The sequence below is a fragment of the Procambarus clarkii genome, chromosome 58 (assembly GCF_040958095.1).
Source record: "Procambarus clarkii isolate CNS0578487 chromosome 58, FALCON_Pclarkii_2.0, whole genome shotgun sequence".
NCBI classification, from domain to species: domain Eukaryota; kingdom Metazoa; phylum Arthropoda; class Malacostraca; order Decapoda; family Cambaridae; genus Procambarus; species Procambarus clarkii.
Window position 1 is genome coordinate 16,793,981 of NC_091207.1, and position 72,089 is coordinate 16,866,069.

The window sequence follows — 72,089 nt, forward strand, 5'->3', positions numbered from 1 at the left end:
GATAAAAGTGAAAGAGAAGGAGATAATTTAGAGATGAAGGCATAGGGAGAGGGAGAAGGGAGAGTAAAAGAAAGGGGATAAAGGAGAAAGAAGGGGGGATGCACAGATGGTAGAGGGGGAGAGAGACACACGAAGGAGGAGGAGAGGCGAGAAGCAAAGAGATTTATAGAAAGGAAAAGTGTTGAGAGGGGGAAACAAATACCCCCTCTTCCCCCCCAACCCCAACCCCACCCTCCTCCACCAAGTCTCTCCCTCTACATTTTTCTTCTCCAAGTTTCTTTATCAAGCAGGAACCGGCAATTATATATTTAAATGGAGCTCCCAGCCCCGTTAAGGCACAACACCAATAGACGCTCATCAAAGACCAGGCTCCCGAAGGCATTAGCATTCTCCTGCACGAATTGCCGGTAGTCAAGTCCAGCTTCCCTGGTTCGTGTCCTTGGGTCGTAAATGTTCGGTATAAAGTGGGATAAAAGAAGAACATAGAAGCTGGCGGCTCAGACGAGACACAGCGGGGTTACAAAGAACTTTCTTAATGTAAGAGTAATGGACAAATGGACTAGGATAGACAGCAGAAGCTAATTCAATATGCTACTTCAAAAGCAGAGATGAAAACAGTAGGATCGGTGGGGGTTACTGCACTAGATCCTTCGAACATATTTAGGCGAGTTCACACACTGAAGAAATAGAGCAGACATGATAATGACATACAAGATACTAAGAGGACTTAGTATCTTAGTATTAGGTAGAAGTAGCGTTCACAGTGAGGAAAAGTTTAATAAGGAAACATAGATGGAAACTAGAGACACATATGAGACACAAATTTAAAAATATCTTGCACGCAAGAATCGTAAATTAATGGAATCGCTTAAAGAAGCAGTCGACGCTAAGTCAATCTACAATTTCAAATGTAAATATAAGAAAAAGTGAATAGTGACTGCATTAAACCTCGAAGACGCGGCTTGGGAGCTGAAGCTCAACCCTGCAAGCGGATTTCTACTTTTTTTCTACATTCCATTGAGGTAGTTCCGAGGATCAACATATTTCACGACCCGGTCTCCAATATATATATCACGACCCGGTCTCCAATATATATATCTGATATATATGTATATATATATATATATATATATATATATATATATATATATATATATATATATATATATATATATATATATATATATATATATATATATATATATATATATGCAGAATAACCACATATGAAAAATAGAAAATGCTTAACGCGTTTTCGGCTAATTCGCCTTCATCAGAGCAAAGTAGAATGAGGATAAGATTGCTGATCAGACCTTTATATCCGCCTGGGCAGATCACCTGACCACCAAAAATAAGTGGAGGAAAGGAATTATAAGAAAGAAGGTAAATGCAGAAGGCCTATTGGCCCATTAAAGGCAGCTCCTATTAATATCTCCAAGTGCCATACGTGTTTAAATGATTGCTATATTGTTTTGACGTCAAAACAAAGGAGCTGCCTTTAATGGGCCAATAGGCCTTCTGCATTTACCTTCTTTCTTATAATTCCTTTCCTCCACTTATTTTTGGTGGTCAGGTGATCTGCCCAGGCGGATATAAAGGTCTGATCAGCAATCTTATCCTCATTCTACTTTGCTCTGATGAAGGCGAATTAGCCGAAAACGCGTTAAGCATTTTCTATTTTTCATATGTGGTTATTCTGCATACTTGGATCAGTGTTTTTGTGATCATTGTTGCATATATATATATATATATATATATATATATATATATATATATATATATATATATATATATATATATATATATATATATATATATATATATATATATATGTCGTACCTAACAGCCAGAACGCACTTCTCAGCCTACTATGCAAGGCCCGATTTGCCTAATAAGCCAAGTTTTCATGAATTAATTGTTTTTCGTCTACCTAACCTACCTAACCTAACCTAACCTAACTTTTTCGGCCACCTAACCTAACCTAACCTATAAAGATAGGTTAGGTTAGGTTAGGTAGGGTTGGTTAGGTTCGGTCATATATCTACGTTAATTTTAACTCCAATAAAAAAAAATTGACCTCATACATAATGAAATAGGTAGCTTTATCATTTCATAAGAAAAAAATTTGAGAAAATATATTAATTCAGGAAAACTTGGCTTTTTAGGCAAATCGGGCCTTGCATAGTAGGCCAAAAAGTGCGTTCTGGCTACTAGGTACGACATATATATATATATATATATATATATATATATATATATATATATATATATATATATATATATATATATATATATATGTCGTACCTAGTAGCCAGAACGCACTTCTCAGCCTACTATGCAAGGCCCAATTTGCCTAATAAGCCAAGTTTTCATGAATTATTTGTTTTTCGACTACCTAACCTACCTAACCTAACCTAATCTAACTTTTTCGGCTACCTAACCTAACCTATAATGATAGGCTAGGTTAGGTTAGGTAGGGTTGGTTAGGTTCGGTCATATATCTACGTTAATTTCAACTCCAATAAAAAAAAATTGACCTCATACATAATGAAATGGGTAGCTTTATCATTTCATAGGAAAAAAATTAGAGAAAATATATTAATTCAAGAAAACTTGGCTTATTAGGCAAATCGGGCCTTGCATAGTAGGCTGAGAAGTGCGTTCTAGCTACTAGGTACGACATATATATATATATATATATATATATATATATATATATATATATATATATATATATATATATATATATATATATATATATATATATATATATATTATATATATATATATATATATATATATATATATATATTATATATATATACATATATATACATATATATATCAGTGATGACCTTGGCTAATATTTCTAAAACTTTTATATTTCTTACTTTTTTTAATTAAAAAGCTAAACGCATGCACTGAGTAAAGGTATTAAAGTCTTTTAAAAACTTTCACTGAGACGTGAAAGATTTCTCCTGTTTTCTTTTAATCAACAGTTCCCATTTTCTATGAAGATTATAAAGGGGAAACTATCTTAGAAGTGCACGCGGACTGGCAGGCGAGCATGCGCACTCCAGATTATATATACTAGCATTAATCATGGCAGTTTCCTAGCAGAAATATGGGGATAATTAATCTCCGTAACAATCAGTGTCGTTAACACCATATATCAAAATATTAATATAACCACTGGATTATAGGTTCATATATTATCGGCTCCGCTAACAGGAAGAAACACCTCTCCGAGCTGAATAAGACCACCAGACATATTCCTTAAAAAAATGCCATATTCTTAGTCTGTGCAATATTCTAGGCAGAGGAGATACTTTACCAGCCCCACTTTAGTCTATCTCTTATCCCTTGGGCAGAAGAGATGCGTCACAGTACACACTCATCTACCCTCTGAGTCGTCTGATCACGCAATTCACCTTCCACTCGGAAAATGGTTCTCCATTCTACAGTTAATCAAACGATAATTAAATGTTAAAAGTTATTTGGCACGTACCAATACCATTGACGCCGTTTAAACAAAAGTTAAAGTAATGACTGCATTTGGTAAACTTGAGGGGACAAGGCTCTGAAGCCCAGCAGCACCACACTGGAAGGAACATGCTTATATCAAATGAATTAGGGAAACTATAGAAGGCATATTGGTCCATAAGAGGCTCCTACTGACCCATACGAGGCAGTTCCAATTGGCCCATACGAGGCAGCTCATAATGATCCATACGAGGCAGTTCCTACTGGCCAATACGAGGCAACTCCAATTTATATCCACCCAAACTCATCCATATACATGTCTAACTTGCGCCTGAATCATCCAACGATCTCGTCGACTATTTTACCCAGTAACCTGTTCCATAAATCAACACCCCTGTTTCCAGACCCGTAGCTACCTGGACTATCCTGGGTGATGCGAACTTGTGTCCTTTGGCCAGAATGGAAGCTTTACAAGTCACACTTGACTCACACCCAAGCGGTCGGAGATTGATATACAGCTTCAAGGGAAAGGTTAAACCCAGCAAACACAGAACGTTTGTGGACGTTTTTAAATGGTGCCACAAAAGTAATACTGTAACTTTTGACATAAATACGTATTTCTGACGTCCTTAAAAACCATTAGATATAACTAAAAAACGTATATATGAGACTATTGCCGGTCAGGAGAAATTTGAGTTCATCTAATAGAATACAAGCACACTCGGACACAGTTTTTGACATGGGGAGAGAGGATGGTGAGGGGTTCAAAAAGAGGAAATGGATATAGATTTAGCCATATTGGTATTAGCAAGTTCCACAGTGTCAGAGGTTGTGAATCTGTGGGTATAGATTACACTTTCACTGAAACACAGATTCATCAGCACACAAAGGGGGTTACGGAACATGCACACCACTACGCATATTATATACACATACAGGCATACTACACACGCACATAAGGAACAGAGTTCTACACGAAAATGCGCACAGAAGCATCAACACCCCCTCGCATTATGGCATTATAATCACCGACGTAAAACTTAGGCACATCAAGCTTAATATTTACAGGTAATTTACGCCCGACCAACCATTTACAAGATATTTACACTCTACTATCCTAGATTTACGGCCAAACCGCGACAGAGGAGCAAGGAAAGATTCATACACTGGAGGCAGGCACGCAAGTTATATTTCTGCGTCAGACACGACACGCGGGAGGGCAGGGAGGATGGAAGGGGAGGCTGTAGGGGGGATGGAAGGGGAGGCTGTAGGGGGGATGGGACGGAGGCAGACTGTAGGGGGGGTATGGGACGGAGGCAGACTGTAGGGGGGGATGGGACGGAGGCAGACTGTAGGGGGGGATGGGACGGAGGCAGACTGTAGGGGGGGATGGGACGGAGGCAGACTGTAGGGGGGGATGGGACGGAGGCAGACTGTAGGGGGGGATGGGACGGAGGCAGACTGTAGGGGGGGATGGGACGGAGGCAGACTGTAGGGGGGGGGGATGGGACGGAGGCAGACTGTAGGGGAGGGGGATGGGACGGAGGCAGACTGTAGGGGGGTGGGACGGAGGCAGACTGTAGGGGGGGATGGGACGGAGGCAGACTGTAGCAGGGATGGGACGGAGGCAGACTGTAGGACGGAGGCAGACTGAACAAGCTTTCTAGGACTTTCTACACCTCCGAACACCTTCTTCTGACTCCGAATACCTTCTACAGGCTCCTTAAGCCTTCTACAGGCCTCAGGAGCCTGTTGAAGAATACAGAAATCAACTTAAAAAGTAAGCCCTTCCGTGGGCTTACTCTGTATCATAAACCGTGAAACAGTATTAACATACACATCACTACACATATTCAACGCAACACTCACACAGAGATTATGGGTCAATTTCCCACTTAACCATGAAATTGCCAGCCTGCTCATCAGCCAGTCAACCAGTCAACCTGCTGACCGGACTGGTTGACCTGTCAACCCTCCCTGTTCACCATACATGAACAAAACCTTGTCAACGCCAACCCCTCGCAGATTTTTCATTTCCCGTCAACAATTTCCGCCAACAATTTCCAGGACTCCATGGTTGACTGACCGGCCGCAAAATACACAAACGAAAAAAAGGAACAAATATAATATATATATATATATATATATATATATATATATATATATATATATATATATATATATATATATATATATATTCTACAGCTTTTTCTTTAAATGTTATGACTGAGTATTAAAGGTGACCATAGTTGAAGGTAACTTCACATACTTTAAATATAGTACTTTTATAAGGAAACTTGAACATAAGGGAAACGGGGAATTTTCCTATTTTACCCAAATTGACCTCCAGTTTGGGTATTTGGGTAAAATACGGTCTCGCTTCATGCAGGTCGGTGTTCAATCCCCGACCGTCCAAGTGGTTGGGCACCATTCCTTCCCTCCGTCCCATCCCAAAATCCTTATCCTGACCTCCCCTTATATTTAAGGGGGCCTGACAGCTGAGTGGACAGCGTTTCGGATTCGTAGTCCTGAAGTTCCGGGTTCGATCCCCGGTGGAGGCGAAAACAAATGGGCAGAGTTATTTTTACCCTGATGCGTCTGTTCACCTAGCAGTAAATAGGTATTTGGTAGTTAGACAGCTGCTACGGGCTGCTTCCTGGGGGGGGGGGTAACAAAAAGGAGACCTGGTCGAGGACCGGGCCGCGGGGACGCTAAGCCCCGAAATCATCTCAAGATAACCTGAAGATGCAGGCGATGAGTCACAATAACGTGGCTGAAGTATGTTGACCAGACCACACACTAGAAATTGAAGGGACGACGACGTTTCGGTCCGTCCTGGACCATTCTCAAGTCGATTGGACCATTCACAATCGACTTGAGAATGGTCCAGGACGGACCGAAACGTCGTCGTCCCTTCAATTTCTAGTGTGTGGTCTGGTCAACATAACCTGAAGATATATATAGTTTGATATATTCCAACTGTTATAAAGTCTTAATGGCTTGGCGCTTTCCTCTCACAATTCCCTTCCCTTCCTCTTCCGCCTCCTCTTACTCTCTTCCACATCACACCCCTTCCCAGCCTCTTCCCCTCCTATTGCCCTTCCTTCTTCATCTCATCCCATCGCATCCACTCTCTCTCTCTCTCTCTCTCCTCCGCCCCTCACTGTTTTTCCAATCCATCGGATGACAATAAGGTTGGGGTAACCATAGACGTCTTATGGATCATTAGCTTTTAAGAGAGCTGGATTGTTGATGCCCTTCTGCTTGGGACCTTATTTCATTGGCCATCCCCTCTTCTACCCTCTCTCCTTACTCCTTCCCACCGCCCTCTCCCTCTTTTCACCCACATCTTCCTTCTATTCAACACCCTACTCATCAAAACACTCCTATCCCTCCCCCCACCCCAGGAAGCAAAACACCTCCATTCCCACTCCAAATAAAGAAAGAAAATCCTCTCGCTCCTGACTAGACATCCACTCCCTAAACTCTTATCATCACACAACACTCTCAGTCTCTTGTGTTCGGGCTCACCATAGCCCGTGCTACATGGACACTTCGTCCTGAGTAGCTAAATCATTAACAACAACAACTCAGTCTCCTCCAACTCTTTACACTGCCCCCACACTCTCAACTCCCCCCCCCCACACTCTCAACCCCACACTCTCAAAACCTCCCACACTCTCAACCCAAATCTATTACAAAACCGACTCCTTCCCTCCCACATCTCTCCCATGACTCTTCCTGTACTGGGTGTATCCTACTACTGGTAAGTTGTAGCAAAGCTTACATTGAGTAAGCTTTGCTTACTCAATGTAAGCTTGGCTTACATTGAGTAAGCAATGGCTTACTCAATGTAAGCCACTTGGCTTGGAGTCCAGGCTTGGTGTCCACCCACGTTGACTGACAATTTTCACAACCTGATTGATAAAGATTAAGCCACCCAAGAGGTGGCACGGGCATGAATAGCCCGTATTTCACAACATGTTGACTCGGTTATTATATTGTGTGGTGTGAGGATCTGTGCAGCCCCTGGCAGTCCCCCTGGGGGCAGAAGGCTGAGGCGGCCCCTCCTCCTGTTCTGGTGGTACTTATAGTAACGATGAGCACCATAGTACATATACCCACGTACAACGAAATTGGAAGGTGGAAATCTGAACTATTGAGTTGGACAAACCGGGAACTATTTTGTACCTGTGTTGTTTTGACAAACTAAACTAACTTAAACTAACCTAACCTCCTTAAGGCCTAATACACGATATCTAAGGCCTTTCATAGTACATATAAGTGCTATACTAGGCCTAGGAATATGTATATTTGTGTTCTAGCTTTATTTATTTTAAAAGAATTCCTTACTAGTCAGTATACTACTATCTAAAAGCTAAGAAGGTAAGAATTCTGACTATTGACGACCGTCACAATAGGTACTGTCTGAACAAGAGGATGGGGTTGAGGAGGCTACCATCTGTCTGTCAAGACATGTTACACCTCCAGCCACAACCTGTCATAAAGGCAACCCTTAAGTCCTATTTATCTTATACTGGCTACCACCATTCCACCACACACACAGTGTTATCTTGCGTTATCTTGAGTTGATTTTGGGGCTTTAGTGTCCCCGCGGCCCGGTCCTCGACCAGGCCTCCATCCCCAGGAAGCAGCCCGTGACAGCTGACTAACTCCCAGGTACCTATTTACTGCTAGGTAACAGGGGCATAGGGTGAAAGAAACTCTGACCATCGTTTCTCGCCGGCGTCCGGGATCGAACCCGGGACCACAGGATCACGTGCCAGCGTGCTGTCCGCTCGGCCGGCCCCCCTAGAGTGTAAAGACACTTTTGTTACAACGGTGCAGTGAAGTAACCACAGTATACATAACACTGGGGTCTGTTGTGTGTTTACTGGTTTAGCGAGCCCTTGGGCCAGTACACCCTGGGAGTACTCGCAATGTCCCGCTTCAGTACTCCGACACGTGACAAACAGGAGGGGACTGATCTTTCGATCCATCAGGATCACAGGGGCCTCTTCCTTGAGGATCCTCCGAGAGACTGGTGGAACAAGACGAACCCACAAGCCAAAGAGGGGAAAAAAGAGCTTCCATATTATTTTTATTAGTTACTCCTCACATTCCTGCTCCCGGGAAAGTAGGCCTATAAGGTAGACACTGGTGGAGAGGGTGATGTCACTCCAATGACCAGTGACTGGTCATCTCCAAAGCCAACTTTACCCTCTCAACTGAGCAATATTCCCCCCTCAACCATCACCTCCCCCCCCCCCATATAGCCCCCCTCCTCTACCACAATCCCTACTAACAGCCCCTCTACCACCCCCTCACCCCCCAACATACTTATCTCCCTATCACCAATCACAATAACAAAAAATAAATAGCCTTTCTTGCCCATCAGCCATGGGGTCCACCACCACCCATCCCTACCCCATCAGCCATGGGGTCTACCCCCACCCACCCCTACCCCATCAGCCATGGGGTCCACCACCACCCACCCCTACCCCATCAGCCATGGGGTCTATCCCCATCCGCCCCTACCCCATCATCCATGGGGTCCACCACCACCCACCCCTACCCCATCAGCCATGGGGTCTACCCCCACCCGCCCCTCCCCCCATGGGGTCCGCCACTCTGCCCATCATTAGCCAGCTCTGTACTAATTACTGCAGAGGACGTTACAGGTTGCCAGTAGAGGGTCATTAGTCCTCCTAAACTGATTGCTACACACGGCCTCTCTCGGTCATTACCACCGTGGTTGTGGTAATTACTGCTCTTACGATCACGGCAGATATGCTGGTTGGTATGCTACGGCTATGCCGGGTGGTTTGCTCCTTGGTATGCTGGCTGGTAGGCTGGGGGTATGCTGGCTGGTATGTTCAGTCTATGCTGGGTAGTATGCTGGATATGATAGGGAGTATGCTGGCTGGTAGGCTGTGGGTATGCTGGCTGATAAACAAAGGGGGGTATGCTGGATCTGGATAGGAGGAGGATGTTGTAAAAGATATGCTGGGGTATGCTGGGCGTGAGGAGGAGAGGGGAGGATTCTGCTAGGGGTATGTTGAGCATGTGAAGAGGAAATCAGAGATATGCCGGAAAAATGTTTGTTTTCTATAGATGAAGTATAACGGGGGAAGGCGCCGAGGGACGGGTATGCTAATGGGTATGTCGCGGACATACTGGGACTAAGTGAAGGAGGGTGAAGAATGCTACGTATGCTATGTGGTATGTTAGTAAGAACAGATGTATTTTCAAGTAGTAGAGAGATGAGTATACTGATATATTTGGTTATGTCCTGAGTTGTAAATAGAATGATTGGAACCATGTTTGGTATCACGGTACCTGAATGGTCGACGTTTCTACCTGATAGTCTGAATGATTGCCCGCCGTTTCTACGCTCTATCCTTATATCCTTATATCTTGTCCTCATATCTCAGCTCCTTGTCCTCATATCCCAGCTCCTTGTCCTCATATCCCAGCTCCTTGTCCTCATATCTCAGCTCCTTGTCCTCATATCCCAGCTCCTTGTCCTCATATCCCAGCTCCTTGTCCTCATATCTCAGCTCCTTGTCCACTTATCCCAGCTCCTTGTCCTCATATCCCTGTAGATGCTATATAGTCATACTGGCTTAGTACTCTCTCCTGATAATTACCTTAATTATCGAACATTTGCTGTGCAATGATCCATCACCCTGATAGACCTATGTTTGCATTACCTATGCTTCTCATCGTCACCAAAATTATCATGTCAATAGGGATCTTCAATTAGTCCTAAGCCTGCCAAATTATTCATGGTGCAGCACCATTCTCTAGCATCATTCCCAGCGCGGTGAAATGTAGCTGATTTGTTGTTAATGTTTTGTAACAATTCAGTAACACGGTGAGGTAACATTTGGTGATAAAACATGGGGAATCGAGTCACTGTATTTTAAATGAAATGTCGTAAAGCAGGACTATAAAGCAGATGCTTGACCCTGCAAGCATATCTAGGCAAGCAAGCAAGCACACACACACACACACACACACACACACACACACACACACACACACACACACACACACACACACACACACACACACAGCTGAGAGGTATGAGCTACGAGGAGAGACTATGGGGAATTAAACCTCACTTCGCTGGAAGACAGAAGAGTTAGGGGGGACATGATCACCACATTCAAGATTCTGAAGGGAATTGATAGGGTAGATAAAGACAGTCTATTTAACACAAGGAGAACACGCACAAGGGGACACAGGTGGAAACTGAGTGCCCAAATGAGCCACAGATATATTAGAAAGAACTTTTTTAGTGTCAGAGTGGTTAACAAGTAGAATGCATTAGGCAGTGATGTGGTGAAGGCTGACTCCATACACAGTTTCAAATGTAGATATGATAGAGCCCAGTAGGCTCAGGAATCTGTACACCAGTTGATTGACAGTTGAGAGGCGGGACCAAACAGCCAGAGCTCAACCCCCGCAAGCACAACTAGGTGAGTACACAGACACACATTACATACGTATACACACACACACACACACACACACACACACATATATATATATATATATATATATATATATATATATATATATATATATATATATATATATATATATATATATATATATATATATATATACACACACATATCCAGTACATCAAGCGAGTTAACTCAACGTTTTCTATACAGAATATATGTCCCACTATAGATTATACAAGTTTCCCCTGCAACACAGCGTTACAACAGGTAAGTTGGGCGGCTCGTCAAATATTCCCTGACGCCAACGCCTCGTCCTTCTCCTCTCTTTCATCGTCCTCCCCCTCGTCGTCCCTCCTCGTCCCCATCCCTCCTGGTGAAATATTCACCTCGGCCACCAACCACGCTTCCCGGTAATTCCCAGTTCATCTCTCCGGCGCCTTGGTGAGAACGTGCGCCGGGCTAAGACAACCTTCCTGTTGTCCTAGGGAAAATTTTTCATTAGGTTCCCTTGTGTACCGAACGTCGGCTTGGAAGAGAAAAGGGGGGAAAAGTCTCGGGAAGGACATGTTTTTTTTTTCCTTAGTATGGCAGAAGTGCAGAGGTGTGGTGGTGATTGTGGTGAGGTGGTGGTGGTGATTGTGGTGGTGGCGGTGGTGATTGTGGTGAGGTGGTGGTCGTGATTGTGGTTATGTGGTAGTGGTGATTGTGGTTGTGTGGTGGTGATTGTGGTGATAATTGCGGTGAGGTGGAAGTGGTTGTGGTGATAGTGGTTGTGGTGATAGTGGTTGTGGTGATGGTGGCGGCGGCGTGAGAGAGCTATAACGGTGGTGATGGTGATAGTGGTGATGGTGATGGTGATAGTGGTGGTGGTATAGCTGTAGGGTGGTGGAGGCATATGAGCAGCCCGTTCACAGGATATATATACCACAACGTACAAAACACAGAGTACTAACCTAGCCAGACACGTACAAACCCAAGTAACCCACCTAACCTAACCCAACAATGCACAGAAAATTGTTTGATCATTAAATTTTATTTTAAGTTTTAAATTAATAAATAAATTGGTCGTCCCATCTCTGCTAATTAGCCCTTTAACCTGTATCGATTCAGCCAGCAATATTTACAAATAAATATATTTCTATTTTATATTAAAAAATGTATATTTGCTATAGTTTATAAATAAAAAGAAATAATAAACATTTGACAATATAGATGACATTAGTTTCCCCTCGACTTTGAAGGTAATGAAAACGTAAACTCTAGCCCACACTGCTTAGAAAATGTAAAATTCACACACACACGCACACAATAAAACAAGATTTAGAAGTGAAAACAAAATATTTGATAAACCAAACATTAGAACAACGTAACTGACGGCTCCGCTTGCATGCGCCACACACCACATCGAACCCGTAAACTAGAAATATGGTGTCTACAGATTTGCATTCGAGCCCCACCACGGCTTGAGACATAGACAACGAAGTCCGCCTCAAAGGGGGATTGGCAGTCTTTCACGCCTTCTGATGTACATAGGAGTGGACAAGCGGACACACACACATTCGTAAGCTGTGAGGGTCGCCCAGACAACTCAGCCCGCCTTGTTCCGGACGAGCTGTGGTCGCAAATTTCTCCTTTGTAGCTTATTCTAACCGGCTGACTGAGTGAAAAGCTGGCGGGAGTGGGTGGTTCTGTAGTTACGTTCGCTTCTACCTTATCCTCTTATTGTATTTTCGGGAGTTGTCAAAGATTTGTAAATTGTACAGCGGCGTTCTGCAAGCCTTGTAAGTCTACCATGTTTGGTTCTGGGACAGTAATTCTACACAAGTTTACTTGTTATAAACCTGCCTGAGACCCTACCTCCTAGTGTAACTTCCCCTGGTGTTACTACCCGTAGTGTTACTACCCCTAGTGTTCCTACCCCTAGTGTTACAACCCCTAGTGTTACTACCCCTTTCGTTACTATCCGCTGTTACAAACTCACTTGTCGAGAGAGAGAGAGTGAGAGAGAGAGAGAGAGAGATGCAGTTTCACTCACAAGTAATCGCCAACTTTCCGCCAAGACAAAACTCGTAACTCTGGGAGGGACTCGTAAGCTAAATGTCCCCTTCTTGCCTCCCGTGACAGAGGAAATTGCATATAGTGCTGTGTGATTTACAGAACCATACGACCCATCTCTCTATTACCTCTCTCCCCCTCTCACTTCCTTCCCCCCCTTCCCTTTCCCTTCACCTCCACTCCTTCCTACTCCACCTCCTTCTACTCCCACTCCCCCTCAACCCCCTACCCCCTCCCCCACCACCCCCTACCCCTCCCCCACCACCCCCTACCCCCTCCACCTGACTGTGACAATATGACAAATCAATTGTTAACATACTAGGACAAGGAGGTGGGATATGGAGAAGTGAAGGACCGGTGCCCAACCACTTAATGGACCATCGGGAATCGAACGCCGGTCTGCAAGAAGCGTGGCCGAGAAAATACCGACCAGTTAAAGGTGATTATTTGAGTACTAATATTAGACAATGTTCAAACTGTTACAGGTATCAAGTGTATGTGGTGGGAGGTAAGCAGTCCGGGTTTTATTGAATTGAAAAACACGACTCAAAATACCGGGCCCAATTGCCGAAACTCGACCCTCCCGTAACAGAGAGAACAAATACAATAGATGAAAAAGAGGTTAGTGGGCTCGCATTCATGTACACACGAACGTGCACACACACACTGACGTGCACACGTGCATGAAAGTACGCACACTGACGCACATGTACGCACAGATGTACACACATACTTCTGTGAGGGAGAGGTAGGCTGGAAGGATGGGTGAAGGTGATGGAAGGGGGGAGGAGGAAGAGGTGATGGAAGAGTGGAGGATATAAAAGAAGGAGGGGGCGGAGGGTATGAGCCCGCTCCTGTGCCAGGTAGGTTCACTACGGGCTCACCATAGCCAGTGCTACTTGGAACTTGTTCCGAGTAGCTGAATCTATAACAACAACAAACGGAGGGTATGAATTACGGCTATTCATGCCCGTGCCACCTCTTGGGGTGGCTTAATCTTTATCAATCAATCGAGGGTATCAAGGGAATGGGTATGGATGTAGCAGGAAACAGCGAGGTTCTACCAACACTAAACTCCCCTAAGTGTCCAAAAAATTCTACCCCTGAGATGGTCCTTGATAAGACTATATTGGCTGGGAAAGAACTTTCTCAAGAAGAGGAGAAAGTCTGGGAAAGGAGAGAAAGGGAGTGAGGGAAGAGGATAGTAAGGGAAAATATGGCCTCTAAATTTAGAGCCGTAATTGGGGACAAAATAGCCCCAGGGAGGCACACCAATAATGGAAGTTCAATAGCTTTATTATATCCAAGTGCCAAAATCAAATGGCACTGAATTTACGTTAGGTAAGAGCTAAATTGGCTTCCAAACTGCATTTAATTGAAACTTAAATGACTTATCGGAGGATGAAGTTACCACTGTAAACATAAGTGATCTTTAAGCATTGTCCTGGACCATTCTCAATCGACTTGAGAATGGTCCAGGACGGACCGAAACGTCGTCGTCCCTTCAACTTCTAGTGTGTGGTCTGGTCAACAGTGATCTTTAAGTTAATATGAATCGAGATTTTTGGCTCAACTAGTTAAAATAGGTCGCAAATGCTAAATAGTTAATGGAAAATCTCCACTGTAGAGTCCCATTAGACCACAACAGTCAATGGGGCGATAAGTTACACCAACCTAGTAAACAAACCGATCATAACAGTCGAATATGAATGAACTGTCTCAGATGACACGTGGAGTCCAGTCTCACGAGATCTGAAGCCGGAGAAGCGGCTGAACGACACTTCCTAAGCTGGAAACCACGAAGCAGTCACTATACAACAAGACAAAGTGGTAAGTTTCAAGTCACTCTGGCAGAGAGAGTTGCAGTAAGTGGCCGAAAGCCAGCACAGAGCCGCAGTATAATGTATATGATAGAAATCAAGTGATATATATTACGGGCTCACCATAGCCCGTGCTACATGGACACTTCGTCCTGAGTAGCTAAATCTATAACAACAACATCAAGTGTTGTTGTTATAGATTTAGACAGCATAGACAGACGATGAGAGTAAGGTGAAAGGAGTAAGCATGGAGTCGACAGCTTCAGGTGATAAGGACACTTAAATCAGCAACGATCGAGTGATTTAGTTAAAGAATGATAAAGGTTGATAAAGTTAAGTAATAGGTTGTTGTGTTGAAAGGCCCACGCCGCATCGCTAAGTGGAACAAGACAAACGAGACGTTATCCCCAAGAAGCAGAGGATACAATATATGAAAACAGTACCACGCGTGTTTAACGACCAAGACGTCGTGGACTTTCTCAAGACAAGAGTTATAACAGGTAATAAGCAGAGAATAAGTCGCAATAAGGTGGCTGAAACAAATAAGACAACCCTTGCATAGGTAAATATCCTTGTGAGGAACGAACCTTGTGAGGAACGAACATTGTGAGGAACGAACATTGTGAGGTACGAACATTGTGAGGAACGAACATTGTGAGGAACGAACATTGTGAGGTACGAACATTGTGAGGAACGAACATTGTGAGGAACGAACATTGTGAGGTACGAACATTGTGAGGAACGAACATTGTGAGGAACGAACATTGTGAGGTACGAACATTGTGAGGAACGAACATTGTGAGGAACGAACATTGTGAGGAACGAACATTGTGAGGAACGAACATTGTGAGGAACGAACATTGTGAGGAACGAACATTGTGAGGAACGAACATTGTGAGGAACGAACGCATGATAATAATCCCAGAATACGATCCAATGTTTTCTCAAAGGTTCTTCTGTAGGTGTTAACATTACTAGATCATTAACATAACAGAAACTATACACATTAACACTATGTGATTGGCAGCTCTAGTGAATCGTAAGTCTCATCAGCGAATCAAGACCTGAAATGAAGAACTGAACTGTTCTATGATTAAATATATGTTAATGTAGAGCGCGGTCATTACTCCATTTCACAGCTATTTTGCATACCTGATAACATATATTAACACATTTTAGCAATTATAGTACACAAGTTTCTGTTCAATCTCTAAAATGTTAGGTGTTGAAGGTAGCATTGAGTGAGGGAGGGAAGGTGTTGGGAGGGTGTTGGGAAGGTGTTGGGAGACATATGAAGTAAGTACAGTATTTATCCAGGCGAGATACAGGATTTATATTTACGGGCTATTCATGCCCGTGCCACTTCTTGGGTGGCTTAATCTTTATCAATCAATCAGGATTTATACAGGAGAGAAGAAGAGAAGAAGGGAACAGAGAAGAGTGAAGAAGGGAACATTATAAGAAACTTGGAAGGGAGAACTGAAGTTTACTGAACTACCTTTGTTATATCGTGCCTTTTATTGTTTGCCTAAACGTGCTTGCTCACGCATATGTACTCACTGCCCTATATGTGCTCGTCTACATGTACTGGGCTGGGGCGGGCCTCCCTGGCCGGGCCGGGCCGGGCCGGAAAAGCCCGGCCCGGCCAAGGAACATAAAAACCGGTACATAAAAACGCTAATTTCTGCAAAGGAGTCGATTTGCATAGCCATCTACATCTAGCATCCAGGTTGTGGTGTTGGCAGAGTTGGTGGTCACAGGCGCCACTCCCAACCACACGAGTCTGCTTGCTTGCCTAATTCTTTATTTGTTTGTTGCATTACTTGTTCTTCTTTCCTTCCAATCTATTGTCTTGCAGAGTCGTTTTATTTCCTTATTATAAGTGCTGCTTTTTTTCTCCTGTTTATTCCTTTCCTCCTATTTCAGCCAGTCGTTTGTTCCTTACTCCCTCGATTTTTTCGTCAACCTATTGCTTTCTATACTCTCCCTCCCCACACTGCCCAACCACTTGAAGGGTCGGGGATTGAAAGCCGACCTGCATGAAGTTAGACCGTCGCTCTATCGTCCAGCCCAAGTGGTTGTAAGTGCCCAAACTGAAAAGTTATCTTCTCTCTCTCTCTCTCTCTCTCTCTCTCTCTCTCTCTCTCTCTCTCTCTCTCTCTCTCTCTCTCTCTCTCTCTCTCTCTCTCTCTCTCTCTCTCTCTCTCCTAACGTCCCCTTCTCCTCTCTTTCTCTTTCTCTCTCTCACACACACAGAAAATTTAATATTGTAACAGCTCGGTAATCCAAATTCTTGTAACCCGAATCTTTGGTCAAATCTGAATGAATTAATGTTCACCGTTCTCGAGTAAGGTGGTGGCAGTAAGCCTATACTCTACGGAAAACAAATTCCCGATTATAGACTGCGTGGAAAATCGTTGGGGGTCGCTATAGATGAAGGTATTTGTTAAAAGGTGGTACTTGGGCCGACCCCGACTATCCTCGATATGATGTCTTGGAAAGTCGGATAAGGCTAGCCCCCAATGTGTATATCATTTGTCTGGACTCCTACTTCGGACAGACAAATATATAATTTTATATAAATACAGTATAATAAACCTGAATGGACCCCCCAGTCTGTATTATTAAATACACGAAAATTCCGAGAGTGGAGAGAGAGTGTGTGAGAGTGGTAAGGGAAAAAGAGCGAATGTGGAAACAGACATTTAGAGAGTGTAAAATGAGTGAGTGTGGTAAATGAGAGAGAGAGAGAGAGAGAGAGAGAGAGAGAGAGAGAGAGAGAGAGAGAGAGAGAGAGAGAGAGAGAGAGAGAGAGAGAGAGAGAGAGAGAGAGAGAGAGAGAGAGAGAGACACACACACACACACACACACACACACACACACACACACACACACACACACACACACACACACACACACACACACACGCTACTAATTACCCTACTCCTCGACACAAAGCTCCACGATACAACCACCATCCAACCAGCCCCAAACAACTAACCACTCACCTTACATCATAACGGCCAATAGGAGTAGGTCCCTAGACTTCCCCCGTGCAACAATATTGCAACAAAAACACCTGGCACATTACCTTTCCAAGACAGAGCCGCTTGTTCATGGTGTGCAGAGCGTGCTCGGCAGACTGCCGGTCTGCGAACTCCACAAAGCAGTAAGGGTCATTGCCAGACTGAAACGGAAATTTATAAAGGGTTAGATAATGAAATGATGACGGTGGAAGGTCATCAGATGGTTATAAGTAATTACAAGAAAAGGCGGCGAGCCCAAATGATTATAGCATCATTTAGGTCAAGAAGTTTAGAAAGGTCATCTATGGTCTGGTAGAACAACGCTTTTGAACTTTTGAGACCAGAGTTAAAATCACCGATGATCGAACTGAATGAAATTATGTATAAATATATTATATGTATTAAATAAGCACATGCACATTATTTGTTATGTATACGAGGGACGAGTGGGGGAAGGGGAGGGGATGTGTGAGGGGGGAGCAGAGGGATGGGTTAGGGGGGATGTAGCAGGGGTGAGGGGAAAATAGAGGATGCAGGGGACAGGGAATGGGGAATAATGATGCAGGGTAACGTGAAAGAGGACATAGGCGGGTACGAGGAGGAAGGGAAAATAGGGGTAGCAGGGGGAAAGATAAGAGAGGAGAAAGAGGGGAAGGATGGGGAAGAGACTGAAGGAGTGAGGGAGGGGGGGGGGAAGGAAGGATGGAGGAAGAGAAAGTTCTATCGTTTACCATACGACATTTTTCTTTGGGCTTCTTTCCTTGTCGATCTTTGAACTTTTCCTGGGAAGACTTGATGTTCTTCGCCTTCCCCGGCCCGGGCTCCCTCCAGCCCTCTCTTCCCTCTCTCTCTCTCTTTGGCATGCAAATTGTGTCATGGAAGGTGGAAGGGCTGCGTTTCGTGTTTCCAAGACGCCCACGGCGAGTGAACACACCCGCTTGGGTGTAACGAGTAGTTAGGCCGATGGGTAGTTTATACACTACTTGTGTCAAGACTGCTGCAGGGATATATATATATATATATATATATATACACAGAGAGGTATACCCCGCTGTGTATATGTACAGTTTACCTTAGTCCTGGACTATGCTCAGGGCTAAAGTATACTTGTTAGTGGGTCATTCGGTACTTGTGTAACCTTAATAGCCCTTCAGAGGCTGGTGGCCAGCCTAAGACGCTGATCAAATGGTGGAGTGTGGCGAGTCTGTGCACATATACATATACATAATGTCCACATATACATATACACACTAACGTCACTGCTTCGGTAAAAAAATCCGTTGGAGCAGTGTTGAGGGATCGAACCTATGCGATGGCGCGTTCCCAGGCACACGCTCTACTGACTAGACGGTCTATAGTTGTCTAGTGTGCGTGGGAACATCCACCACATAGGTTCGAATCCTCACCACGGCTCCTACGGATTTCCTTCACAAAGTTTGGTAATAATGTGTATCGATGTTGCTGACGGAGTTGCAATCATCTCCGTCTGGTCCACTCACAAAAACAAACAGTGAAGTTATAAGGCAATGATGGTATATCATTTTTAACGGAATATTGCTCAAAAATTCTGTATCACGTCTTTTATTATAAATAAAAATTGGAAGGATTTGAAATAATATTTGAAGTCTTAGTACGTAGTACTTAGTACTTACCTTAGTACGATTATTATTACTCTGCCTTATCCTTCCAACCCTTAAACACCGTAATTGGTAGTTGTAACCATACTAAGCTCCCTCCAGACACTGTTTACATGGGAGCAAGACGGCGAGTGAGTGGCAGAGGTGGTGTGCAAGTCTCCAGTTTAACACCTCAGACGCTCCCAGGAGTAAGAACAGTGTGCTTTTAACCATTAACAAATCCACAGGGGCCGTGACGAGGATTCGAACCTGCGTCCGAGAGCATCCCAGACGCTGCCTTAATCGACTGAGCTTCGACATGGTCAAAAGGAGTTGAAACCGAAGTTCTACTGAATGCTCGATGCTTTTTACCATCATATCATCAAACACAAATTCTCCGTTGATGATGCCGGTTATATCATATTAAGCTGATAAATGGAACACATCGATGCACCAGCTTCAACTGGCATGTACCTTAAGCTGACGCATCTTGCCTTATTGGTGGGTTGTGTGAAGGTAAGAGCCGAGTAAAGTAGGGCCTTTGACTAGAGCTCAACCTCACATTAGTAATAAAGCCTTCGGATACTTAACAAATATTCTTCCAGCCTTACTTTATATTATTGTGCAATTATTTTATGCTGATTAGTAATTTGTTTAACGCTGCTGGGTCACTCCTTTTGACAGCCTTGTGGGTGATGAGGAAAGATGAATATGTTTCCTATGTTGTTGCATAAATGCTTGATGAATACTGGCCCTGATTTAGGCTAGTGATTCCCAGACTTTATCACATCAAGGGCCTCTTAAGCGTGATCAAGTTGTTGCCCCAGTCGAAGGAACCCCCCCCCCTCCCCCTCCCCCCGTTAGACAAAAATATTATCGAACTATATTCACAATATTTAAAGTCGTTACTGCCACCACCAGAAAATAAAAATATATCACATTTATCTTAGCATAAAACGTCACAACTAAACAAAAAACAACCACTAGGACAATTCCTTTCATGGATAGGCCTACCAGCCCGTCCTGGTAAAGCGGTCAACTTAAAGTGTCCGCTCGAATCTGAGGACCCAAAACAGAAAACGGGACAGTCCGTCACTTTCGCGAGCCGCTTTCATTTTCTAGCACGACAATTTTTTGCCTTATGTAAAGCATACGATCGAAGAGCGACGTTCTTTGTAGGAGGACAGGTTGGGCTGTACAGGGTGTCAGCACTAGACGGGATATTTCTAAGTGCCAGACACGCATCGTTCTCCACCCTCATGTGTGCTCTGTGCTTCGCTCTCCGTAATTTGAGTGTTTTAAAAACCTGTCTTGCAAACGCAGGTTGTGGCAAGGGCATGCGGTGTATAAAGCTGGTGCAACAAAATATATATTTACGGGCTATTCATGCCCGTGCCACCTCTTGGGTGGCTTAATCTTTATCAATCAACAAAATATTTTTTTTTCATCTCGTAGCGTACCGCAGTTTGGGGACTTCTGGTCTAGGGAACTCATCTTCCCTCAAAAAACACAAATCTGGCAGTTCAAAACAGCCTTGGGACTGTACCTGCTCAGGCCCCCAAAAGCAAAGTCAGGGTTGCATGGCGGTGGGGAATACGAGAGGAATATATACCATAAAAAGTTAAAGATGCTTCTGTCTCAAATTCAGTTTGAAAGACTGTGTCGAAATTTTGATCGTTTAGCCATCATGTTATAAGATATGAGAATGTTATCTTATATCTCGGGATGTTTAGAACATGAGATTGGAAGGGAGTTGGAAAATGAGATTAGGGGAGCATAAAAAAACGAGATTTGAAGAGTTTAGAAACTGAGTCATTTGGGAAGCTTAGAGAATGTGATTAATATGATCTCACTTACAACGCAAGGGGCGAAAATTCTGGTCCATTGAGGTAAAATAACACTTGGGAGATATGCTGCCCTTGCCAAGGTCGTGACTACTGTGCCGGTGTCGGCACCACTGCCGACACACACTTGGTAACAGTGTCCGGCACACTGCCATGATCCACTCAGGCGGACACTGTAGCTACACTGTATCACCGTCGATACACTTCTTCCCTGATTTATCTTACAAACCTCCTCTCTCGTCTCCTCCAATCCCCCATATCTTTTTTTGTATCTTTTCCTCCTCTCTCTCTCTCTCTCTCTCTCTCTCTCTCTCTCTCTCTCTCTCTCTCTTTCATTCCTCGTCCATTATCCCTTCAGTGACCCCTTTCCTCAGTTTTCTACTGTTTCGATCTCCCTCATTTAATTTTTTTTCCGTCTCCCTCTTTTCTCTCTCTCTCTCTCTCTCTCTCTCTCTCTCTCTCTCTCTCTCTCTCTCTCTCTCTCTCTCTCTCTCTCTCACCCCTCTCCCTTACCCTTTAGCACGTTCTGCCCCTTCTCCCTCTGCAGGCGGAGCGGGATATTGCCCCATTTCCATACATAATTTTTCCTGTCCGAATTTCGTCAGACTGAAATATCTGACATGTTTGTAAATGATTAGTCCTTTCGTACCGCTCTCGTATTTTCGTGTATGTTATTGGTATTTTATTTCCTCATCTCTTATTGCTATCTTATTTACCGGTCTCATTTTGCTATCATATTTACCCGTTTCTTTTTTCCTGTCTTATTGGTACGGATAAATGCGGAGAATTGAAGGAAGACTTTGACAAACTCCTGTATTGGGCTGACTAATGGCTATTAAGAGTTCAACCCCAATAAGTGTAAGGTAATGAAGCTCACCAAGACACCATCACCATCACACCAACAATACATCACCAACACCACCACAAATTCACCACTATCTCTACCACACCACCAACACACCACTACTACCACACCACCCCTTCACATCACCACCATTCTCCCCGCCACAACCCATCACCATCCCCCATTACCTGTAAGCGCGTCACCCCATTCCCCGGCACTCACGCCATGCCACATACATAACATCCCTTCCCTTCCCATTTACCATTAGATCTTAGCAAGAGCCGTCCGACGTAATGGATAATGGCGCCTGAATACCAAGGGACACCCGATAATAGGTCGTCCCCGTTAACTGCATAGCTACGTGTAATTGCCCATTGGCTGATGAAAGCGACTAATACGCATGTAGGGACAGGTGGTATTCAGGTAGGCTGATTAGGTCTTGGCTTGAGGGTTTTCTTTTGAGATAGTGGTGATGGGTGGTGATGGGGTAGTGATGCGTAGTGGTGGTGATGGGTAGGTGGAGTGATGGGTAGTGGTGGTGATGGGTAGTGGTGGTGATGGGGGTAGTGATGGGGTAGCGGTGGTGATGGGTAGGTGGAGCGATGGTGATGGGTAGGTGGAGTGATGGGTAGCAGTGGTGATGGGTAGGTGGAGTGATGGGTAGGTGGTGATGGGTAGGTGAAGTGATGGGTCGCGGTGGTGATGGGTAGGTGGAGTGATGGGTAGTTGGATAATGATGTTCGTGACAAGAGAGGGATGGGTAGTGATGGTGGTAATGAAAGATAAGTACTAGTGGCAGTGTTGAGTGGTAGTCGTGGTAGTCGTGGTAGTCGTGGTAGTTAAGTAAGTTGTAAGAAGGAAGTCGACTGTTCCACAAGACTCCATGTAAGTGTTGCGGCTCCAACAATGGTAGCCGATGTCATAGATAACGACTGACCTTAGACACGATGCAACCCACAACAGTCAACTACCTCCCAGGTACCTCTTTTACTGCTAAGTGAGCAGAGGCATCGGGTGTAAAGAAACGTATCCAAACGACTTGTCCTGTTTTGAACCGACTGCACTAATCACTGTGAATAATGTCACCAATACAGGTATAAAACTGGTTACATTCCCACAATGTGTTTTTAGTACGGGCTCACCATGGCCCGTGCTACATGGACATTACGGGCTCACTATAGCCCGTGCTACATGGACATTACGGGCTCACTATAGCCCGTGCTACACGAACATTACGGGCTCACTATAGCCCGTGCTACACGAACATTACGGGCTCACTATAGCCCGTGCTACATGGACATTACGGGCTTACTGTAGCCCGTGCTACAGGGACCTTACGGGCTCACTATAGCCCGTGCTACACGAACATTACGGGCTCACTATAGCCCTTGCTACATGGACATTACGGGCTTACTGTAGCCCGTGCTACAGGGACCTTACGGGCTCACTATAGCCCGTGCTACACGAACATTACGGGCTCACTATAGCCCGTGCTACATGGACATTACGGGCTCACTATAGCCCGTGCTACACGAACATTACGGGCTCACTATAGCCCGTGCTACACGAACATTACGGGCTCACTATAGCCCGTGCTACATGGACATTACGGGCTCACTATAGCCCGTGCTACATGGACATTACGGGCTCACTATAGCCCGTGCTACATGAACCCTTCGTTCTGTGTGGCTAAATCTTAAACAACAACAGCAACACAATATGTTTAAACAGAGAGTGACGGAGCAAGCGAGTCACTCCTGCTTGGTGAGAGACGAGACAGACACAGACAGAGGCAGAGGGAGGAGCAACTCCTGCTTGGTGACAGACCCAGACAGACACAGACAGAGGCAGAGGGAGGAGCAACTCCTGCTTGGTGACAGACCCAGACAGACCCAGACAGACACAGACAGAGGCAGAGGGAGGAGCAACTCCTGCTTGGTGACAGACCCAGACAGACCCAGACAGACACAGACAGAGGCAGAGGGAGGAGCAACTCACACTGGTGTATCGCCAGAATTAAGTATATGACAGGTGGCGTGCTTTGCCATAACTATCGTTTGCTTTTAGCGATATTAGCGCTCCGGCCCACCACTCGACCCCTCCCTCTCACCCTTTCCCTTCCCTCTCCTTCCTCTTCCCCTCCCTCCCTTCCCTGTCTCGTAATGTTAACTCGAATGCTGAAGGAAGGTGAAGAAGGGAAGGAAAGAGTAGGGGTGGGAAGGGAAGAACGGGAGGAGAGTTAGTCCTGATTTACAGAATGCGATCCTATCCGCCTGCGGTCGTGAACGGAGCGTTGGTTCTTTACTGCTGGCCCATTATGGCTGGCGTCCTTGGCCCGCTTCGCTCCACTAGGTGAGGAAGGGCTGCCTATCCCTCAGGCCACGGGCGCACCTTCGCTCCCTAGTCAGCTTATAAAGCGGCAAGAATATATAGGCGGCAATTCGAAACTAGAAATTCATTCCACGGAACTGGTACATTGGCCAGGAGAAAACGGTCGCGAGTTTCACGTTTTCTGTTAGAGTGAAGCAGCAGGTCGGGGGCCGAGAGGGATACTGCTGTAGAATCCGCCTCGTGGTTGCCCGAGGCTGATTTTAGGGAAACATAATACGCGGAATCCTTGGGCCAGATTCACGAAGCAGTTACGCGAGTACTTACGAACGTGTACATCTTTCCTCAATCTTTGACGGCTTTGGTTACATATATTAAACAGTTTACAAGCATGAAAACTTCCCAATCAACTGTTGTTATTGTTAAAAACATCCTCCTTCTTGAGGTTATCTTGAGATGATTTCGGGGCTTTTTAGTGTCCCCGCGGCCCGGTCCTCGACCAGGCCTCCACCCCCAGGAAGCAGCCCGTGACAGCTGACTAACACCCAGGTACCTATTTTACTGCTAGGTAACAGGGTGCTTCGGAGCTCATTAACTGTTTAATAATTGTAAACAAAGTCGCCAAAGATTGAGAAAAGAGTTACTTAGCAGTAAATAGGTACCTGGGAGTTAGACAGCTGTTACGGGCTGCTTCCTTGGTGTGTGTGTGTGGGGGGGGGTGGAATTAGTAGTTAGTAACAGTTGATTGATTGACAGTTGAGATGCGGGATCAAAGGGCCAGAGCTCAACCATCGCAAGCACAACTAGGTGAGTACACATACACACACACACACACACACACACACACACACACACACACACACACACACACACACACACACACACACACACACACACACACACACACACTTGAAGCCGGATTCAACATGTTAAGTAATAACTTAAGGACGTTTACAGACTGCTCTTGAACGACCTCATTAAACTGGTAAGTGAGTTTGAACAATATCTACTTGACTTCACCCAAAATATGTACAAGGTGATGTGACTGAGAACGAGGGAAGAGGAGCTCTCGGGGACAATACAAGATATGAACGAGACCTCTGCTCGAGTTAGGAAAGTTAAAATATCTGGAAACTGACATAGCACTCTGCCTGTCCCTGGATACACAGATTAATGGGATAGTTTCAGCTGCCTCTCTGGGTCAAAAGACCTTTTGCAGTTTCCTAAATTTCTTATGTTATATTCGACGCTATCTTGAGATCTTGAGGTTATCTTGAGATGATTTCGGGGCTTTTTAGTGTCCCCGCGGCCCGGTCCTCGACCAGGCCTCCACCCCCAGGAAGCAGCCCGTGACAGCTGACTAACACCCAGGTACCTATTTTACTGCTAGATAACAGGGGCATAGGGTGAAAGAAACTCTGCCCATTGTTTCTCGCCGGCGCCCGGGATCGAACCCGGGACCACAGGATCACAAGTCCAGCGTTCTGTCCGCTCGGCCGACCGGCTCCTCAACACACATCATAAGAACATAAGTAACTACAGGAGGCCTATTTCCCCTATTGATGCCGCACCTACTTACTTACACCTAAAGTCATTCATATATATGTATAGCCGACGCTTTAAACAACCCAGTGGTCCCACGTCTATTACGTTCCCCGATCTATATTTATTCCATAGATCAGACACCCGATTTCCAAACCAGTATTTACCCAGGTCCATCCAGATTTACCCAGGTTAGTGCATTACACAAAAAAAAATATTTCAGAAGGCGGGCCCCAGGAGATGATACTGAACCCTGGAGAGGTAAGAGCCCGCACATAATGGTCGTTCCCTACCTCCAGTCCCCGGCACGGCACATTTAAATACATAATCAAGACCAACAATCCCGTATATGGGAATACTGAACTGTGAGTGAGCGTGATTGGTCTGTCCTTGACACCAAGACTACACTAACGACAACGAACGATGCACCGCCCGGCTCCCAAACTACCGAATTGGTGGTTAGGCGGTAATCCTTATTGTAGAATACGGCGCTGGTTATTTTATTGGCACCATTATTGGCACTGAGGCATATTGGCTCTGAACTATTGGGGACGCTGATTGGCTTGTCTAATTGATTTATTGGACTTAAATGTTGTGTGTAGAGCTGAGCATGAGTTGTATCTATTTGTCTATCTGTGTGTGGTGTTGCGTGTGTGTGCTTGTGGTCTTATAGAGTTTACCTTGTCTCAAGGGGGGGGGGGGGTTGAGCTCAATCTTCTGGGTCCCCCTTACAGAACTTGGCTCTCTGGTGCAATGATTCCTGACTCTCTTACGCTTCAGCGGTCAAACCCACAAACTTACAAATGAAGGCAGTGGTGACGTTTTGGTCCGCGCCACACACACACACACACACACACACACACACACACACACACACACACACACACACACACACACACACACACACACACACACACACACACACACACACACTCGCACACACACACATCAGAACTGCCTTCAGGAACCTGTGTCCTAGAGTATGCGGCCCCAGCATGGCGCCCGTATCTTATCAACCCCAAGGCGAAACTTAAAAAAGTTCATAGGTATGCCACTAGACTAGTCCTAAAACTAAGAGACATGAGTTACAAAGAAAGGCTATGCGAAATGCAACTCACGACACTGAAAGACAGAAGAGTAAGGGGAGACATGATTACTCCCTACAAAATTCTCAGAGGAATTGACAGGGTAGATAAAGATAAACTGTTTAACACGGGTGGTATGCGAATAAGGGGACACAGGTGGAAACTGAGTACCCAAATGAGCCACAGGGACGTTAGAAAGATCTTTTTCAGTGTCAAGAGTGGTTAATAGGTGGAATGCACTAGGCAGTGATGTGGTGGAGGCTGACTCCATACACAGTTTCAACTGTATATGGGCCAGGTGCTTCCATACATGGGTCAGGAGCTTCCATACATAAGCCAGGAGCTTCTATACATGGGCCAGGTGCTTCGTTACATGGGCCAGGAGCTTCCATACATAAGCCAGGAGCTTCCATACATAAGCCAGGAGCTTCCATACATAAGCCAGGAGCTTCTATACATAAGCCAGGAGCTTCCATACACGAGTCGAGAGACCAATGCGGATTCCTTAACCGTGTTTGCCTATAAACTTTACCAAGCGCTAATATGCACTCGCCAAAACATGTCATGTCTCCGGTAACAGGAAAGGGGAGGCAGGGGAGGTATAAGGACTCGCCAAATAACGCCAAATAATCGCCATAATATGACCTAATTTTCCCGCCAAGGTTTACGGTAATTGCTTGCTGCCACTAATTACTAATGCAGGTAGCCATCAGGTGGGAGACTCTCATTATCGCAACAACACAACTCTCTCTCTCTTATCTCTCTCTCTCTCTCTCTCTCTCTCTCTCTCTCTCTCTCTCTCTCTCTCTCTCTCTCTCTCTCTCTCTCTCTCTCTCTCTCTCTCTTATCTCTCTCTCTCTCTCTCTCTTATCTCTCTCTCTCTCTCTCTCTCTCTTATCTCTCTCTCTCTCTCTCTCTTATCTCTCTCTCTCTCTCTCTCTCTCTCTCTCTCTCTCTCTCTCTCTCTCTCTCTCTCTCTCTCTCTCTCTCTCTCTCTCTCTTATCTCTCTCTCTTATCTCTCTCTCTCTCTCTCTCTTATCTCTCTCTCTCTCTCTCTCTCTCTCTCTCTCTCTCTCTCTCTCTCTCTCTCTCTCTTATCTCTCTCTCTCTCTCTCTCTCTCTCTTATCTCTCTCTCTCTCTCTTATCTCTCTCTCTCTCTCTCTCTCTCTCTCTCTCTTATCTCTCTCTCTCTCTCTCTCTCTTATCTCTCTCTCTCTCTCTCTCTTATCTCTCTCTCTCTCTCTCTCTCTCTCTCTCTCTCTCTCTCTCTCTCTCTCTCTCTCTCTCTCTCTCTCTCTCTCTCTCTCTCTCTCTCTCTCTCTTATCTCTCTCTCTCTCTTTCTCTCTCTAAAGCGAGGCTTTAGAATCAGATCTTAAAACCTGGTAGCCACGTTTAGATAGGCGCGCATACACACACACACACACACACACACACACACACACACACACACACACACGGTGTTTGGCGCGGGACCACCAAGACTGGAGCACCCTGATCACCAGAGAGGAAGCGGACACTCTCCCACACAATAAATAATTCCACATTGTGCTGCTTTCCGAAACACAAGATGATTCCTGGTTAACTTGATGTGCACGCGCGGGCGATGTTGCCTGTGTGTGTGTGTGTGTGTGTGTGTGTGTGTGTGTGTGTGTGTGTGTGTGTGTGTGTGTGTGTGTGTGTGTGTGTGTGTGTGTGTGTGTGTGTGTGTGTACTCATCAACAGAGGCTAGAGCGTCAGTTCTTAAGCCCCGTATTTTAAACAGTAATTTAATGCAATGATTCTTAAGCTTTTCTTATGAAAATCGCGTGATGAGTTCGCCTGAACCGCTACAAGTTCAAGTACATTTATTGAGACCATGAAATACATGTCAAAGGGATAGAGTAGTTTAGGTTATTTCTACCCTCCGAACCGCTGCATCATCGAACGCATTCCACTCTTTATTCCTCTCTACTGTGATATTGTCCTTTATTTGGTCTTCTGAAGCTTTATTTACTCCTATTAAGTGTCACGGTTTACTGCTTACTATCCAGCCTTTCCTCTCGCCTTCTCACCTTATGTAGAGACTTTCTCTACCATTCTCTGCACACGCCTTGGTAATGAGTCTACGGGCTCACCATAGCCCGTGCTACTTGGACCTTATTGTTCCAGGTAGCGAATCTTAAACAACAACAACACTTTGGTAATGGCTCAAAACGGATCGAAAAGTCGTCACTTCCTATATTTTCAGATGTGTGGGTTTGGTGTCTAATTTTTAGCCACGTTATTTTGACTTGTTGTCTGCCTGTGGTCTTCTGTTTCCTCTCTGTGAGGTACTCCGCTACCACTTTGATCTGTATAACGATCACAATGGCTATCACCACAATCACAACCACCAGACCGGACAACTAGCCCCAACCACCACCACCAGACCGGACAACTAGCCCCAACCACCACCACCAGACCGGACAACTAGCCCCAACCACCACCACCAGACCGGACAACTAGCCCCAACCACCACCACCACCACCACCACCACCACCAGCTGCAGGCGATGAGTCACAATAACGTGGCTAAAGGGCCAATAGGCCCTCTGCAGTTCCTACTACTAGCCCCTCTACTACACCTTACTTTGCTCCTCATCTCTCTCGTGCCTATTTATTGCCTGTCTTTACTTCCTCATCACAATCAACTTGAGAATGGTCCAGGACGGACCGAAACGTCGTCGTCCCTTCACCTTCTAGTGTGTGGTCTGGTCAACACCACAGCTGACAACTGTCACTCCTCCTCTCTTGTGTTTACCACAGTAACCCAAGTGAGGCAGGTGTCTGGCCGCCAGCTGGTGCTGTCAGGTATACTCTCGCTCAGCTGGCCACCCTCACTCCTCCCTCATCCCTCCCTCCCTCCTTGCCTACACCCCTTCCCTCCCTCCATCACCATTCTGTTACCCACACTGCCCTCTTCTTCCTCTGCAGACCCTTCCTCCCTCTACACTTTTCTTCACCCCTCCCCTGACCTTTATTGGTGCCTATTTCGAATCCCAGCGACTTCTATCAAGTCTGAAATAGGGTTTTGTTTTCAGCAGTTTTTCAGCTGTTTATAATATTCTAACTACTCTAACAAATAAGCTGATCACAGTTTTTAACTACGTTGTTAGAGAGAGAGAGAGAGAGAGAGAGAGAGAGAGAGAGAGAGAGAGAGAGAGAGAGAGAGAGAGAGAGAGAGAGAGAGAGAGAGAGAGAGAGAGAGAGAGAGAGAGAGAGAGATTGGACAGGGGAAGAGAGTGGATAGGGAATAGACAGGAAAAGGGTGAGAGGAGGGGGAGGAGGTAGGAAATTGAGGAGAGATGGTCGAGAAGATGGGGAGACGAAGGGAGGAGAGAGGGAGAGGAGAAGTGGGGGAGGTTTATGAAGGTCTTCCTGGGTAAAGACTTACCGTCCCTAGTTATAAGGATCCCTCTAGCCTATGACTGACCTTCACTAGGTTTATAGTGATCTTCCTTGTTGACGGATGACCTGCTCTACCTCCCCCTCAACCAATGAATGACCTGCTCTAGCTCCCCCTCAAGCAATGAATGACCTGCTCTAGCTCCCCCTCAACCAATGAATGACCTGCTCTACCTCCCCCTCAACCAATGAATGACCTGCTCTAGCTCCCCCTCAACCAATGAATGACCTGCTCTACCTCCCCCTCAACCAATGAATGACCTGCTCTAGTTCCCCCTCAACCAATGAATGACCTGCTCTAGTTCCCCCTCAACCAATGAATGACCTGCTCTAGTTCCCCCTCAACCAATGAATGACCTGCTCTAGTTCCCCCTCAACCAATGAATGACCTGCTCTAGTTCCCCCTCAACCAATGAATGACCTGCTCTAGTTCCCCCTCAACCAATGAATGACCTGCTATAGTTCCCCCTCAACCAATGAATGACCTGCTCTAGTTCACCCCTCAACCAATGAATGACCTGCTATAGTTCCCCCTCAACCAATGAATGACCTGCTCTAGGTTACGACCTATAAATGGCAAGCTACTCCCGGGTACCTAAATGGGTACCTAGGAGTTGTTCGACTGTTGTAGTTGGCACTTGTGTGAGACCACAAGACCCCACCAACGGAACTACTCCCCCCTCTTCCACACACTTGCCCACCCACCCACTGGACGCAACAGCCCTCAGTAGCATTTCAGGACAAACTTCTCCAATTTCACCTGTCTGACAACAGACCTTTTGTTCTGTGGAGCCAAAGTCTCTCTGGTCGCTCTCCCGTTTCAGATCTGATTTTCAGAGAAATGAAAAAGAGAAATGTGGAGGCGAAGTTTCCCACCAAAGTTTTCCCTCTACTTGAATTGCTGAAGCCTAAGAGCTGCGAGTATTTTAAACACCAGAGTGGTGTGTGTGTGTGTGTGTGTGTGTGTGTGTGTGTGTGTGTGTGTGTGTGTGTGTGTGTGTGTGTGTGTGTGTGTGTGTGTGTGTGTGTGTGTGTGTGCTTTTCATAATGTGCGTGTTCAATCCACTTGCTAACTACTTAACATTTACAAAATAATTTGTTTAGTAACTATGTCAGTGCCTCTCAGTATCCTGTATGTGGTGATCATGTTTCCTCTGTCTTAGCTTTACTTAACCAGTAATAAGAACTAGTTATCTCACCCATTTACTGTGCTTTCCTTGTCAAGTGTCAACATTTAGTCCTTCAACAAATCTCAGAACCTCAGCGTGTTAATATATATGATATACGTATATAAGGCAAGAGTATATGTGTAAGTTTATTTACGTAAACCATACAACTGCCACATTTTGTTTACAGTCCAAGCACAGTTCTCTCTTTACATACACCAGTTATATACATATTTACACGCAAATTTACCGTGAATGTGAATGTTTTCCCATAAATAAATCGCTTCTATACACATTATCATGCATATAAATATCTATGTATGTATTTTCCCCTACATTTACGACCAACTATATACATAAACATTTCAAAACTTACCCACATATTTGTACATATTACCAAATATACGTTATACATATACACATAACTAAGCATACCCCATACAGTACACATCACCAACAACCTTAAACATGTACACATTCCCCCCCCCACCCCCTAGCATACACATTCGTACACATGTTTTTCCATACATGCAGTATTTATGTATACATATCCTGGACCCACGCTGCCAAGTTTCCTCCATAAACTCCCGAAAAATTAATTTGCATACCTGAATATTTTATGACAGCTATTGATTAGTGACTCACGATTCATTGACTATTCATGCCTGTAATCGCCGAGCTGAATTGTGAGTGTACTCACCTATTTCACCTATTTGCGCCTGTAGGATTGAGCTTTAGCTCTTGGACCCTTCTACAGCAACTGATCCCGCCAGGCAGATGTAACTGGTACCGTTGTAGCATCAGACAGATGTCACTGGTACCGTTGTAGCACCAGACAGATGTCACTGGTACCGTTGTAGCATCAGACAGATGTCACAGGTACCGCTGTAACACCACAGAGACATCCTGCCATACACTACTATACAAATCCACATCAAGGCGTTGAAGATTTCTGATTATTTTGTTGTCCAAAAAGGAAGAAGCAGGATCGGTAGAGGTTATAGTGTTGGGATCAAGGCCTCTGAACCTCTGGAGGAGTCTTAAGGCCACTACAATAATTTGCTGACTAACCAGCAAGTATACTTTAGACCCCGAAGTCCAAAACTAAAGTAAACTTAGTGTATACACCGAGAAATTAGGCGGTACACCTCGCAGTGTTTCTATCCTGTATGGTGGGTACCAACACTAATACAATGCATTAGTGTAACACTAATACAATGCATTAGTGTTGATGACGATACAAATGCAATACCTGTACCGGAATGAATCACACAGGATAGAGCACTTGTAAGGGATATGAGGATAAGGAGCAAGGGAAAGGACGGAGTGTGCCCAACCATTTGTGGGACGGTCGGGGATTGAACGCCGACCTGCAGGAAGCGAGACCGTTGCTCTATACTATTCAATCCAGGTAGTTTGGCATTATTTCTTCCCTGTGTTCTTTTCCTAGCTCCTTGTCCTCATATCCGTGTGAGAGTGAGTATGACATGGTATGCTAAAGTATAATATATATTCACCAAATATTCAAAGTTAATACAATGATTTGTCCAGGAATTGAGAATATCATGACCCACAAGTAAAACAAAACAGTTTAGTTCACTAGTATGGGCAGATAGTTGTGTGGCACAGTAGAAGTAGCAGGTGAATACTATGGAAGTAGTAGCATATTACACTGGTAGAAGTAGTAGAAGTAGAGTAATAGGTGTCCTCTACCTGTCTTAAGTTCCTCCGAGGATAGGATACCTTGAGGTGCTTCCGGGGCTTATAGCGTCCCCGCGGCCCGGTCGTCGACCAGGCCTCCGAGGAACCAGGAGCAAGGTTCCTAGTTCCTCTAGGTTCCTGGTTCCTCAACTAGGTTCCTTCTAGGAACCAGGAACCAGTCCACCCCTCCCATCCCCGGCTCCTGAGGACGACATGAGTCGTCCTCCCGGCACCTTGAGTATCAGAGACCAGCCATGGTATAGTAACTGTCTGAAAGTACCCATGACTAATGAGTGCCAGAACCCATCCATGGCTAGTGTCTGAAACCCCCCATCACCCCCCAGCTCTCCATGGCTACTGAGTGTCATAAACAACTCCCTCTTCCTCTCCCTCCCTTCATACTGCCAAATTACTGAGTCTTTTAAATCAACTACAAAATTCCTAGCACGGTTACTTACCTTACCAAACACTAATTAAAAACTTTTTTTATCTGGCCATCATTCTAATTAATGAACAACGATATCCGAGATGAATTTCATATTTGTTTTCCACTTTTCTAACTGTTCTTTCTCGTTGTAAAAAGGGTTTAAAACCTGATTAGTCGGTGATTCAACTCGCCTTGAAAATTAATTAATGATTCTGCAGCATTGTGCTCGACTATGGCACAAGATCGTAATCATTAACACACGCATCCCTAGGCCTTATGAAAGATGATACACACACACACACACACACACCTGTCCTTTGAGAGGAATAGTATGTAGGTAAAGACATCAGTCATATCTTCACAGATATTTACCGCTAACGTTACGGAGCTGTTTACACCACAGCAGAGGACGATGGGCTCCCTGCTGACCTACACCACAACCTGCTCTCGTAATAATAACAAGAGAAAATCCCAACAAATGCAAGGTAATGAAGGTGAGAAAGAGAGAAGACCTGCAGGTCTTTTCCATACACCACATGGAAAAGGCACCTGTAGGAACCAAAAAGAGAGAAGCATTTGGGGGTGGATATAGTTCCATCTCTAACACCAGAGGCACACATAAACAGAATAACATCGGCAGCATATGGTACGCTGGCAAATATAAGAGGATTGTTAAGAAGCCTAAATCAGGACTCCTTCAAGCTACTCTACACAAAATTTGTCAGACCAATTGTGAAGTATGCAGCATCAGCATGGAATCCGCACCTTGTCAAGCATAAAACCAAAACTGAAAAAGTACAAAGGTTTGCAAAACTGTGGTGTGGTGTGGTGGTGTGGTGGTGTGTGGTGGTGTGTGGTGGTGTGTGATGGTGTGGTGTGTGATGGTGTGGTGTGTGGTGGTGTGGTGTGGTGGTGTGGTGTGGCGTGTGGTGGTGTGTGATGGTGTGGCGTGTGGTGGTGTGTGATGGTGTGGTGTGTGGTGGTGTGTGATGGTGTGGTGTGTGGTGGTGTGGGGTGTGGTGTTAGAGCCAAGGCGGTTAAGCTATGAGAACAGGCAACTGCAGCTAAATCTCCCAACCCTAGATAACAGAAGATACAGCAGGGACATGATAACAACGTACGAAGTATTGAGAGGAATAGACAAGTAGGACAACTTCCCTGTAGACACTGACAGGAAAGTACTGATGGGGAATACTAGTAGCACCCTTACTTCCCTCCATGCAAAATCAGCAGCAATAAATACATCACTCATCAAACTACTGCTAAACACACTAAATATGAACAAAAAAAAACTCCATGATAATAAACACGTTATAAAAGCAGATATAACTGTCCGAGATATCGAGGCCGCCAGTACAAAGCGAGGAGCTCCCTTTCCCAAATTAACGGAAGCAAAGTGCTCCAATCTATTTAACATTTTCATTGATATGTAAATTCAATTTGGACCCAAAAGTATTCAATATTATTAGGCCGCTTCCATGAAATATAATTAAGAGGCTGGGTTTAACGTACCCCACGCACATGTGTGCGTCTGTGTACACGTGGATTTGTGTGTGTGCGTCGTCTCGCGGTGATGTGGTGCTCAGAGCACCACATCAGCTCGGCCTCTCTCACAGTACACAGCATTCTGACGTACACCTCCCCTGCGGCCAAAAACTGATGTACTCAAAATCACAGCGGGTCGCAAAATTGACGTGATGTCGCGTTTTCTATTCGTGGGCCCTCGGTTAGGTTAGGTTAGGGTAACTCATTTACATCAGTTTAGTAGAGTTGTGAACGCTTGAGCGAACGGGCTGTGTCAACTAACAGACTTACAAGTCTGTGAAAAATGATATAGATGCTACACCTCTACAAGAGACGGTCCCAGAGACACACCGCTGGTATCCAACTCGGTGGTCGTGAATTCGAGTCTCTGATAGTGCAAGTGAATGAAATGTTATTTACTCCGTTGAAGCTTTCATCATCTTCAGAGGCAGAGGGGAAGTTAATGGAAGTTATCTGAAGCTACGGAATATATGATCAAGTAATATGAGGTGAAGTTATGTGTAATGCAGTTGATGGTGTCTTGGGTAATAGGTGAGGTGTGAGCTGAATATTCTGCCTTGGTCTTCACGCTGGTTCACTATCTCACTGGTTTACGGGATCACCATAGCCCGTGCTACATGGACACTTCGTTCTGAGTAGCTAAATCTAAAACAACAACAACATGTCTCACTAGAGATCTCACATATTGTATAAAGCGTAGCTGTCTGTCGGGTAGATAAGAGAGAAAGCGTAGCTGTCTGTCGGGTAGATAAGAGAGAAAGCGTAGCTGTCTGTCGGGTAGACAGCAGAGAAAGCGTAACTATCTGTCGGGTAGACAGAGAAACCGTAGCTGTCTGTCGGGTAGACAGCAGAGAAACCGTAGCTGTCTGTCGAGTAGACAGCAGAGAAAGCGTAGCTGTCTGTAGAGTAGACAGCAGAGAAAGCGTAGCTGTCTGTCGGGTAGGCAGGAGAGAAAGCGTAGCTGTCTGTCGGGTAGACAGGAGAGAAAGCGTAGCTGTCTGTCGGGTAGACAGCAGAGAAAGCGTAACTATCTGTCGGGTAGACAGCAGAGAAAGCGTAGCTGTCTGTCAGGTAGACAGCAGAGAAAGCGTTGCTGTCTGTCGGGTAGACAGCAGAGAAAGCGTAGCTGTCTGTCGGGTAGACAGCAGAGAAAGCGTAGCTGTCTGTCGGGTAGACAGCGGGAAATATTTGTTCGTTCAAGTTGAGGGGATTTAGCCTTTGAAGAGCGTCGGGTGTCTTGGAGCATGAAGGATCTGGCGTCGGATGGCAAGGGGGAGGCGTCGCCTGGCGCTGCACTTCGCTCTTTGACCGTCCGCACCAAAGAGCTCTCGCACCGTGGGGGGGGGGGGAGAGAGGAGTTGAGGGGTACCTGCATTCTCCTGTTTCTCTCACACCCCCTCCCATCTCTACCCCCACCTTCCCTTTCTCATCCTACTTTGCCCTCTCTCAACACACTATCCCTCCCTCTCTGCACACTTCCACTACTCTGTCTACCTTTCCGCTATCCACTATTTCCCCTCTTTTTACCAAACTTTATACTCATTTCCCACTATCATCTCCCTCTCTTCTCCTTCCTTTTCTCTCCTTCTTTATCCTATCAGCCAATTTGTCCCTTCTCTCCTCATCTTTTTAATCTGAAACGTAGGCTTCAAAGCATTCACCTAAGCTATCGATGCATACAAAACGTTAATATTACGGTGGTTTTAATTTGTACAAATACGTCACATTTTGTAACGGGTTGGTCACTTCCATATAAATGCTTCATATTTTTATCCTTGTGTTTTCAGAAAGTAAATAGTACTCCCACCTATTGCCCATCTCCCACTTGGAGTGGTCGGTTCGGCGGTGATTTCCTTTCTTGCAAGTTGCAAGTCGGAGTTCGATCCCGGTGGTCCTGCATGTGGATGGGAGGGTTATTTCACGTGGTCCTCCCGTCCCAGCTCCTATTCCGTCTTCATATCTGTTGTTGATGTTGTTGTTTCAGATTTAGCTACTCAGAACGAAGTGTCCATGAAGCTATAGTACAGGAAATCCTGTAACAATGTACCCGAAGATTTACTCCACTCTTCCTGAGTCCAAAAGGACTATCTTGAGGTTATCTTGAGATGATTTCGGGGCTTAGTGTCCCCGTGGCCCAGTCCTCGACCAGGCCTCCACCTCCAGGAAGCAGCCCGTGACAGCTGATTAACTCCCGGGTACCTATGAATATGATATTGACCCGACTGGAAGTAGCTGTGTTCACTGTAAGCGTGGTTCAGCACTCTCTTGCCTCACAAGCTCATCTGTTGACCCCATAATATCATTGTTTACTTTGCACACAGCTCCTTCCAGAGCACTTTTTGCACACTGCAGCTCTTCCTGCGTAAAGCCAGAATGTTCGGGTCCAAAATTCATAAATCATTTACGAAACCTGTACATCTTTCCTCAACCATGACAACTTTGTTTTCCGAATGCGAATTGTGTTTACCGGTTTACCTGGGTGTTAGTCAGCTGTCACGGGCTGCTTCCTGGGGGTGGAGGCCTGGCCAAGGACCGGGCCGCGGGGACACTAAAGCCCCGAAATCATCTCAAGATAACCTCAAGATAAGATAACCGGTATATGCAGTTACCTCGTAAATATTGCCGTGAGTCCAACAAGGTTCAATACTTCAAATGTCAGTGCTATATGTTCATTCAGCACCTGTTCATTCAGCACCTGTTCATTCAGCACCTGTTCATTCAGCACCTGTTCATTCAGCACCTGTTCATTCAGCACCTGTTCATTCAGCACCTGTTCATTCAGCACCTGTTCATTCAGCACCTGTTCATTCAGCACTAGAGGTGTCAGTATAAGCTAACACCTGCTAGTGTCACAAAATACAGCGTTACAGTAGCAACATTTGTGCCCAGCTTTACCAGTAGCGAACACTACAGTTTTAACCGAGCATCCCTTGCAGCTGCGAGTGGCAAGGTCCGTTGAGACCGTCAACAGCTCCCTGGAGAGAGAGTCCTCCCTCACTCCAATCACGTATATGGAGTGTATCGTCATTTGTGGCAACAGTGTGGTTACTGTTCTGCTTTGTGAACGAGGCAGTACAAGACTGGAAATAGTCATGAACCCTCTATTGTTCTACTTGTACCGCCAGTCGCCTATTTACGTATTGCGAAAAAATCTGAAATATAAATATATATTGATTGAAATTTCTCAATTCGTTTTTCTTATATACATTTATATTTTCGTTAATTTTGAGAGCATAGTTGCTAGTAATGGGAGACTTGAGCCGTGGTGAAACTGACTGGGAACAATGGATCTGGGAGGGAAGCAGAGACGTGAAGAGCAAACCTACCTTGAGGTTACCTTGAGGTACTTCCGGGGCTTAGCGTCCCCGCGGCCCGGTCCTCGACCAGGCCTCCTTTTTGTTACACACCCCCAGGAAGCAGCCCGTAGCAACTGTCTAACTCCCAGATCCCTATTTACTACTAGGTAACAGAAGCATCCGGGTGAAAGAAACTTTTTGCCTATTTGTCTCAGCCTCCACCGGGGATCGAACCCGGAACCTCAGGACTATGAATCCAAAACGCTGTCCACTCAGCTGTCTGGCGCCCTAACTAACTTTACTCACAGCTCGCTCACATAACCTCGTGTGTTGATAGCAACGGCTATTCACCTTTTGACGCGCGAGTCACAGCAGTCAACTATGCCGGAACAACCGTGGACATCTTCAAGAGGAAACTAATATTTATTCCTCTAAGGAGTGCCGGACCAACCGGGCTGTGGTGGGTATGTGAGCCTGCGGGCCGCTCCAAGCAACAGCCTGGTGGACCAAACTCTCACAAGTCAAGCCTGGCCTCGGGCCGGACTTGGGGAGTAGAAGAACTCCCAGAACCCCATCCACCAGGTATATGTGGGCCTGCGGGCCGCTCCAAGCAACAGCCTGGTGGACCAAACTCTCACAAGTCAGGCCTGGCCTCGGGCCGGACTTGGGGAGTAGAAGAACTCCCAGAACCCCATCAAGCAGGTATGAACCAGGTATCAACCAGGTATGAACACTGTTTATGTTTACCCAAGCGAGTCCCTGAGCCTGCTGGCGGCTACTTGTTATTCCGGCGGTGGAGGCGTGTTTATGACTCGTATGTAAGTGTCAGTCAGGTTATATCCAATGACACGGTAATCTCCTCCTCCCCGTCCACCCTGGTGAGGAACGCTCCCACACGCCAGTCACCGGAGATGCTATCTCCTGGTCCTCACTCACCAGCTTGGCATCAACACTCTCACAAGTGCACGAAAGCTGCTAAGATGTTGCCTCGCCTCTCCGTCACCCTCCTCTAGTTGCAAGGGGACTCCACACTCAGATTACTACATTAGTTCCTCGCCTGGAGTCCCGCTCGTGCCTGTCTGCTTCCTACCGTTCGTTCACTTGATCCGACATCCGCATCTCTCCCTGATCTATCGTACTCCCTATAGTAAATCAGATAGCTCAGATTCCTCGGTTACATCCCCGGATATGTTTATCTGGCTACACTCACGCCCTCGCGACCATGTTGTTTGTACTCACCTATTTGTACTTGCGGGGGTTGAGGTTTGGCTCTTTGGTCCCGCCTCTCAACTGGTGTACAGGTTCCTGAGCCTACTGGGCTCTATCATATCTACAGTTGAAACTGTGTCTGGAGTCAGCCTCCAACACATCACTGCCTAATGCATTCCATCTGTTTACTACTCTGACACTGAAAAAGTTCTTTCTAACGTCCCTGTGGCTCATTTGGGTACTAAGCTTCCACCTGTGTCCCCTTGTTCGCGTCCTACCCGTGTTGAATAGTTTATCCTTGTCTACCCCTGTCAATTCCCCTGAGGAATTTATAGGTAGTGATCATGTCTCCCCTTACTCTTGTCTTCCAGTGTCGTAAGGTGCATTTCCTGCAGCCTTTCCTCGTAACTCATGCCTCTTAGTTCTGGGACTAGCCTAGTGGCATACCTCTGAACTTTTTCCAGCTTCTTCTTGTGCTTGACAAGGTACGGGCTTCATGCTTGGGACGCATACTCCAGGATTGGTCTTACGTATGTGGTATACACAGGTTCCTGAAGGCTGTTCTGATGTTAGCCAGCCTCGCATATGCCGCAGACGTTATTCTCTTTATGTGGGCTTCAGGAGACAGGTTTGGTGTGATATCAATTCCTAGATCTGTCTCTCTGTCTGTTTCATTAAGTACTTCATCTCCTATTCTGTATCCTGTGTCTGGTCTCCTGTTTCCACCGCCTAGTTTCATTACTTTGCATTTACTCGTGTTAAACTTTAGCAGCCATTTCTTGGACCATTCATTCAGTCTGTCTAGGTCGTCCTGTAGCCTCCTACTATCATCCTCTGTTTCAATCCTCCTCATAATTTTTGCATCATCAGCAAACATTGAGAGAAACGAGTCTATACCCTCTGGGAGATCATTTACATATATCAGAAACAATATAGGTCCAAGGATTGACCCCTGCGGGACTCCACTTGTAACGTCTCGCCAATCTGAGACCTCACCCCTCACAGTGACTCGTTGTCTTCTGTTGCTTAGGTACTCCCTTATCCAACGGAGTACCTTCCCTTTCACTCCAGCCTGCATCGCCAGCTTTTTCACTAGCCTCTTGTGTGGTACTGTATCAAAGGCTTTCTGGCAATCCAAAAATATGCAGTCTGCCCACCCTTCTCTTTCTTGCCTGATTTTTGTTGCCTGGTCGTAGAATTCAATTAGCCCTGTGAGGCAGGACCTGCCATCCCTGAACCCATGTTGATGCTGTGTTACAAAGTTCTTTCGCTCCAGATGCTCCACTAGCTTTCTTAGCACAATCTTCTCCACCAGCACACACACACACAGGTGTGTGTGTGTGTGTGTGTGTGTGTGTGTGTGTGTGTGTGTGTGTGTGTGTGTGTGTGTGTGTGTGTGTGTGTGTGTGTGTGTGCCACGGGAGGAAGGAACAGTATTAACCCTTCTCGCCGCGACAACAATAACAATGTCTCAACACCATTCCATCCACACTACAAAGTATATTTGTGGTAAATAGGCTATCATCGAGGCCAGTCAGGCGACGGAGTGAGGGAAGCAGGGAGGGAGGGAGAGAGTGAGGGAGAGAGTGAGGGAGGGAGGGAGGAAAGTAGAGAGGGAAAGAGTGACAGACGGAAGAAAGAAGGAATAAAGGGAACAAGGGAGGGAAGATTGAGGGGGAAGGAAGGACTCAAGCACTGTAGCAAGAAAGTGAATGAAGGAAGCAAGGAATATAGAAGGGAGAGAGCAAGGAAGATAAGGAAGGAAAGGTTAAGAGTGGTGAAGGATAAAGTGGACAGCAATAACTTGTGCTTGTACACGCGCAACCCTCACGCACGCCCGTGTGCGTGCCCTTGTGCGTGCCCGTGTGCGTGCTGGCGTGTGATCGCCCACACGTGCCTATACCCTATCAACCAGTTTCAATCCAGTAACATCAACTTGTCAATTACGCGCAAAATTGACTGAATTGATTTTGCAATTCACAGGTATTGTGAATTGTTTTTTGCAGATTGAAGCATGGAGTCAAGTGTGTGTGTGTGTGTGTGTGTGTGTGTGTGTGTGTGTGTGTGTGTGTGTGTGTGTGTGTGTGTGTGTGTGTGTGTGTGTGTGTGTGTGTTTAATGTTTGGAGTTTCTATTTCTGCCTGATAGGGTCGAGTTGTAAGCTCTTGGACCCCGCCTTCCTAACTGTCGATTGTTTAATGTATCGTCTCCTGACATGTTATTCTCTATTATAACCATCTGTATATTTAAGAATGTCAGTTTGCTTGTTTCTTTGTCTGTCTGTCCATGGTTGGAGGCCAGATGCTTGGGGCTAGCCTCATCCATTTTTGCAGGGTGAATGGGCTCGGGTACGGGACGAACATAGGATAGTTGAGGTCGTCAGAATTCAAGGGGGAACAGCGTGTCAAGGTCACATATTGACCTAAACCATCCCTCTTATCATATGCCCCTTAAACCATCACCACCTCTCATACTCCCTCCCAAACCATCACCACCTCTCATACTCCCTCCCAAACCATCCCCACCTCTCATACTCCGTCCCAAACCATCCCCACCTCTCATACTCCGTCCCAAACCATCCCCCGCCGAAGAATGCGTAAATCCAAGGTGTTGAATGACGAAGCTAATTAACGCGTGACTTTAGACAGGAGTATACCAGGGAAAGGAGACAGGGAAGAGGAATGGGGAAGGGGAGACAGGGAAGAGGAATGGGGAAGGGGAGAAAGGGAAGAGTAAAATTGTCACGACGGATAGGGGGGGGGACTTTCCGGTGAGGCACAGAAGACGAGGAAAAGAAGAAGGGAGAAAGGGGAGGATTAAGAAGGAAAAAGGGGGTAGAGGAGAGGCAAGGGACGACAAGGACAAGAGTGGACAAACGCTCAAACGAGTGGGGTGTAATGTGGACCTCTCCAGCCAGTGGTGTTAACATTTTAAACACTATATAATGTGGGACACGTTAACCGGGTGTGGAGACACAGTGAGGAGGGAGAAGGAGAAGGAAGGAAAGGAGTGGAGGAAGGAGCGAAATTGAATTAAGAAAAGGAGGAATAGGAAAAGAATGATAAAGAGAAGAAGAGTGATAATGAGTATGAATTGAAGGAAGATGAAGAATTGGGAAGAAAAAGAGGAGGAAAAACGAGATGTGTTAAGAAAGTCGTAACGAAAACAGGAATAAGGAGAAGTAGGATAGATCAAGAAAAAGGAAGACTCGACTCAAGAAACAGGCAGGAGGTGCAGAACAAATAAAAAAAACAAAAGTAGGAACAGGAATAGAGGGAAGAAAGAAGAAAGAAAGAAGAAGAAGAAACAAAACGTAATCAGCCATAATTGCCGAGTTTTACGTCGCCTATATTTTATGTATTTCAATTTCTAGAAGAGAAAATCCAATTTTCTCTGTACGTCGCCTTCCTTAAGATAAGCGCCCCTCCATTGGTTCCCCTCGCTGGTTCCCCTCACTGGTTCCCCTCACTGGTTCCCCTCACTGGTTCCCCTCACTGGTTCCCCTCACTGGTTCCCCTTACTGGTTCCCCTCACTGGTTCCCCTCACTGGTTCCCCTAACTGGTTCCCCTCACTGATTCCCCTTACTGGTTCCCCTAACTGGTTCCCCTTACTGGTTCCCCTTGCTGGTTCCCCTTACTGGTTCCCCTCACTGGTTCCCCTTACTGGTTCCCCTAACTGGTTCCCCTAACTGGTTCCCCCTAACTGGTTCCCCTCACTGGTTCCCCTTACTGGTTCCCCTTACTGATTCCCCTTACTGGTTCCCTTTACTGGTTCTCCTAACTGGTTCCCCTTACTGGTTCCCCTTACTGGTTCCCCTTACTGGTTCCCCTCACTGGTTCCCCTTACTGGTTCCCCTTACTGGTTCCCCTCGCTGGTTGCCCTTACTGGTTCCCCTTACTGGTTCCCCTCACTGGTTCCCCTTACTGGTTCCCCTCACTGGTTTCCCCTAACTGGTTCCCCTTACTGGTTCCCCTTACTGGTTCCCCTCACTGGTTCCCCTAACTGGTTCCCCTTACTGGTTCCCCTCGCTGGTTCCCCTAACTGGTTCCCCTTACTGGTTCCCCTAACTGGTTCCCCTCACTGGTTCATATATTAATATTTTGCCAGGTACTTTGAGAAGGGACACTGGTCTGTAATTTTCACTTTGAGTTGGGGATTTTCCTGGTTAAGGGATTAATCTGATTTGTGGCCCTTTTGAAGTATATAGGAAAATAGTTCAGACACAAGAGCTGCATTTTAATATTCTTATATATTGATGGATTGCAGTTACTGGTAGATTGGTTAATGCTATTTTATTTATTCTGCTATTGCCTGGTGCCTTGTTCTTTAAATTTCTAAGTTAGTTTTACCTCTGCAATAGTTATGTGCTTCATAAGGTGACATGCACTCCTTGTGAATGTTTCATGGTCTATTGTTCGCGTTGGAAGTAATGTTGCAGTTCTGTTATTGACTAGAGTTGTTATGTATCTTTCTTTGATGAGGGGAAAAGTTTACATTTTTTGGGGGGAGTGAAGGAGGGCAGAAGGAAAAAGTGTGGGGAGAGTAAAGATGCGATGATAGATGCAGAGTGGAGGAGAAGAGGTATGGAAAACGGAAAGGGAAGGAGGGGCCAGAAAGATGGAAACCTGGTTACCTTGAGGTTACCTTGAGGTGCTTCCGGGGCTTAGTGTCCCCGCGGCCCGGTCGTCGACCAGGCCTCCTAGTTGCTGGACTGATCAACCAGGCTGTTAGACGCGGCCTGAGTGAGGTCCAGTTTTCATCCATCTTCGTTGTGGCTCTTCATCCATTTTTGTGTATGTACTTCACCCACATCCACTTGCCCCTCCCATACTCATCCCACTTCCCATCCCCCACACACCCACACCCTGCCCCTCGTCCCTCCCACCCACACCCATGAGTGGGCGGGAGTCGGGTGGGCGGGCTGGGAGTGACAATCTGGACTTCTCACTCCTCTCCTTCACGAGTAAATCGACACTACACAAGACTCGCTCCACCATCACCCCCCCCCCCATCCCCCCTCTCCCCAATTCATTCTCCTTAACCTTCCTCCCATTTTCCTTCTTCCTCCTCTTCCTCTACTTCTTCATCTTCCTCTCGAAATAAAACAATGTTCCATAGTGAAAATACAGAAAATACAGAATTGTCGGTAATTGGGAGGGAAGAATGGAGGAAAAGAAGTGGTAGAGGAAAATAGAGAGGGGGGGGGTGGAAGGTATATTGTGAAGCAAATGCAAACCGGAGGGAATAGGGCTCTGTGGCTCAACAGGACCTCAGGGCTAGAGGATGGAATACACTTAGTCTCTCTCTCTCTCTCTCTCTCCTATACTTTAGCTAGAATAGAAGCATCACAATACTGTACCGAACTGCCCTTCGGATCACTGAACCACTCACTATCCCTGTCTGTAAATATATTCATAGATATTCCATCCCATACCTGGAGGATAGGATGGTATGGGATGGAAGAAGAAAGGGTAAAAGCTACATCCTACACCTTTTCCTCTTTTCTCACGGAGTGCCTATTAATATATTTATTTTAGACAAATGTTATTCAGACTTCCATCCTATCCTTCCCCATCCCAACCTCCTGAGACTAACCAATCCTTAACTATCCTCATCCAGCCCCCCTCTGCTTCCTATTCCTCCACAAATCACTCAATTTCCACATCCTCGTCTACCCATTTTCTCACGAAGGCAGGGAGCCGTGTCGCCATGGCTCAATTGCCAACGAGGCATTTAGTGGTGCCTCCACAGGTGCTAAATTCCCGTGATTAGTGAGCAGAATTTGGTACTTTTTTGCAAGGTGTGAGCGTCTCAAGTCCGTAATCCCGTTTTCGTTGAAGGGGAAACTCGCGAGGAAGTTGGCGGGGGGGGGGGGGGATGTTACGATATTATATTTGTTTGATTTTTTGTTAGGAAGTATTGCTCTTTTTATCGGTGTTGTTGTTTTTGTTGCTGGTGTTGTTGACGAGGTAATGCAAGTGTTGGAACTTTGCCAGACCTTTACCTTGTGATGCACAATATTTTTTATCGGGTCTACTTCTTCCTTTTCTTATTTTCTTCCGCTTTCATTTGTATAAAATTTCCAACATTACACTATTACAGTTTCATTTTAGCTTTGACCCATAAACATTCCTCAACTAGCAGCTTTGACCGCTTCAAATACCTTCAGTTCCTGCTGTATTCCTCTAACATCTCTAATTCCTCTAACATTCCTAAGATGGGAGGCATCTCCCGTCACGCAGGGTGCAGTCGCACCTCCACAGATCTCCAGTATCATCTATTGATAATGGTAATGGCTCAAAGGGGCCACCACTTACGGGCTATTCATGCCCGTGCCACCTTTTGGGTGGCTTAATCTTCATCAATCAATCTCTAACATATACAAAGTCATATGAAGAAGAAAGGGTAAAGAGAAGAAGAAGAAGAGGAGGAGAAGGAGAAAAGGCAAGAGGTCAAACAAGAAGGAGAAGAGCTACAATCCGCAATACTCCCGCCTTGGAGTCGCTCAGTGATGTTTGTAAACAAGTCCAGTTAGCATCTATGCTATTTACACGAGGAATGATAGCACCCATACCGCAAGGTGACGCCACCAGTGGAAATAGTTCTCAAGTAGAGGAGAGAAGAGGAGGAGGAGGAGGAGAGCGAGAGAGAATATATATATATATATATATATATATATATATATATATATATATATATATATATATATATATATATATATATGTATATATATATGTATATATATATGTATATATATATGTATATATATATGTATATATATATGTATATATATATGTATATATATATATGTATATATATGTATATATATGTATATATATATGTATATATATATGTATATATATATGTATATATATATGTATATATATATGTATATATGTATATATATATATATATATATATATATATATATATATATATATATATATAATAAAACATAATGTTAATAATAAAGCAAATATTATGCATTAAGTTGTGTAACTTAACACTAACTGCGAACATTTCCTCCCCCCGACCCCTCTCTCCTCCAACTGGTGGGGGGGGATGGGGGGGGGCGTGTAACCCAGAGGAAAACTCGCTCACGCTCCCCACCAATCGCCGGAAGATCGCGCCGCGAAAGGATTTAGTCATGTAATCGCCCTTAACGACCGACTACATTCCCTACCCCGCCGATGTAGAGGTCGCTGGCACCAGTTTACCGCCCAAAACTGTCCCCCAGCTCTGTGGGGGACTCGAACCCGCCTCGGCTTAAGCAGGCCAAGTTTATACATTAACTAAACATTACATATATTATTATTGTTATAATTATTATGCATATTTTTGGAATACATCTGATTTGAGAGTTATATATGTACTGATATATATCGTAGGTGATGTGCTATACTCCGTAGCACATCACTGGCTGCTATATTTTTCACTACTCTTGCAGATGATAGATTATCGTCAACTTACACTCTTAATATGGTAATTATTGGAATATATATTAGTTTTCTTGCCTAGTCTTAAGAATGAGCGATATACTGGGTGCTTTCGTGAAGTAGCCATCAGTTGGGGTTTCTAGGACAATTAACTTCACTGAAGTTATCTACATTCATTTTCAGTCCAGAAAAAGTTAATGTACAATCATCTACATAGGGGCTATGATCACACTGCCTCAAGGTACAATCGCCTCTAGGGATTGTTTGCGACACCCTGGAAGATTAGGTTGCTTAAATTTAAATGGCGTGGACAAGATTCCCATTCAAAGTCTCTTAAGGTTACACCATAATAATGCCAGACACTGTCAAGTGTTCCATCATTACCCAAGGTGTCAACAGTATGCTCGCTCACGGTCGAGACTCGTCTTCCATTTTGCGGAACATTTTTTGTGTTCCGTGTATAAGAACACCAGACTTATAGAGCCCACCAAGAGGGCTGTTGGCCCATACTAGTTGAGTCTCGTTTAAATCTCCCATTCTAGTAGATCTGAATGGCTCTTTTTACTAGTAAAATGAACCTGTTATTTAACTGTTTTCCTGGAGGGGCTTTTCTCGTCTCTCCACAATAATTGTTGTTAAGATCTTCCCAACGACTGAGAGCGAGGACCTATAGTGTTCTAGAGATCTCTTGTCTCTTGAGACACTTACAACCCTGGACTGTTTCAAGATTAGTGGTCAGCTTTGCTGGTCAATAGAATTGACGACTTATATTGAATTTTGTAACTAGCTCATCAAGATTGTAACTTGCTTAGGTAAATGAATTGTGGGGTTCAGTCCCTGAGCCCATGGCAACTGCCGTAATAAATATACAGACTAAAAATCTATAATGATAGGGGAGATGGCCGCAGTAAACGAATAAATGAAGATGATGGATAGAGAGAGAGAGAGAGAGAGAGAGAGAGAGAGAGAGAGAGAGAGAGAGAGAGAGAGAGAGAGAGAGAGAGAGAGAGAGAGAGAGAGAGAGAGAGAGAGAGAGAAATGGTCAATAGAAGCGGAAGAGTATATGCAAATCTTTAATGGATATTTGGACTTACACAGTTTAGTCCTAGGACCTTGATGTTACTCGTCTATATGAAACATTTACGACTGTATTGTAACATTGCAGTAATATAACTGATAATTGGCAAAGAAAGGAAGATTATTTCTTTAATTCCCCCAAGGCACAAATCAATATCCCATTTTTTGCATTTTTCACATGGTTTCTTGAAATGTTATAGAAAATTTTGTTTCAATTCGTTCTTCATTTATAGCGATTTTTATGGGCAGCAAATTTAATTTTTTTTAGCGTTGATCTCGTGATTTGCCTTTGCAGACTCTTTTGTGAATATGCACATGTTGGTGTTTCAAAACTTTACATGTAAAAATATTATAATTAATATTAATAAGGAAAAACAAAATTGCCCCGACAGCAAATGAGAAACTCTGCCCATTCAGCTACTAGCGTCCGAGCAGACCTGCTTGGGGTTAGCGACCATGTCAGATCACGCGGCTATTGTCCAACGTTTTAACTTGTATGAGACAAAATGCTTGAGTTAATGAGAGTAATCTTGAGCGCTTGGTGGCGGAGATCAAAGAGAGACCCGGGACCGTGGCGCGTATTTATGCTCGCTTATATTTCAAGACTTATTAAATGTTTCTCATAATTGTTGGGAAACTCGGGCTCTGTTTATGAGATTATCTTAAACTCGTGTCGAATAGATCAGTGAATTGGATAATCGCAGAAGGGAGTAATTATGAAGGTTTCTGTGTGATTGGAGAGAGAGAAAAGAGAGAGAGAAAGAGAGAGAGAGAGAGAGAGAGAGAGAGAGAGAGAGAGAGAGAGAGAGAGAGAGAGAGAGAGAGAGAGAGAGAGAGAGAGAGAGAGAGAGAGAGAGAGAGAGACAGACAGAGGAGAGACACAAAGGTTGAGAGATAGATAATTGAAGTTGATTCCTAATGATGCATATAAAAGACTTATGAAATAAATGGGTCTCTCTAGGAGCAGGTTTCAACTCAGTTGAGGTAGGATTACAGCTCTTGCTTGCAGTTTCACTAGGTACTTCAATCGACAGCCCTAATGAACCTTAGTCTTAGTTAAACAAATAAAAGATAGAGTGAGAGAATATCAAGATACGACTGAAGACAGCTACAAAACACATACACACACAGGCGGGACCAAAGAGCCAAAGCTCAACCCCCGGAAGCACAAATAGGTGAGTACACACACACACACACACACACACACACACACACACCCTCTATCTCTGTGCACACACACATCGCGCGCGTGTGTGCACACACACATCGCGCGCGTGTGTGTGCACACAGACAAACATAGAACTATACCGCGCCATCACAGCATCATCTGGCCATCTCGCTGGATGCTGCAAATTGATCTCCACCAAAATCCGTTAGGATTTTACCCGCGCCAGCTGACAGGTCGCCAACCGCACCAAACTCTCTTCTTCCCAGAATTAAGTCCTTTTAATCCACAAACTTTGATAGCAAGATCATGAAAGGTAAACAAAAGTAAGGAGCACTTCAAGCATCTGGGCGAAAATGAATTACCTGCTGATTTGGCTGCTACTTTTTAGTTTACTTTTAAGAAAAAAAGTGAATAAAAAAGGTGGATTCAAGTCGCTCCGAAGGTGGGGATGATGGAGGGCGCCTGCTGGGGTGTCCAGACATCGGCATCTGAGCGAAGTTTAATGTCGAGTCAACTCATTCGAATCCCATTGGGAGGAGTCACAAAACGTCCCGGACGGTTTCCATTAGGCAGTGTTCCCGTTCGTAAATAATCGTCGTCGAGCGGCAAATGATGGAGGAAGCTGAGGAGGAGGAGGAGTGGGAGGAGGAAGAGGAAGAGGAGGAGAAGAAGGAGGTAGAAGAAAGGCTGGGAAACAAAGATCAAGAAAATATGTTTTCTGCGCCTCTTCCTACACTTCTGTTATTCTTCTTCTACCTCTGCTCACTTTCCTTTTCCTCTACCTATCCTGCCGCTCCTCCTCTTCTCCAGCACTCCTTCCACCACTTCCGCTAACTTTTCAACAAGTTCTAACTTGCGTCAATAAAATAATTGTGGCGTCTGTTTCCGGTTGTCACCTGGAGAGAGAGAGAGAGAGAGAGAAAGAGAGAGAGAGAGAGAGAGAGAGAGAGAGAGAGAGAGAGAGAGAGAGAGAGAGAGAGAGAGAGAGAGAGAGAGAGAGAAAGAGAGAGAGAGAGAGACAGGAGAGACAGGAGAGACAATATTAGTGAGGTAGCGAGTCCTTGAAGCTCAAGACGGCGCCCTTGGCAACTGTTTCAATCCTGAACGAAAGGACACCGAGATGAAAAATGTTGCAGAAACACTTTGCACCCTGTCGTTTTGAAAAGGAAAGGTCAACCACGCTTCCCTGCAAGCCGGAAAGCGTGTCTGTTCTGTAATTGCCACTCTGCCACCCGTGCTGTCACTCAATATCCCTTCTGAGTCCGTCCCTCGACACTCAGCATGCACTCTTCCTGTCAGCCACCCACCGTGTGCTACTCTGGCACCAAGCGTCCACACACTTGACTCTTGACATCAACTTTGTCTTCCAACATTTACTCTGACTTTATCTGTGACTCTCAGCATCCATTAAGCATCTCACACACACACACACACACACACAATGGGGCCGACCCCGACCCCCTTATGGCCAAAATAATGGGAAGAATTGTCACGAGAAGACTACATGAATATATTTAAGAAAAAACTTTGTGTCAAGTCCCATAATGGGGTTTAATAACAAAATAACCCAACTCATGGACTGAAACGTCGTCACCTTCACTTTATTTCATATGTGTGAGTTGGGTTATTAGTTTCAGTCGCTTATTCTCTTCATAAGAACGTAATAAATAAGGAGTCTGCTGCAGGCATATTGGTTTGTTAGAGACAGCTCTTATTTATATCAAACCACAGCATTTTTTATAGTTATTACATCGATGTTTGAAACACGTTTCCGTCTATGATATTAATTGGTAATTTGTTCCGCAAATCTGAGAACTATTTCCGAAACCGTGTTTACTTATTTTTATTAATCAATTTAAACTTATTTAATATAAATAGATTTATAGTCTTAATTAGAGGGAGGTTCCTAATGCCTGAGATTAACTTACACATAATTTTCTGTATTCAAACATAATTTGCATACATTTTATCGGATTCCATAATCCAAATGGGGTTGCACACGGCTTAGATAAATTTGTTGCATTTGTTGCAATTTGCATTAGAGAGTTTATTACTAATGTTTGTAGACATGAATCCTGTTTGTCTCATGTCTAACCTTCAAGCACTGACGTCTTGGTTTTAGATGCCTTCTAAATCAATTCTCAAACACATTTTACAATTATCACATCACACTACACTCACACCACTATACTCCATCTCATCACCTCACATCACTGTACGCCACCCCATACCACTCACACCCACTCTCCACACCACACACCCCACCCCCCACTATCCCACCCCACGCCACCACCACACTCCACACCCCACCACCACTCCACACCCTACCACCACACTCCACACCCCACCACCACTCCACACCCCACCACCACACTCCACCACCACCCTACACCCCATAACCACACACCTCACCACCACACACACCCCCATTACTCCACACCCCACCACCACACCCCCCCCCCCACTACCCCACACCACCACCCCACACCATTAACCACCACTCGACCCTCATCACAACCACTGGCCTCACTGTGAACCTAGTTCCACCTTCTTTTGTTTCCCTCATTTCCAGCAACAATAAATACAGAAACGAGAGCTTTGAAGATATGTAAAATACCTTCAGCCCTAAGTGGGTAAAAATGTTTCTTGTTATTCAGAGAATCTTTCTCCGACCGTTGGGGAGGAGGAGGAAGATGGGGAGGATTAATTGGAGATGAAGAGAGAGAGACAGAGAGAGGGATTAGAAAGATATATAGAATGAGGAATAGGAGATGAAGGGGGGGAGTACTCGACAAACTATTTATACTTTATATACAAAATGTATGAGCTAAAATTGGAAAATCAAAGAAAACTGAAATTTTCAACGGGGTTTCTCTTCATTGTGAAGTTAAACCAACTCATCTTCAGATTTTCTTTGTAATTCAACTAACGAGCACTCGGTATACCTAATGAAATTTTGTGATGGACCAATTAAAAATTAACCTACGAATCTACTGTTCTACTGATATACACCAGACGGGTTCTAGTCCTATACGTAACGGGTTCTAGTCCTATACTTAACGGGTTCTAGTCCTATACGTAACGGGTTCTAGTCCTATACTTAACGGGTTCTAGTCCTATACTTAACGGATTCTAGTACTATACTTAACGGGTTCTAGTACTATACTTAACGGGTTCTAGTACTATACTTAACGGGTTCTAGTCCTATACTTAACGGGTTCTAGTCCTATACGTAACGGGTTCTAGTACTATACTTAACGGGTTCTAGTACTATACTTAACGGGTTCTAGTACTATACTTAACGGGTTCTAGTACTATACTTAACGGGTTCTAGTCCTATACTTAACGGGTTCTAGTCCTATACTTAACGGGTTCTAGTCCTATACTTAACGGGTTCTAGTCCTATACGTAACGGGTTCTAGTCCTATACTTAACGGGTTCTAGTCCTATACTTAACGGATTCTAGTACTATACTTAACGGGTTCTAGTCCTATACTTAACGGGTTCTAGTACTATACTTAACGGGTTCTAGTACTATACTTAACGGGTTCTAGTACTATACTTAACGGGTTCTAGTCCTATACTTAACGGGTTCTAGTCCTATACTTAACGGGTTCTAGTCCTATACTTAACGGGTTCTAGTACTATACTTAACGGGTTCTAGTACTATACTTAACGGGTTCTAGTCCTATACTTAACGGGTTCTAGTACTATACTTAACGGGTTCTAGTACTATACTTAACGGGTTCTAGTACTATACTTAACGGGTTCTAGTACTATAGTTAACGGGTTCTAGTCCTATACTTAACGGGTTCTAGTACTATACTTAACGGGTTCTAGTCCTATACTTAACGGGTTCTAGTACTATACTTAACGGGTTCTAGTCCTATACTTAACTGGTTCTAGTCCTATACTTAACGGGTTCTAGTACTATACTTAACGGGTTCTAGTCCTATACTTAACGGGTTCTAGTCCTATATTTAACGGGTTCTAGTACTATACTTAACGGGTTCTAGTACTATTCAATAAACTATTCATTAACTGGCATTGTTAGAGAGTGGATGAATGTGCTTATATTATGTCTGTGGTTGTGATGGGACACTAAACATTACATGTGAGGATTGTCTCATTACTTCCGAGATTATCAAATGCTGCATTATGTTATTTGGGATGTTTGTTTACATGTAGATATTGATGTTGGGATGTAGTGATTTATTTATATAATTCAGTTATCGTAATTTTCACAAGCAAAATTTTATGGTTGTCTGGGTGTGCTACCTAAGGGGGTGGTCGAGACCCCGCCACTCGTCAGAGTAGTGATTGGGTGGGTGCAGGTTGCAAGCCACAACAACTCCCTCCCTCCTCTTTCAAGCTCTACTTTCTCTCTTTTACTCCATTCTACTGGTTCTCCATATCTCCTGCACTTTCCAGTTATCATCATTTCCTCTCCCCATTCCTCCCAGCCTGCTGTCTTTACTACCCCTTTCCTTTACCAGTTCGTTTCATTCAATTCTCTTCTGCTTTTCCACTTTCTTATCACTTCCACTGCTCCTCTTTATTACATACCTTCTCTCCCCTTCCCATACCTGCTTCCCCCACTTATATTTCACGTGTCCCAACCTGCTTTCTCAAGCTCCTCACTTCCTTATTACTTCACTTACCTATTCTGTTTCCCACATTGCTTTATCCACTCTATCCAATTGCAACCACTTCCCTCTTCACTTATTCTGTAATTTCCACTACTCTTTCCAGCCTTCTTTCCTATCTTCTGCTTCCCCAGCTCCCATGTTCGCTGCTGCTCCTCCACGCCCCCTTCTTCTAGTTATTTAGCTACAGCTTCACCATTCTTTCCTCCTCTTCTCTGGCAATTCCCCTCTTCTCTAGCTCTTCCCCTCTTCTCTGGCTCCTCCCCATCTTATCTGGTTCTTCCCCTCTTCTCTAGATCCTCTCTTCTTCTCTGGCTCCTCCTCATCTTATCTGGTTCTTCCCCTCTTCTCTAGCTCCTCTCTTCTTCTCTGGCTCCTCCCCATCTTATCTGGTTCTTCCCCTCTTCTCTAGCTCCTCTCTTCTTCTCTGGCTCCTCCTCATCTTATCTGGTTCTTCCCCTCTTCTCTGGCTCCTCCCCATCTTATCTGGTTCTTCCCCTCTTCTCTGGCTCCTCCCCATCTTATCTGGTTCTTCCCCTCTTCTCTGGCTCCTCCCCATCTTATCTGGTTCTTCCCCTCTTCTCTGGCTCTTCCTCCCATGGCTAAATTTAACACACTTCCTTCCAATTTCGTCAAGTTGAAAATACCACAGTGTGTAGTGTTCCTTCCTCAGCATGGTCAAGCACCGGGATTATCACTGTATATTTACATCCTCACAACCTCAACCATCCATCCATTAGTCAATCCACACATTCATCAAACAGTCAATCCATTCACCAGTCATTCCACACATTCATTAGTCACTCCATACAGTCATCAGTTAATCCAGATATTCGACAGTCAATCCACGCATTCATCAGCCAGTTTACATATTCATCAGTCAATCCACACATTCATCAGCCAGTCTACATATTCATCAGTCAATCCACACATTCATCAGCCAGTCTACATATTCATCAGTCAATCCACACATTCATCAGCCAGTCTACATATTCATCAGTCAATCCACACATTCATCAGCCAGTCTACATATTCATCAGTCAATCCACACATTCATCAGCCAGTCTACATATTCATCAGTCAATCCACACATTCATCAGGCACTCATCCACCCACCAATCAATGCACGTAATCTCGAGACTACCTAAACTATCCAAATATCAATGTATATAGTAATTTATAATATAAAAATCCATTTATACACACGTCCAATCAACTGTTACCCCCAATACGTCCACCCATATAGCACTCTATTCATTCATCCACTTACCCATTTATCAATAGAAGGGAAGCTAATACGTCCGTATTTCTACGTACATAACCAACACTTTGGTCCTTAAATAGCTGTCTCGGAAGAATATTTCAATGTTTAAAAAGTAAAAAAAATTGACTATTATAATTTTCCCTCAGAGAATTGTTGATCATTGGTGGAAGAGAATGTTGACCACTCAAGAGAGCTGTTTATTGATCTAGTGCGTTGCAGCGCTCAGGTTTTGTCCCGGATAAATATGGTCACTTTCCAAAGTGCAACATTATCAGTTTATTTTTGTTTAGTGAATCTATTCTGTCTGGTCGGTAGAGCGATGGTCTTGCTTCTTGCCGGGTCGGTGCTCGATCCCAGATGGTTGAAGTAGTTGGATACCGTTCCTTTCCTCCGGTCTCATATTCAAGCTCCTTGTCCTCTTCTCCCAGTTCCTTGTTATCACATCTAAGCTCCTGGTTCTCATATCTCAGCTCCTTGGCCTCATATCCCAGCTCAACATCCAATGGGCTTTTCAATGCCATCTTGTTTTAAATGCATAAAAAATGGTAACCCTTTAAATACAGCGATTCATCCACCCATCCACTGTCATTCCATTCACCCATTATACCACCCATTCAGCAATTCCGCTGTCAGTCCGTCATCAGGCTATGCTTGCCCAAGGTGCGGCCAAGACACATTCACCAATGATAACGTACTGTGTATTCAAAATCGAAATTTTCTCAAATATAAATAATTTTTATTAAATACTAGAATTAGTTGTATAGCATGGCCTAAACTTGGATAGGCTTGGTTATGTGTTTAGGCTCATTTGGCAATTATTTGCATTTGAACTACATGATGAAGCATTTACGTAGTTGGGATTCGAACAGAGGTCGTCTGTGAAGCACTGCTCAAGAAATGTTAGAACGTCAGCAGTTGAGTAGTCTGTAAAGCCTTTAACGTTCATACACTCGTTGGTTTGTTTCTCACACGGCAGGTCGTTGGTCCTCGTTAACTGTTCTATCGAAATCACATATCTATATATATATAAATCTCTCTCTCTCTCTCTCTCTCTCTCTCTCTCTCTCTCTCTCTCTCTCTCTCTCTCTCTCTCTCTCTCTCTCTCTCTCTCTCTCTCTCTCTCTCTCTCTCTCTCTCTGTGTTTGTCTCTCTCTCTCTCTTTCTCTCTCTCTCTCTCTCTCTCTCTCTCTCTCTCTCTCTCTCTCTCTCTCTCTCTCTCTGTGTTTGTCTCTCTCTCTCTCTCTCTCTCTCTCTCTCTCTCTCTCTCTCTCTCTCTCTCTCTCTCTCTCTCTCTCTCTCTGTGTTTGTCTCTCTCTCTCTCTCTGTGTTTGTCTCTCTCTCTCTCTCTCTCTCTCTCTCTCCCCAACACGTGAAACAAATACTCACCAAGAACAGCTGTGAGTGGTCTAAGAAGGAAGCGACACTGGAGGGCCCCAGGCGAGGGAGGGGTGTGTGGGGGAGAGAAGAGGGTAGTGGGGTTTGGGGGAGAGGGGCATGGGCGAGAGGAGTGTGCGGGAGCACACTCTGGGGGAGGGATGTGTGAGAAATAGCTGAGAGAGTCTGGAGGCAGAGTTCCTCTTCCAGGACCTCCTCTTGAAAAAGCTGAGGGACGTGTACTACCATCTCTGCCACACTTTGAGGCGCCCCCTGAAGCAGATCACCGCTTTAAGGGGACAGCAGCTCCCGTATACTGAAGGTGGAGAGGCTGATGATGTATTTCTGCAATCTTAGACAAACGCACAATACAACATTAGATGTGTCTCTCTGTGCAGTCCTAAGGATCACAGCAATTCGTTAAAGCACTCTACTGTCGGGAAGCGAGGCGTCGTTATAGCACGGGGATAGGCAGTGAGGCTCCTCCACGGCCAGTGAGGCTCCTCCACGGCCAGTGAGGCTCCTCCACGGCCAGTGAAGCTCCTCAACGGCCAGTGAGGCTCCTCCACGGCCAGTGAGGCTCCTCCACGGCCAGTGAGGTTCCTCCACGGCCAGTGAGGCTCCTCCACGGCCTGGGAGGCTCCTCCACGGTCAGTGAGGGTCCTCCACGGCCAGTAAGGCTCCTCCACGGCCAGTGAGGCTCCTCCACGGCCTGGGAGGCTCCTCCACGGCCAGTGAGGCTCCTCCACGGCCAGTGAGGCTCCTCCACGGCCAGTGAGGCTCCTCCACGGCCAGTGAAGCTCATCCACGGCCAGTGAGGCTCCTCCACGGCCAGTGAAGCTCCTCCACGGCCAGTGAGGTTCCTCCACGGCCAGTGAAGCTCCTCCACGGCCAGTGAAGCTCTTCAACGGCCAGTGAGGCTCCTCCACGGCCAGTGAGGCTCCTCCACGGCCTGGGAGGCTCCTCCACGGTCAGTGAGGCTCCTCCACGGCCAGTGAGGCTCCTCCACGGCCAGTGAAGCTCCTCAACAGCCAGTGAGGCTCCTCCACGGCCAGTGAAGCTCCTCAACGGCCAGTGAGGCTCCTCCACGGCCTGGGAGGCTCCTCCACGGCCAGTGAGGCTCCTCCACGGCCAGTGAGGCTCCTCCACGGCCAGTGAGGCTCCTCCACGGCCAGTGAGGCTCCTCCACGGCCAGTGAGGCTCCTCCACGGCCAGTGAGGCTCCTCCACGGCCAGTGAGGCTCCTCCACGGCCTGGGAGGCTCCTCCACGGTCAGTGAGGCTCCTCCACGGCCAGTGAGGCTCCTCCACGGCCAGGGAAGCTTCTCCACGGCCAGGGAGGCTCCTCCACGGCCAGGGAGGCTCCTCCACGGCCAGTGAGGCTCCTCCACGGCCAGTGAGGTTCCTCCATGGCCAGTAAGGCTCCTCCACGGCCAGTGACGCGCCTCCACGGCCAGGGAGACTCCTCCACGGCCAAGGAGGCTCCTCCACGGCCAGCGAGGCTCTTCCACGACCCTGGAGGAGCGCCTCCATGCACCTTCCGACAGTCGCCAACGCAATAAATCTGTAATCAGTCATTACGTCATTGCCCTTCACTTTTCCACACGAGGATAAAACTGAACTGTTCTCTATTGCTTGTGATCACAGACAAGAGTTGTTGTTCCTTAAACACTCACCACATCAGTGATTACTCTCCACACTCGCCCTACAACCCGACACACTCAACACATTCGTAACACTTCGTAACAGAGTTGTCACTTGACTGTAACGTGTAAGTGGTCGTGGGGGAGACACCCCGACACGCTGTCACACTTCGCCCGATATCATCACTTGTTTTGACGCCAAATAACACAATATGTTTATAAAATGTTTGACTGATAGTGATATGTCAACTATTATTATTTTGATATATGAAAGGTACCACAGGCACCTAAGGGCACCACGGACACCCTGGGGCACCACGGCCACCCTGGGGCTCCACGGACACCCTGGGGCACCACGGACACCCTGGGGCACCACGGACACCCTGGGGAACCACGAATACCCTGGGGCTCCACGGACACCCTGGGGCACCACGGGCACCCTGGGGCACCACGGACACCCTGGAGCACCACGGACACCCTGGGGCACCACGGACACCCTGGGGCACCACGGGCACCCTGGGGCACCACGGACACCCTGGAGCACCACGGACACCCTGGGGCACCACGGACACACTGGGGCACCACGGACACCCTGGGGCACCACAGGCACCCCAGGGCACCACAGACACCCTGGGGCACCACGGACACCCTGGAGCACCACGGACACCCTGGGGCACCACGGACACACTGGGGCACCACGGGCACCCTGGGGCACCACAGGCACCCCAGGGCACCACGGACACCCTGGGGCACCACGGACACCCTGGGGCACCACGGACACCCTGGGGCACCACGGGCACCCTGGGGCACCACAGGGCACCACGGACACCCTGGGGCACCACGGGCACCATGGAGCACCATTAGACACTACGGGAGAGGAAGGATACCCTAGGGCACTAGAGAGTATTCACCAGCACTACACTACACCCGCGCGGGCACCAGGAGTCAACTGAGGCCAGGTAGCAGCCAACACCTGTATGCTGCCCCGCTTGATGCCCCGCCTGCCCACACCCCTCCTGTGTCACCACTGGCCTGCCCTCCTGTGTCACCACTGGCCTGCCCTCCTGTGTCACCACTGGCCTGCCCTCCTGCCCGAGTCTACTCACAACTAGGTGAATACACACACACACGCACAGACACACACACACACAACAGTTGATTGACAGATGAGAGGCGGGACCAAAGAGCCAGAGCTCAGACCCCGCAAGCACAACTAAGTGAGTACACACCCACACACACACACAAACACTCACCCACACACACACATGCCGTTACCTGTGGCAGGTGACCGCAAATGACGAATCTCCCAATCCTAACTACTCAATGTGTCATCTCCCAATCCTGAGCACTCAATGTGTCACCTCAATGTGCAGAAATTAGGTCATTCGCTCCAGCATTAGATAATTGAATGTCCCAGTCATTAGGCCTTTAAACGTGCCGGTATGAGGTACCTTAAAGTTTGTAATTACCTTATCCATCATCGTGTTCTCGGGGCCATCTCCATAGTCCGTGCAAGGTTTATTAGTGCTGGCTGACACATTGCCTCGCTGTGTGACAAACTGTATTGCAAGATGGGGGATGCATCATGTGTTTGTATCACACATGATGCATGTTTGTATCATATTGACTGCTTGCTTTTGTCATAAACACAAGCTATGTAATAAACATACAGTTAGTTCATGACAAACACATACTAGCTCATGACAAATACATATTGGGTCATGACAAATACATATTGGGTCATGACAAATACATATTGGGTCATGACAAATACATATTGGGTCATGACAAATACATATTAGGTCATGACAAATATATATTAGGTCATGACAAACACATATTAGGTCATGACAAATATATATTAGGTCATGACAAACACATATTAGGTCATGACAAATACATATTGGGTCATGACAAATACATATTAGGTCATGACAAATACATATTAGGTCATGACAAATACATATTAGGTCATGACAAATACATATTAGGTCATGACAAATACATATTAGGTCATGACAAATACATATTAGGTCATGACAAATACATATTTGGTCATGACAAACACATACTAGGTCATGACATAAATAAATACTAGCTCATGACAACCACATACTCACGACATAACCACACAGCTCACGACATAAACACACAGCACACAACATAAACACACAGCTCACGACATAACCACACAGCTCACGACATAAACACACAGCACACAACATAAACACACAGCTCACGACATAACCACACAGCTCACGACATAAACACACAGCTCACGACATAAACACACAGCTCACGACATAAACACACAGCTCACGACATAAACACACAGCTCACAACATAACCACACAGCTCACGACATAACCACACAGCTCACGACATAACCACACAGCACACAACATAAACACACAGCTCACGACATAAACACACAGCTCACAACATAACCACACAGCTCACGACATAACCACACAGCTCACGACATAAACACACAGCACACAACATAAACACACAGCTCACGACATAACCACACAGCTCACGACATAAACACACAGCACACAACATAAACACACAGCTCACGACATAACCACACAGCTCACGACATAAACACACAGCTCACGACATAAACACACAGCTCACGACATAAACACACAGCTCACGACATAAACACACAGCTCACAACATAACCACACAGCTCACGACATAACCACACAGCTCACGACATAACCACACAGCACACAACATAAACACACAGCTCACGACATAAACACACAGCTCACAACATAACCACACAGCTCACGACATAACCACACAGCACACAACATAAACACACAGCTCACGACATAAACACACCGCACACAACATAAACACACAGCTCACGACATAAACACACAGCTCACGACATAAACACACAGCTCACGACATAACCACACCGCACACAACATAAACACACAGCTCACGACATAAACACACAGCTCACGACATAACCACACCGCACACAACATAAACACACAGCTCACGACATAAACACACCGCACACAACATAAACACACAGCTCACGACATAAACACACAGCTCAAAACATAACCACACAGCTCACAACATAACCACACAGCTCACGACATAAACACACAGCTCACAACATAACCACACAGCTCACGACATAACCACACAGCTCACGACATAAACACACAGCTCACGACATAACCATACAGCTCACGACATAACCACACCGCACACAACATAAACACACAGCTCACGACATAAACACACAGCTCACAACATAACCACACAGCTCACAACATAACCACACAGCTCACGACATAACCACACAGCTCACGACATAACCACACAGCTCACGACATAACCATACAGCTCACGACATAACCATACAGCTCACGACATAACCATACAGCTCACGACATAACCACACAGCTCACGACATAACCATACAGCTCACGACATAACCACACAGCTCACGACATAACCACACAGCTCACGACATAACCACACAGCACACAACATAACCACACAGCTCACGACATAACCATACAGCTCACGACATAACCACACAGCACACAACATAACCACACAGCTCACGACATAACCACACAGCTCACGACATAACCACACAGCTCACGACATAACCACACAGCTCACGACATAACCACACCGCACACAACATAAACACACAGCTCACGACATAAACACACAGCTCACGACATAACCACACCGCACACAACATAAACACACAGCTCACGACATAAACACACAGCTCACAACATAACCACACAGCTCACGACATAACCACACAGCTCACGACATAACCACACAGCTCACGACATAACCACACCGCACACAACATAAACACACAGCTCACGACATAACCACACAGCTCACGACATAACCACACAGCTCACGACATAACCACACAGCTCACGACATAACCACACAGCTCACGACATAACCACACAGCTCACGACATAACCACACAGCTCACGACATAACCATACAGCTCACGACATAACCACACAGCTCACGACATAACCACACAGCTCACGACATAACCACACAGCACACAACATAACCACACAGCTCACGACATAACCATACAGCTCACGACATAACCACACAGCACACAACATAACCACACAGCTCACGACATAACCACACAGCTCACGACATAACCACACAGCTCACGACATAACCACACAGCTCACGACATAACCACACCGCACACAACATAAACACACAGCTCACGACATAACCATACAGCTCACGACATAACCACACCGCACACAACATAAACACACAGCTCACGACATAAACACACCGCACACAACATAAACACACAGCTCACGACATAAACACACAGCTCACAACATAAACACACCGCACACAACATAAACACACAGCTCACAACATAAACACACAGCACACAACATAAACACACAGCTCACAACATAAACACACAGCTCACGACATAAACACACAGCTCACGACATAAACACACAGCTCACAACATAACCACACAGCTCACGACATAAACACACAGCTCACAACATAACCACACAGCTCACAACATAACCACACAGCTCACAACATAACCACACAGCTCACGACATAAACACACAGCACACAACATAAACACACAGCTTATAACACACACACACACACACACACACACACACACAGCTCGACGACAAACACTGTAGCCCCATAATATACCTTAGGGTAAGCACATAACTAGGAAAAGTAACTGGCCAAGACTCCCGCACATCTCTTCGCCAAGCCTAAGGATCCGCCCCGTCACCCCTGGACATTCCTCACACTATTTACAAAGATCTGTTGAGCGTTTTTATTGGGTGAGGAAGGCAGGGCCCCGCCCACGTCACACCTCACCACCGCTACCACGCCGTCTTATTAATCACTAGGAAAAATATAATTTTAACTAATTGGTCCTTTAATGTGCTTATTTTATTTATTTATTGGCTAGCACTCAGTAGAGGCTTTTATGGGGTGAAACTGGCCACCTTTATGACTAGGAAAATTGTATTAATTGTTACTTACAGTAAACTTTTTATTCTCGTACTTTCCACTTCCTTGTTTCATTGTTTTGTTTCTTTTTCTACGTTTTCTTACTGTTTTATGACGTTTATCCTCGTTTTCTCCAGAGGCTTTTATGAGTTTATACCAATGATGAGTTTACTGATGTTTTTCCTTTCTTCCTCTCCTTATTATTATTATTATTATCATTATTAACAAGGGCAATAGTTGCTAACAATAGTTGCTATAATTATTATTATTTAGGGGGGGGGCGAGGGGTATTTTCCCCACGTGGCAGAAGAAAGTAATCAAAATATTGACGGGGGCAAATTAAGGTATGTGGTGAAAGCCTTCCATTGACAACGGGGACTCGCAATGTTACCGCGTTGGTTGTTCAGTATATTGCGTTAGCAAGCTTCCTTTGTCCAAGTCCCTCAAGACTTTACACACGTTGACAGTTTGGCATTTGCTGCTGACATTATTCTATTATGTGTGCCTCTAGTATGAGTGAGAGAGAGAGAGAGACAGAGTAGTCAGCACAACAGTCGTAATAAAGCTGACATATACATAAAGCTATGTATATGTCAGCTATGTATATGTAAAGCTAAAACCCAAACATAAATATTCCTAGGCCTAGTATATCACATATGTGTACTGTATTAAGCCTCAGATAGCGTGTATTAGGTCTACGATGGTTAGGTTTGGTTTCATTAGCAACATAAATGAAAAATCTTTTCCAGTTTGTCCAAATTCAGTAGTACAAAATTATACTTTCTAATTGTCCATAGTGTCAATATATGTTGGATGGTTCACGTTGTTAATATAATTACTATGTAAATAGGAGGATGAACAGGTGAGGACATATAATGGCCCACGGTATAAGTGCAAAGAAGCAAAAAGAAACGGAAGAGTAAATGAAAATATTTCCAGAACAGAGACATTTAAGAACCTCAAAAAGAGAGAACAGGGCAACAAACGATGTTATAAACATCAGAAGAGAATCAGAAATGATGGAATTGGAAACTGCATCCAAAGCTGTCATAGCAATATTAGTAGACAATGCAGGCGATGAGTCACAATAACGTGGCTGAAGTATGTTGACCAGACCACACACTAGAAGTTCCTTCAACTTCAACTTCGTCCCTTCAACTTCTAGTGTGTGGTCTGGTCAACATTAGTAGACAATAACGCGAATAATCGTGACCAGATTAAACAAGATGGAGGCGACTATGAAAACAAAATCGACAAAAATTATATGAGGAACTAAATGCCACCTTCTATGGGGCGTCAGGACTGAGCCGGAGCAGTTCCCACATTTCCACAGTTCCCAACCCAGAGGACTAACAAATATTGCCGGGACAAAACATAAGCTGTCGGACCAGACAACGTATCTCACTGTATGTTGAGAGAAGCTGCAGAAATCCTTTGAGTGCCTGTAGCGTTGATCTTCGATGATTCACTGCGAGAACAGAGTTCCCCAGTTGCCAAAAGATGACAAATGTGTCACCGATATACGAGAAAGATGACAGTAAGGAGGCGGTAAACTGCAGATCAGAGCCACTGACAAACATCTCATGCAAAATACTCGAAAGAATATTAAGGAGGAGACAACGCCAACACACTCAGTTAATTAGGCCAGCAAATAAGCATCAGCAACGCTTTAGGCAAATATAAATCCTGCCTAAAAATCCTCCTGGATCACCAAGACAAATCAGCGACAATAAGACTGTGCGGAGAAGGATGAGCAGACTACATATTTCTAGACTCCCAAATAACTGCACCTGGAGTGCTACTGCTCCCAGGTTGAGCCTTTTGACCCAAGCAGACGAAAGTACCCAGACGTTAAGAAACCTCAGTAAGGAGGCATTCAGGTTCTCCATCTAATGTAAAACCAATGCAAGAGTATGCAGCCCTTTGGTAAGTCTCCAGCTCTAGAAGCACATAAGGAAATTTGAGAAGGTGCATAGATTTGCAAGAAGGCTCGTCCCAGGGTTACTTGGGATAGAGGATGACAGACCTGCACTTAACGACCATTGAACAAAGAAGAGAACGAGGAGACATGGTAGTGACATAAAATACTTAGACGAATAAATAGGGTGCAAAAAGTTAAAATATTATAAATAAATAATAAAACAAAAGGGTGAACCATTGAAACACAAGAAAGTAGTATATTTTGTATAAGAGTAAGTAGAACAATGGCACGAGCCAGACGAGGTGGTAAAAGACAACTCCATCAACCACTTAAAATATAGAAGTAAAAGGAAAATTTTAAGACATTAGGCAACCGTCGGCTGGAAAGGCAGGGGTCCAAAAGCTGAAGCTCGATCCTACATGCATTAACAGGCGAGCACAAACATGTGAGTGCACACACGAAAACGCTGTACCAACGCGAGTAAAAGAGTAAAACAAACATTGCCAAGCAACGTCCACTTGCTAGCCACTCTAATCTAGCGAGAGAAAAACGGTGGAAATCCAACGTCAGCGCATAAAAAACATGCGAAATATAATACTGCGGCGCCAGAAACACGTCAAAGAAAAAAAGGGTTTTATCGGGGATTAATCTGACTTTACCCTCGAGTCTTGAATCATTATTTATGTGCCAAGGTTTCCCGCCTGTGTTGGTTTGTGGTGGATTGGTGGTCAGGTTGGTTGGGTGAGCACTGGTATGTGTAAATTGGCGTCTGAGACTCACTGGGTATGCGTCAGGCTACACCAGTGAATGTACACTTTTAATTGTATTCAGATAGCTTGTGACGATTGAGATCCCGCACCTGGGGCTCCTCCTTTCTGCTATCGATCAAGTGGCATGATAACAACGGACCCTCATGGGGTTTCTCATATGTATATAGTTGAGTCTGTCTATGAAGTTAGCCTCCACTAGCTTCCTTTATATCCCATTTCACTTAATTATGCAGTAAACATTGCACTTGGTCACTACCCCTCACAATATATTAATCAGAACAAAATCGAAGAAATGTTTAAGATAAACAAAATACATTTGGGATTAAATTCCTTAGGATACCATTGCACATTCGCATCTCAAAGCGTGATGCTCTTGACGCACTTGCAAAAGCAAGCTGTAGAAATTGATAATAGTGTTTCATTAGCAGTGGTAAATACTGAAGAGAAAGTCCGAGAGATTATTATTATTATTAACATCTTTATTGACAAAATTAATTACAATTTTGCCTAATCTGAGGATTTTGATAGTCTGAGAGAAAGCTTACTGACCTAACTAATACCGAAAAATCTAAACCCTGAAATGTTAAGCACAGTAAAAAAAAACCCTGAGAAAACGATTATGGGATTAAAAATCGAAAACTGTGCAATGCTATGTTCTGTGTCTGTGTGCTCAGTAACCAACCATGTTCTGTAGCAGCTCTCCAGCCCCATCTATGTAGCACACACGAAATTGTATTTATGCAAGTTAGCATCCCACCTAAATGTCCACTTTTTTGGGGAGGGAGGTTGAAAATCAATCAATTAATTCCTTGGAATTCCCTTTGCTTATTCCACTCACACATAAATATTTAACTTCTTTTCTACATTATATATATATATATATATATATATATATATATATATATATATATATATATATATATATATATATATATATATATATATATATATATATATCTTGAGGTTATCTTGAGATGATTTCGGGGCTTTAGTGTCCCCGCGGCCCGGTCCTCGACCAGGCCTCCACCCCCAGGAAGCAGCCCGTGACAGCTGACTAACTCCCAGGTACCTATTTACTGCTAGGTAACAGGGGCATTCAGGGTGAAAGAAACTTTGCCCATTTGTTTCTGCCTCGTGCGGGAATCGAACCCGCGCCACAGAGTTACGAGTCCTGCGCGCTATCCACCAGGCTACGAGGCCCCCTACTATATATAAAAATATATATATATATATATATATATATATATTTTTTTTTTGACCACCTCACCATTGATGATCCAACCTGTCCTCTTACAAACTACGTCTGAATTTAGCCGTTTGCCCGTATGGCCGAAAATGGACGTAATTTGAAAATTAAACAAAATTAAAAAAAATTGGATTGTTTTCTCTACAACAGCAAGTTGAGGGTCCTCTGGTAGGTTAGGAGGCAGAAAATTCTTCTAAGGTTTCAAAACGTCATGAAAACAGTTAATTGAAAGTTTCCTCTCCTAACCTAACCGAGTAAGCCGGAGGAGTCAAACAGAAAACGGGAGAGTACATCATTTCGTGAGCCGATTTCATTTCAAATTACATCCATTTTTGGCCATACAGTGTACGGTTGAAGCTCAAGAAATATGAGGTCTACCCTTTCTTCCCCTTTAGATAACTTAGGCAAATTGTTCTTTCTTCAATAACTCAATGTTATTTTTTTGTCATAGTTAATGTATTTTTTTCCCATGTCTGACTACTCATTTTTTCCCGATACCTTGCAGGAGAGGCATGTCAACCATACCTGTCTCTTGCTTAAAGTTAGGTGTAAACGTATGCGCTCTTCCACCTGCTATTGTAAATTAGTGGCTGTTTCCGTTAAAATGTATTAATCCCCCCATCAATCCAGTCCACTCCCCCCCACCCCCCGCTTCCTACAACCCCCCCTCTTCTCCCCCACTATCCTCTCTCACCCCCTCTCTTGACTCTCTCAGTACACAAAAACCACAATGTGTGGACAGCGACCGCTGTTTATTTTGGCAAGCGGTAAAGGCATGTGCTCAATTGTTGGCCATTTTTTCCTGGCCCAATAGCGGTAGGGGAGGTTGAACGAGGTGGGGGGTACTGGGGAGCAGGTACGGGACTGGCTGTTAAGGTGACGGGGGCTGCTCTTGACGGCTCCACGAAAGTACTCTCATTAAAGCTACTTATCTGTAAGTGTTTTTTTTTCCTCCTAAGATGTCTGAGCGTCAACTCTGCTACATTTCTGCGCCGTCTTCCTCAATGGCCAAGCCGTTCATTAAGGCTTTTAAGTCTTATTTTTAAGCAGCCGTTGGGATACGTTGTTCTTCAACGTTATAATATGCTTCGTTAACTCGCCTTCATTCATTACATGGTGTTGGGAGTTTTATTTGCGTGTGTATGTTTGCTTGTTGTGGTGTGTGTGTGTTTTTGTTTCAGGTGGTTGTGGAGGCTAAGTGCTGGATGGTTATGTTGGGTGACTGGTGTGTGTGTGTGTGTAGGTTTCTGGTGGATGGTTGTGGCAGGTGACTGTGGCAGGTGACTGTGGCAGATGACTGTGGCAGATGACTGTGGCAGATGACTGTGGCAGGTGACTGAGATAGTTGGCTGAGACAGGTGACTATGGTGGATAGCTGTAGGAGGAGACTGTTGAAGGTAACCGAGGTGGATTATCACAGTAGATGACAATACCAACTGACTGGTTGATGACAGTCGTAGATTACTACAGATAATAACTGTGACTTCTGGAACAAAGACTGGCGGAGTATACCCAATAAAACAATAATTTAACATAATAAAAGCAATAATTTGAACAGTCACACAAACAAACACGTACACACATGTACACATACATAATACATTAAACCAAAATTATGTGTGGTGGAATCCAATAAAACTCTACATAATTACATTTAGTTTATTCTGACATTTTAACGAGTAGATTAATCACATTTAATCATAAGTAAATAAAGTTATTTTAAGTAAAATAAACATTTATGGTGGGAATGAATGTTTACATGTGGGAGTACAAACCAGCATATTGGAATATAAATCAGTATGTGGAAATACATATGAAAATGTTGAAATACATATCAGCATGTGGGAATACATATCAATATGTGGGAATAAACATTAATATGTCGAAATACAAATCAAGATATGGGAATGGGTGTCAACATGTAGGAATGGTTACAAACCATATATATATATATATATATATATATATATATATATATATATATATATATATATATATATATATATATATATATATATATAAACTGTCTAATCTAATAGATTAGACGTTGAGATGTAAGTCTCGTCTTAACCACACACTTAGGAGAGTGCGAAAGACTTTGGTGTAAATTCTTTACATAAATTTCACAAATTCACAAGAGTGGGTTTTTATCCTATGTTACTGTGTTTGTGAGAAGACATTACCATTACTAATTATTATTATTGTTATAAAATGAATAACTTGAATATGTACAATCATTTCCATAAAAAATATTAATATGGAAAAGCTTTAGATGTTTTTTTTTTTGTGGTAGCAGTTTGGTCTGATATATCACCCACCTTCGTTCGAAGCGGCCTGGCTTGATTTCCATATCTTTGCTTGAAACTGCTTGGCCTCATTTTTCGTATGTAACGTGGAAACTGCCTGGCCTCATGCCCAAATCTTTGCTTGAAGCTGTCTGGCCTCATGACCTAATCTATGCTTGAAGCAGTCTGGCCTTATGTCCATATTTACGCTTGAAACTGCCTGGCCTCATGCCCAAATCTTTGCTTGAAGCTGTCTGGCCTCATGTCCATATTTACGCTTGAAACTGCCTGGCTTCATGCCCAAATCTTTGCTTGAAGCTGTCTGGCCTCATGTCCGTATTTACGCTTGAAACTGCCTAGCCTCATGCCTAATTTATGCCTGATGCAGTTATTCATAACTGAATTACCTCATTTTGTCGAAAGGGACTGGGTCATCTGGCAAACATCAATTGCTCTATTGTTGAGGCCCTCGTCACGTGGAAGTGTCCAGGACTGTCAATGTAACTGAGGAAACACATCTTGGGGATCGAGCGAGGCGTATAATAGCGAGGCGGGGGTTACAGACAAGAATAATCCTAACATGGCTTCATTAAGGAGCTTGTCACAGAGAGATGGCTTGCTACTGATCGGTCCAGATCTTGTGGGAGTCATCTCTCTCTGTTACCTGAAGCTTTGTGCTCAGGGAGTTTGAGCCAGGCTGTGTACCAGAGCTGTGTACCATGTACAGGTGGAGGGAGTTGATGGCCAAACCACACATCAGAAAGTGAAGAAACGACGACGTTTCGGTGATTGATTGATGAAGATTAAGCCACCCAAGAGGTGGCACGGGCATGAATAGCCCGTAAGTGGTGGCCCTTTTGAGCCATTACCAGTATCAAGAGCTCATATTGGAGATCTGTGGAGGTGCGACTGCACCCTGCGTGACGGGAGATGTCTCCCGTGGACGTTTCGGTCCGGCCTGCACCATTATTAAGTAGTGTAATGGAAGAAAGCATTGATTGATGAAGATTAAGCCACCCAAGAGGTGGCACGGGCATGAATAGCCCGTAAGGGCGAAGAGAGAATGTTGTTGTTTTAGATTTAGCTACTCAGAACGAAGTGTCCAAGTAGCACGGACTATGGTGAGCCCGTAACAGAAATATTTTTAAAAACAGAAAAAAACTAACTTTTGCTAAGAGAGAAAGGTACAGACAAATATATAAGATAAGAGAGTGACAGGAGAAGTGAGGAGCAGGTAAGAGAAAGGTAAGAATAGGATGAATGTAAGAATGGAATGACTGTAAGAATTGGGTGAATGTAAGAATAAGGTAAAAATAGCATGAATGTAAGAATAAGATGAAAGTAAAAAAAAAAGGAAAGGTAAGAATGAGAAAAGGGGTAGGCATAAGAAACAGGGGGCAAAGGTTAAGTCAGATCACGATTGGGCATAGTTCCTTCCCTCCCCGTCCTCATATCCCAGCTGCTTGTCCTCGTATCCAAGATCATTGTTCCAATATCAAAGATGCCTGCCCTCATATCCCTTCCAAGTACTACATAGTCAGATTGGATTACATCTATCTTATCATTGTTCAGCCCGTCCTCCTAAGGTTTCCTAACGTCAACAAACTATCGTACTAAGGTGACCTATCCTAACCCACCAAAATAGAGAACAGGACAGCATGTCAATTTCGCGAGCCGCATTTTCTAGTACGACTATTTTTGGCCTTAAGTAAAATATGCCTCAAAATGTGAGGCTTTATTAGGAGGGCGGTTGCATAGTTACGACGAGTTCTCCCGTCCGTGTCAAGTAGGATAGCAGGAAAACCTGCTATCCTATTGTTACTACAATGATAACACCACGCGAGAGACCAGCTATCTCACCTGTGAAACTGCTAGAATGAGGGATGGTATGAGTGAATGTTGAGAGCCAGTCTTAATGATAGAACAGAATCTTGTTATCCTTTAATTGTCTTTCTGCGAGTTGATCTGAGTGCTCAGCCAGAATTTCACATCGCCCACAACGGACATAGGTGGAAACCAAGACAGACCCGACGGTCTACACGTGTTTATCCGTGTGGTATATAGACAGATAACGGTGTACATGACGGTATGGACATTCATCAGTGGATGTGAGCTTCACATTCACCACACATATAGCTATTGTGTTCTATCATTGTGAATGATTATTGCCTGCCCCATCGACAGTGGCATTGTTGATCTATTGTGTGAGATTATTGCCCGATTATTTTGATCTGAACTCCTGTGTCCCTTTGCATACAGGCATCATTAGGAAAGTTGTGTTTGTGATGTTGTCAAACGGGTTAAGGTAGGTTTCATCCACGAGGAGGACCGTCATTG

General features: G+C 44.9%; 1 non-coding gene across 1 annotated transcript; it reads right to left on the reverse strand.

Annotated features, from left to right (window-relative positions):
* Positions 1 to 17,918: 17,918 nt before the first annotated feature.
* Positions 17,919 to 59,453, reverse strand: LOC123767992 (uncharacterized). Its single transcript, XR_011223168.1, has 3 exons — positions 59,405 to 59,453; positions 56,865 to 57,204; positions 17,919 to 18,020 (listed from the first exon to the last, which is right to left on the reverse strand). It is a non-coding gene; the product is annotated as an uncharacterized protein (transcript).
* Between the last annotated feature and the right edge of the window lie 12,636 nt (positions 59,454 to 72,089).